Raw genomic sequence first — 72089 nt, forward strand, 5'->3', positions numbered from 1 at the left:
TTAAGAGGTCTTTTCCAACCATGACAATTCTGTGATTCTGTGAAACAGAATTCCTGACCCCAGGCTTTGTATAAGTTCTGCAGGTGACCCAAGTGACTCCATGGGAGATGCACTGATCCTATGGGCTTGGATCCAAGTGTCTGGATCTACCAGGAGCACATAACTTCAGAAGCACTGACAAACCCACATGCAGAGGCAATTCCAGAGCTAAAAGAATTCAAGCTGAGCATGTTCCAGCATTCAGAAGAGACTGGCATGGAGATGAATCACATTTTATAGACCGTCTCCCCTAGATTTACGCACAGACATTCCTAGCATAGAATGCCTGAACAAAACCACAGCACGGCCAGTAAAACAACTCTTCCTTCCCATTGGCAAGAAATCTACTTACCTACTCAAGCTTCCAATCTCTGGAGGAGCTAAATAGTTACACTGCCCCTCCTAATACCAAAAGAAGCAACCTGTAAATGTTAGGTCCCTACTACATACATGAAAGGTGTTAAAAAAAGATACAGAGCTAATACATAACACCTTATAACACAACTTTTATTAGAAAAGTTATACATAACAGCATCAACTATTTTCAAGAATATTAACCTTGAAAAGCAACAAAAACAGACTAAAAATGTGTAACAAGAAACTAATGACTTTTTTCTATAATTAAACATTCAAGTTATCTACAATGTCTCTTTTTACAAAGGAGAAAATCATGGTTTTACAGGCACATCATGTTGAAAATAAAGCTGCGGTAACTTTATACAATTACTTTCTCAAGGATTATTAAAACATGGTCATCATGTAGTCTCAGATTTTTATTTCAACATTCACATAATTTTACAGTTGAGTATACACTGAAATCTCAGTTCCAAAATTATTTCACAAAAGTGCCAACATTAAAACCAGAACCTTCAGTGTGAATAATTTTGCCCTAAAAAAAGTTAAGACAGGTTTCCATAATCAACATATTCACATAATTTCTGGTGCTACCTGGTCTAACAGTAAAGCTTAATTCTTTAGAAGTAAAACCAAATGGGACTTCTTTTGCAAAACTGATATAATGTTTTGAATAGTGTGCATTATTGGAAAAATTTATACTAAAACCATAAATATACCCAAAGAGCCATTAATACACTACACAATTAAGAGGAACTGTGCCCGTTTGCACTGTCTATTGAAGTTTGTTGCCCTTTCCATACAGGTGGTATCTGAATTTAACATTTTTACAAAGGCAATCTGTTCAACTTCTTATCTTCATATGCCTGCTTAATAAAAATCAGATAATTTACAATCTAGAAGTCTTTTAAAAAGTCTGGAGTTTATATACAGCTCTAACAAACCTAAAGCCTATTGATACCTTAAAGGTTTAAATGAAATGAGCAGAGCTTTTATTCGATGCTTATTAACAGTAATTAGCCATCATCAGTAGTGGACCATAATGAGGTGGTAAGTGAAAAGGAATGTTTCATCTAAAAGACTTAACACACATCCTGTCCTTTCATGTATGTAACAGTATCACGTAGAGGAAGCGCTTTCCACAGACACCTGTTTCCCTTTAGTTAATCAAGGGCTACAAAAATCTGACTGCAAAAATGCAGTGACAAAGCAAGCTGACATATCAGGCACTACCTTTCATACCAGCAGCTGTAAGAGACCCATGGTATGCACAAAGATCTAGGGAAGGGGGGAAAAAAACCTACTACTATGAGAAGGAGACTGAACATTTTAGATGAGTTTGGCAAAGTTTTTAATCAGACAATAGGTTGGCCATTCGGGTTTACTTGTATAGGTTAAAAATATCACTACTGAATCAACTAGTCAAATCATTGTAAGACATTTTAATTGATACTCAACATTACATGCATCAATATTGCACACATCTGCTCTGAGTTATTAAAACAATCGCCATCCGGGTCCTTGAGCTGTCTGGTTTCTGCAGTTGGAACCCAAGCCACCCACCCCAGCAGTTTCACTAAAAATGGAAGTGGTAAATTTAAAATACAAAAAACCAAAATAACCCAAAAAGAAAACCAAGGACTTTATACAGACAATAAAATCTAAATTTTCTGCAATGGTCTTGTGGGCCCTACAGATGGGGCAATACACGTACGCACTAGTGAAAGGACCACTAGCTCTGCTGTATCTAATTATTCAAATAATATGAAATCTGGGACCAGGTGTTGCAATGATGTCACTGTAAGGCTCCTCCTGTGTCAGCTCTATAGCTTGCTGTTTTTTAAGTACCAGGAAACTGTAGAATTTTGCAGCTGCTTGTTTTCTATTCGTATTTCTGCACAGCTCAAGCAAACTGATAGATTCCGCTCCAGTCTTAGCAAGAGCTCTCTGAAAAACACAAACATTGATACCACAAATTAAATGGAGAAATACATATGAACAAGAATGGCTGTTGGCAAGATTGACTGTTGTCAGTCTCAAGGACACCGTGAGGGACTGAGAAGGACTTGACACTGGCTAGAGATATTACAACATGCATATAAAATATTCTATATAGAACTTATCTAAATGAAACCAAGTAGGCTTCCCAGAGAGGTGTAAAAAACCCATCTTGAATCTGTGCAACTTACATATTCCAGAAACACTAAGTATAGCACCAGATTTTCTTCCTGCACCAATAGCTAGCCAGTCTCTTCTAACAACAGGACAAATATTTTTAAATAGGAACAAAAAAATCTTGGTTTATTACTCAAAGTAAAAATAACTCCAAAAATAATGATCTATTGTTTAAAACAAAATCTCAAGACCTATGGTCCTTTAAAAGATGTGGCATTTTCCCAAGGTGAAAGCCTGTTTCTCTCTCAAAACTCCTCGGTTTGCCTGAAATTAAGTACCCAAAGTCATTTGTATTTATTCAATGTCTTGGCCAGAATATTAAAAAAAAAAGAATCAAAAATTTAAAAAAAAAATCAGGAAAATACATCTGTTTGCTGGCTAGAACAACAACTGACATCTTCAATTTAAAACAGAACCGTCTGCTCTGGAATATCTACTAGATGAAAAGATATTAGGCTGGCCAAACCAAATTACTTTATATTAAACAGATCTTAACATCAAATCTCATTACAGACTTAATGTTCAGCCATCCAGTGTGATGCTCTTTGGGGACATAGAAGAACAAACTGAAAAAGCTCAGCATGGTCCAAAGAGCTTTCTGAAGCCTTTTTCAGAAATGGTGATGAAACATTCAGAGAGAAAAGCATTACACAACATTACCAACTAAACATCTGTATACTTTAACAATTATTTTTAAGCAACAGTTGTACTTGTCTGGGCTGGGACAGAGTTAATGTTCTTCGCAGTAGCTCATATGGTGCCAGGTTTTTGATGGGAGCAAATGCTTTTGTTTTGGTGTAATAAGGGTGGGGACATGCAAGAAGTTGGCAGGGGACACAGCCAGGACAGCTGCCCCCAACTGACCAAACAGATCTTCCATCCCTATGACATCGTGCTCAGTAACAAAAGCTGGGGGGAGGGAAAGGGGTGTGTGAGCACTTGGGGTTATGGTATTTGTCTACACATCTTTTATGTGCAATTAAGCCCTGCATTCCAGGAAATGGCTGTACACCTGCTGATGGAAACAGGGAATGAATTCCTTATTTTGCTTTGCTTGCACATGCAGTTTTCACTTTATATATTAAACTTTATCTCAATCCACATTTTCTTGCTTTTAACCTTTTGATTCTCTCCCTCATCCCACCAGGGGGTAGTGGACAAGCAGCTGTCTGGGCCTTAGTCTTAGAGTTAAACCACAACAGTTTAAAACAGTCTTACTTAAACTCACAGAATTCCTGCAGGTGTGCAGAAAAACTGACTTAAATCACATTAGTTTACAATGTAATGTGAACTAAATGTTAGTGTATTTAAGCGTGATAAAGTGCATTTAAGAGCTTAACATGAAGGTTTGGTTCTTTAAAACTTGCAAGCGGGTTATTCTTTAAACTTTAGTAACCTTTTCCAGAAATGTAAAGCTTTTGCCTGATTATACTGTACTTTTGAGAAACTTAATAGAACACAAAATGCTACTAAATCTGTTTACTGAACACTCAGCAGCATTCCAGCCCCAAGGAAAATTCACTAAACTGGAGGTTCCAAGATACAAAGAGACATACATCAGAAGATAGGAACCTGTCGAATTCACAAAAAAGTGGGGATGACTTTGGAAAACAAAAATAGCTTACAATGGAAAAACTTCAGTGACAGCAGGTTCTCAGAAGCTGACAAAATGTTTAAGGAAACAAAGGTGTAGGAACTGCAGACTAGACTGAAAGGCAAAGGCAGTCCATGAAAACATGAAGTCCCCATCTATATGCAAATGGACAGCGGTTTCCACAGAAGTTCAAGTGTAAACTAGAGGTATTCAATTATCAGAAAAAAGCTCTTCAGTTCTAGCAAGCAAGAATCCATTCTACAAAGATTATCTGTCTGTGCACACTGAAACCACATACTGAAAAGTAATGGTACACCACCTCAGCCAAGGTCAGATTCCCACAGTTGTAGATTCAGCTTATCATAGCATGGAAGTTTTCAGGCTAGCCTAACCAGGAGTTAGCATCCTGTAAAATGTTTTTTTCCCCTAGAGTTCGATGGGATTTCCCTAGGACCAACAGAGTACCAAGTCAGAGGTGCTAAGGTTTCATTAAAAACACAACCAAATCCAATGTACTGAGTTTGCATGACAAAGTTGTGGTAGCAGGGGAGCTACAGGGGTGGCTTCTGTGAGAAGCTTTCCCCATGTCTGACAGTCAACACTAGACACTCCAAGATGAACCTGCCACTGGCCAAAGCCCATCAGCAAAGGTGGTAGTGCCTCTGGGATAATGTAATGAAGAAGGGGAAACAGTTGTTGTGCAACAGCAATTGCAGCCAGAGAGGAGTGAAAATATGTGAGATAAACAACTGTGCAGGCACAAAGCTCAGCAATGAAGGAGGGGGAGGAGGTCCTCCAGGCGCCAGAGCAGAGATTCCCCTGCAGCCCATGGTGAAGACCATGCTCAGGCAGGCTGTCCCTCTGCAGCCCATGGAGCCTCATGCTGGAGCAGGTGGATGCCCAAAGGAGGCTGTGACCCCATGGGAAGCCCATGCTGAAGCAGACTGCTGGCAGGACCTGTAGACCCGTGGAGAGAGGAGCCCACATTGGAACAGGTTTGCTGGCAAGACCTGTGACCCCATGTGGGACCCAAGCTGGAGTAGTTCATGAAGAACTGCAGCCTATGGTAAGGAGTCACATTGGAGAAGCTAAAAGAGCACTGTTGCCCGTGGAAGGGACCCCACACTAGAGCAGGGGAAGAGTGTGTGGAGTCCTTCCCCCTCAGCAGGAAGGAGCAGCAGAGGCAATACGTCATGACCTGACCACAACCCCCTGCACTGCTGGAGCAGGAAGGGTTAGAGAATTCAGCAGCAAAGTTAAGCCCAGGAAAAAGGGAGAGGTGAGGGAAAGATGTTTTAAGATTTAATTTTTATTTTCTCATTATATTACTCTGATTTGATTGGCAAGAAATTATTTTTTCCCCAAGTTGAGTCTGTTTTGCCTGTGACAGTAACTGGTGACTGATCTCTCTCTGTCCTTACCTCAACCCGTGAGCCTTTCAGTATACTTTTGTTACAGGGGGAGTGACAGAGCATCCTTGGTGAGCACCTGGCATCCAGGCAGGGTCAACCCACCACAACCAATTAATTTAAAATTTGAATTTCTAGGAGTCTTATTTGTACACCAGTGAGGACATAAATGTTGAAAAACAATATTACTTCAAATGTTTTTTGTAAAAAAGTGACAATTATATAATTGTTTTATCGATTACAAGCATTTTTTCCCTTCAAGATAGAACTGATTCCCTCCCCTCACCCTCCAAGACAGAGCTGATACTTTAAGTCTGTAATATCTATGGCAAAGAAAGCTCCTTCTTAACTTTTAATTCAGGTAAAAAGTGTCAGTGAGCACACTCAAAAGCTACTTTAAGAGAAAGTAGCTTATCATGTGTACCTGAAGTCCATGAAGCATTTGTTGAGTCCTCTTGTTCCATCTCCTTTCCTCTTGATCCTGATCACCCCCTGTACCATCTTCTTCCTACAAGCAATGAAAATTCACACAATTACAAAACAATATTTTCATCCACTGAGCTATGAAATGAGGGATTTCTAGATACCACTGCAGCTTTTTCTTTTCAACAAGCCAGAACATTTAGACAACTTGAGTCATATGATATGTCTAGAAGAGGCAGGAAGGACAGGATGAAGACACACATGTGAGCTGGTGTACCATAATAAGGTTGCCTGCTACTTTGATTATACTTCAAAATGTTATGCTGACAATTAGTAAAAACAAAGTTCAGTCATGACAGCTGAATGAAAAGACACTTCAGTCTAACCTAGGATTGCTACTACTGAACATGGTATCGACAATACTTTTATTTTGCAAATATTAATACAGACATGTTCTAATTTCAGCATGCAAACACAACCATTGGAAAGGAAAACAGGTTGCTGCTGAAAGCTGTGAAGGCTCCCCATGCCCTGTGAAGCACTCACCTACACACAACAGTACAAGCTTATGGAGATGTTATATATGGCTTTTAAAATATGAGCTCTATTTCAAACTATCAATTTAAAAAGCTCACAATGCAAGTGACACACACAAGTGGTACCTGCTTTGTTTCCAGTTTTAACTCAGGAGCCCCAAACAGTGCAGAAAAACTGTCTGGCCAATTATTTTATTTCTCAAAATTAAGATAGCATGTATTTCTTCCTCTTCATTGTACTACTTTAATATACCATTTCTCTGCATACAACAAGTGGTTATGCAGTTGGACTAGATAATTGTTGTAGGTCCCTTCTAATTGAAAATAGGCTATTCTATTCTAACAGCTTTTTACATTACTAGGAAAATCATCTTGACTAATTCACATTTCTTTGTACCTATGACTTGTTACAGAAGAAAACTTCACATGCCCAGATACATTCTTTTTCCAATGATAAAACAGTTTTTAAAAAGCTTATTTAACATTATGTATTTTGATGTAAAATAAAAGGAATCAATGAAGTTTATTTTTATATTGATTTTGATAGAATAGTAAATATTGTAGCTAAGAAACAACTTTGGTTACCAGATTTTTGGACCTGATGGTTTTCTTATAAAACCTTCTATCAAGTGACGTGAACTATTTAAAAAGAAATTATAAAATTAAGTTCCAAAACTTCTTGTATAAAGACTCCATAAATACAGAGTGTATAACCATGGACTTCTGCAGTACTAACTTCAGACTCTTCAAAGGTCTACTTGCAGGAATCCCATGGGCTAAAACCCTGCAAGGAAAGAAGCCTAGGAAAGGTGGTCAATTTTTAAAATACCACTTCCTCCAAGCCCAAGATAGGTCCATTCCTTCGAGTAGAAAATCAGGCAGAGGTGGTAAGTGACCTGCATGGATAAGCAAGGATCTTCTGAAGAAAGTCTCATGGAAGAAAAAAAATGTACAGTTCATGGAAGAAAGGACTTGTCACTTGGGAGAACTATAGGGACGTTGTTAGGGTATGTAGGAAAGCAACAAGAAAGGCCAAAGCTCTCTTAGAACTTAAACTGAGAACTTCAAGGAGAACAAAAAGAGCTCTTCAAGTATATCAGTAGTAAAAGGAAGAATAGGGAAAATATGGGCCCACTGCTGAATGAGGTGGGAGCCCTGGTAACAGAGGACGCAGGGAAGGCAGAGTTGCTGAATGCCTTCTTTGCTTCAGTCTTTACTAAGACCAGCCCGTATGAGGTTCAGACAGGAGAGGAAGCCTGGAGGAGGGAAGACTCTCCACTAGTCAATGCAGAGCAGGTCAAAAATCAGTTATGCAAATTGAATGTGAACAAGTCCATGGGCCCTGATGAGATGCACTCAAGAATGCTGAGAGAGCTGGCTGATGTTATTGCCCTACCACTCTCCGTTATTTTCGAAAGATGATGGCAAACAGTAGAGGTGCCTGAGGACTGGAGGAAAGCCAGTGTCACTCTAGTCTTCAAAAAGGGCAAGAAGGATGATCCAGGAAATTACAGACCAGTCAGACTCACCTCCATTCCTGGAAAAATGATGGAGCGGCTCATTTTGGAGGTCATCTCCAAGGACATGGAAGAGAAGGTTATCAGGAGTAGCCAGCATGGATTTACCAAGGGGAAATCATGCTTGACTAATCTGATAGCCTTCTATGGTGTTGTGACTGAATGGATAGATGCAGGAAGACAAGGGGATGTAGTCTACTTTGACCTTAGCAAGGCCTTTGACACAGTCTCCCATAACATCCTTGTGAGCAAGCTCAGAATATGAGGGGTAAAAAAAACAGGTAGTGAGATGGGATTAAGAACTGGCTATGCAAGAGAGCCCAAAGAGTGGTGATCAATGGTGCAGAGTCCAGCTGGAGACCTGTAACTAGTGGAGTCCCTCAGGGATCAGTGCTGCGTCCAGCCCTGTTCAACATCTTTATCAATTACCTTGATGATGGGACAGTGTCTTCTCAGCAAGTTTGCTGATGACACAAAGCTGGGAGGATGGGCTGATTCACCTGAAGGCTGTGCAGCCATTCAGCGAGATTTGGACAGGCTGGAGAGCTGGGAAAAGAGGAACCTAATGAGATTCAACAAGAGCAAGTGCAGAGTCCTGCACCTGGGAAGGAACAACAAAATGCACCAGTACAGACTAGGAGGTGATCTGCTATAGAGCAGCTCTGCGGAGAAGGACCTTGGAGTCCTGGTATACAAGTTATCCATGGGACAACAATGTGCCCTTGTGGCCAAGAAGGCCAATGGTATCTTGGGGTGCATTAAGAGGAGTGTTTCCAGCAGATGGAAGGAGGTTCTCCTCCCCCTCTACTCGGCCCTGGTGAGATCTCACTTGGAGTATTGTGTCCAGTTCTGGGCTCCTCAGTTCAGGAGGGTCAGGGATCTACTTGAAAGAGTCCAACAGAGGGCTACGATGATGATTAAGGGACCGGAACACGTGCCTTATGAGGAAAGGCTGAGAGACCTAGGGCTGTTTAGTCTACAGAGGAGAAGACTGAATGGAGATCTAATTGATGTCTACAAATGCATGAGGGCTGGGCATCAAGAAGGCAGGGACAACCTCTTTTCACTTGTGCCCTGTGATAGGACAAGGGGCAATGGACTCAAACTTGAGCATAGGAAGTTCCACCTCAACAGGAGGAAGAACTTCTTTACTGTGAGTGTTGCAGAGCACTGGAAGAGGCTCCCCAGAGAGGGGAATCTCCTTCTCTGGAGACTTTCAAGACCTGTCTGGATGCCTTTTTGAGTAATCTGCCCTAGTTTTTTTTTTGTCCTGTTCTGGCAGGGGGGTTGGACTCGATCTTTGGAGGTCGCTTCCAATCCCTAATATTCTGTGTTTCTGTGAGAATGTGTGAAAAACCACCACGTGTGAGCACAGGAGAACCCTCTAATTCAAAGCAGAATGTATATGCAACTTATAAAATGGTTATGGAATTATTTTTAAATCTGTATTTCCAAAGGTTATGATTTCTCAAGCAAGAACTGAAAATTTCTTATGCCATTTGATGAATCCAAACCTTTTCTACATTGTTTGCTTTTAAGAGCTTAGTTCTTACCTCCTCTTCTTCCTCCTCCTCTTTCTCCTTTTCCTTTTCCTTCTCTTTCTCTGGCAGAAGTTCTAGCTCTGGTATTAGCTGGCAGATGTTTTGGGGCTCCTCTGGAGGCATTTCTACAGGTGGTATTTCCAGCTGTTGTGATGGTGGATGCTTTAAGAGTACACATTACAGTTAAACATATGGTATCATTTTATTAGTGCTTTTGCAAGAGAATGCTGATGCTAAAAATCAGTTTCACAAAATCCAAGTCTTTAAATCTTATCCATTTTTGAAAAAATTTAATTTTTGAAAAATGAAAAGCTTTTTTTGATTTTTGTCCATACATCCACTTTTAAACCTTTCAAGTCTACCCAACCAGAAATTATGATACCACTATAAGGAAAAGGGCTTTCCCACAACTGCACTGAGTCCACCATCCAAACAACTGATCTCATTTCTTGGATCAGAACATGCACCTTTAAAATCCCACATAATTAGATACAGTACTACAATGAACACACTTTAACAAGACATCTTCACATTACCAAAATACTGTTCTTTGCAATATAAGCATGAAGGAATTAAAACTGAGGTACTTTGTAAAGTTTCCAAAGATGTGATTTTGGTGCTCAAGTATCATTCTCAGAAGATACTTGTATCATCAGGAAAATTCAAAAAAGCAGCTTAACAGCATTTATGTAGTTGGTTTTAGTAAAATCAATATACAGTATTCTACCCTTTAGTCTACGCACAGACTGCTTGCCAGTGAAATTACCTTGACACTTGAAACTGTTTCTACACATACCCCAAAACACCTGAAAGTAACATCTGTTTCAGAACCATACAGCAAGTATTGCTATGGGTATGTTACTAGAGGCCCAACCTGGTTGGTATGATTGAAGAATTCCCAACACACAATAGCACTGATTTCAGCACAAAGTTTGTACTGTTGTTGCCAATTTTACCCAATGATATGGCCAAGAGGAGCAGCACCTGCCACCCTTTTTAGTAAGATAATGTAACACCTATCAGACTTGTTCTACACCCTTTTAGCCAAGAAAAATGTGAAACATGGGGTTAAAAAAAACACACAGAAAAGCCAACAAAAACCAGCACTCTTCTCACCAGTGCATACACTGAGAAAAATAATACACCTTACATTTTGCCCGTTTGCTCTCCCCTTCACAAAGTTTCCTTTTACATTGCATCATGGCTTTTACAGAAGAGCTAGTTTCCATGTTTACTTGTAACTCAACCAGGAAACCTTTCCTGAAGATCAAAAGATTTTTTGAACCCTTAACTAGGATTATCCTAAAAAGCAAGCTTGTGCTGCTAGCACAATTTTATCTTGATCAGTGAAAGATGTTCATGCACACTTGTGAAGCAGATCTTGATTGCTTTGTAAGCAATACACTTTATTCCTTTAAGACTTCTTCTGGATGAAACAGTGCCATTTCTTTATCCTACATGCATTTTAAATGTTTCAGTAAGCTTTCCACTTAAGAAAAACACCATGAAAGACTACCCACAAAGATTCTGATGCTACTCCAGCATATCTCCCACCCTCACATCAAGCTAGTGTCTCAAATCCGTGTCACTTCTTGCTCAGAGATACTATCCACTTCTCAAAAAAATAAGTCTTACTCACAGGTAACACTGGCTCTGGTTCCACTTGCTGCAGTTTGCGTTTAACACCTGTCTGTGGTGGTGGAGGTGGCATAACAGATTCATCCAGGTTGGTTCTGCTGCCTTCCATCATTGATTCTTGTAAACGACTTGGTTCTTCCAGAATAGGTTCATCTGTATTCCACAACAAAGCCAGTCTTAGATACTTTGGTACAGTTTCAAATTACATTACTAAGTCCTATTTGCTATTAATCTAGAATTGAGCACTCTTAACACTCTGCATAGCTTTTGCAGTGACTTGAATAGAATTGGTACAGGTGTGCATACAGCCGAATCCAATACCTATTTAACCCACTGAATCAAACTGAATCTCCAAAACAGCCATGCCTAGGAAAAAAGCTATTTTAAGTCACTGTATATTAAGCTAAATGACCATTACAAAGCTCTTTGCTTCCTTCATAAGCTTTGGTGACTTAATAGAAAGCACAGGCAAAAGAGACAAGCTCTGAGGGAAAGCAGAGCATCTTTGACAAGACACAAACCAATCACATCTCGTTGCTGTTGTTGCTGATGCTGCTCCTCTCTGGGAACCTCTGGGTTTTCAAAGTCTTTAAGGAACTCATCAAGGTTGTCAGCTTCTCCACCTTTCCTCCTCTTTCGTAGATCTTCTGGTACCAGAGGTGTAAGACAACGAGTAAAGAGCTACAGGGGGAAGATTATATTATTCACTATTGTAATTCTTTGTTTCCTTAACTTCATTTCAGATCAAGTAATGAAGGGCCATCTTGCTTTTCCATCTTTTAAGTTCCTCTCCATCAGTAGTAACATTTTAAAAAAAATTATTTCTGCAACTGATAACACAAATGTTTAAAATATTTATCTTAGCTACTTTAACAAACTGTGGTTTTTTAAATTATGAATACTGCTATCACTATATCACTATTTATATGTTGATGTTTACTATGGGTGAGGCACAATCCAATTAGTCTGTTACACAGTCCATTTAGAAATTAATCAGAATTACCTTCAGTAGCCTGTTATTCCACAAAGGCTGTGCAGGCAGAGAGAAAAGCTTTTCAACTCCGCCAGTTTCTTTCCACATCATCAGTTTCTTAGTAGGAGGTGCCAAGTCCAAAGTAGTAACAATATCAGAGTAGTCACTTAATTGGGCTCGAATAGTCTTGCTATCCAGTTCTTTCACACTATCCACAATCAGCTTTCTCTTCCTCTTTGCTTTGGTTTCTTTGACTGTTGAGATTTTTAGCAAGTAATGAAGGTTAGGTCAGATACCACACTGCAGAAGAATCTTTCAGGTTCTCTATAGGTTTTTATTTGCCCATGTATAAAGCTACCTCAGGCAATGTTAGTTTTGGGAGAAGGAATGAAAAGCTACAAGCACTATGAAGGTCAAACACTGAATGCTGTCCCATAACCAACAAATCTGTGGACACTAATGTTGCTACTGAACCTACCTAAGCCATATCAATGTCCTCAGCTGCACACACCTCCCTCCCTCCCCCATGGCTGGCTTGTCAGGCTGGTGTTCTTCAGGAGAAAATAAATGCCTGAGATGTACGATCTCTCTCTGACCGAAGAGTCTAGATACCACACCAAGTTTTTCCCCGAAGCCCTGTCTGAGCTTTGGTAGTATTAGTGTGGGTGGTCTCTTACCTGTACCTCTCATCCTGCTCTAGCATGACTTTACCGTAAATTGCTTACAGCCTGGCACTCTGCAGCAGACCCTGAAGCTCTGGCAAAGGCCATCTTTGTTGGTCCCAGCTGCTCAGCTAGGACCTCTGTTGCTAGCTTGACAGCAGAGGGCAGTGCTAGGGCTTTTTAATTGGCAAAGAAGTAAAACAGGGCCTGGAGGAGTTCAGTCTGAAAACACAGAACAAACTACATTTTTTTACAGATCTTAATTTTTTTAATAAAGCAGGGGTCTGTTTATAACAAGCCAAATACAGTACCAGTTAAAATAAGAAAGTGTCTTGCATTAGAGAAAGACAAGAAAATTTCACTATTTAGTAGAACTGTAAATACAAGGATGCATCTGCACTGAGCAATTCATTAAAGCTATGCATCACTAGAAAAGCAATTGCTCTCAGTGTAAACAGTCACTCTTGGCCATCAAACAGAACATACTGAGAACTGTGCTGCACTACAGATACTGTATCAAAGACCTAACGAGGTCTCTTCCAACTCTTTGTATTTTAACTAGCCTGTTTAACAAAGGCTACAGTGTCATGCTGCTACACATACTGACTGCAGAAACTACCAACTGGTATCCTCCAAGACCATCAATGTAAGCTACCTACCTGGAACATACTGGCAGGGTACTGTTAGAATTAAAGGAATTCAGCACTTGGTCCCTCGTTTCTCTTGCAACTGAGAAGCAGAGTCAGCAGCAGTGCTACACATTAATTTCCACTCCACTGAGCTAAGGTGGTCTCTGATGACCCAAGTAAAATATTCCCAAATAGCTACTCACCAGTTATGTCAATAGGCTCCAGAGCAAAAGCCTCCTCTTCATTGGGAACAAGGGTTGTCTGATCAGTCATAGTTGGTAATGGTTCAACTGGATCTACTGAGTCTGGACTGTCTGGTCCACCCACTGCCAATGAGAACAAGTATCTTGCATTATGTCAAAGCATTAAGAAATTGTGCTACCCCTTCACCTTCTCCACACCTTAAAGTGGCTTACTGTATTTCCTACTTTTGAGCACACCTTTAAGGAATTAGAATCCCAATTAAATTAGGTGAAAACAAGTCATTCTAGATCTAGCCCTACATCATACTCACTTGATACATTATCATCATCATCCATATCATCATGAGGAGGTTGCTCTGGCATCATTACTCCACTTTCTGAGAGTGCAGGTGGGTCATCAAAAATACCACCATCATTATTACTGAGAAGTTTGTCATCTGAAACAACCATATGAAAGAATCAGTTTTGAATCCACAAAGTCATGAAACAAATATGGACAAATCCATAAAGAAGTACAGACTAATTTATGACAGCACAAATAAAGATAATGCAAAGGTTAGAGAAGCCTGTACTTTCAATGCTGACACAGAAGCAATCAGAAGTGCTTTTTTGAGGCACATTTCAACTGTAATTTTAAGCTTGCAGATAACCTTTATTACAATGCACTTGCCACATATTTGCATTTTACTAGGTTTCTTAGTACTTCACAGAGAAGCACTCAATACAATTCTCAATATATCAATTAAACCCTTAAGAGTCAAAGAAAAGTTGCATACTGATTTTTCTCTAAATAACACTACATAAAGAATGGAAAGACTCTGTATTATTTAGTCTTACTTAATTTGAAATATGCCAACATTTAGCAGACTATGCATCATCTCCATTACTGTAGCACTCACAAACCAAAATTCCACTGCTGAAGGCATAATTTAGAGAGGGACTCTGGCAACAAAGGAAACAACTTCCTCTGTGTCCCCCCAGTAACTACCTAGTGAGGCAGAAGGTAAGACAGAGGAAAAACAAATTTATCATACATACCCAATATCCCACCATCATTTCCTTCCCCAAAATTATCATCTTTGTATTGGTCTTCATATTCCAGGTGGTTAGACTTCTCATTGAGGTGACTGGTGCTCTGTTCAGGTTCCAGCAGGAGATTTGAAGCACTGGTGCTCACTAGCATGTCATCCTCAAATGCACTACCTTCTCTCATCATCTCACGATCATCCATCCCAAAGTCACCTGCAAGAATAACCAAGATGAAGAGACCTAGCTAATCAACCAGCAAAGCCCCAAATGTAAGACCAAACTTCAAGCTATCTTAATTGCTGAGTTAATGACAAGATGTAACAAATTATGACCAATGTCATAGCAAAATACTGTTCAAACAATTTAAAAAATAACCATCTCTTCTTCAAAGCATTTTATTTTACTTAGTTGAATTGATTTTAGCAAGATCTGACTAAATTTTAGCTGCACTGAAATGAAAGAATTCCAAGGAATTAAAAAAAGTTGTACCCCATGCCTTGAGGCTGGGCTTCATGTACAGAGAGCAAACCAATACCAAATCTACACCACCATCAATACTTAAGATTATACTTCCAAAAAGATTAATACATTATGGATTATATTTTTGCACTCTGGAAACTAGATATTAAAATACAACTGTCTTCAGGCTTTGACTCACTTCTTAGAATGCTGACCTTGGAAAGATACTGAATGAAGTAAACTAGTCACCACTGACTGCTTCACCTTTAGAAGAAACTTCTTTAATGAAAGGATTATTAAACACTGGAACTGGCTGCCCAGGGAGGTGGCTGAATCACCATCTCTGGAGGTGTTTAAATCACCATCTCTGGAGGTGTTTAAAAGACATGTAGATGTAGTGCTTTGGAACATGGTTTAGCGTTGGACTCAGCCAAGTCAGGTTAATGGATGGACTCTATGATCTTAAAGGTCTTTTCCAACCAGAATGACTGTGTGATTTTGTGACTTAGAAATCTCCTAATAGTTTCTAACTAAAAATATATATGCCTATGATTAAAGCAATGGCTGACTTCATACACCACATTTTTAAAATTGTAACTGACATAGTACTTTACTAATTAACCTGACTGAATATTCTTCAGCTTTATATAGGCAGCTATAAGTTTGCTGAATATTAGAGGACAGGTTCTTTGGAAGAACTGGCACATACAAATTAAAAGTTAAATGCACAGAAACATGGCATGTTTGATGTAATTTGGTTTGTACTTAGTGGGAAATCTGCAATAATTGCAAGCTGTAACTTCAAAGTTACCAAAATGAGCTTAGTAACAGAACAATACATAAGATTTTACCAAAGTCATTATCCTGGAGGATACTGATGTTGCCTACTTCTTCTCTCATTGTAATTTCTTCCACTCTACTTTGGTTCAAACTGAACTGCTGGGCCACATCAATATCACTTAAACAAACAAAAGGCAATTATTAAAAATCTCCATTAAAAAAAACCCAACAGATAAAACCTGCTTAGACACATGTGGAATTGGTTCTAAAAAGTAGACATATCAATTAATGAAAAACATGATGGCAAATACAGAAAACAGTAAGAACATTCATGCTTAAAATGTATCATTCAAATTCCATTAGCTTCTAGGAAACATAACAGTAATGTCTCTTCCTCCTTGCTATGTTGGGGTCACCAATTTTAATGGCCAAATTAATTACTAAGAACTTCCTCCTTCAACTTCAAAAGCTATTAATAATTTAGCAAAAAGTATATATATAGTACCAGTACCAAGCTAACACTCTTTATAGTGCGTTAAAGTACATTTCTCTGAATAATTCTGTATTGCTATGTAGTTTCATATTAGTGTATACTCTAATTTGAATATATATATAACCAAATAGAACACTGTGTAAACTGTATCCTATAAATCCCATTATTGATGTCAGTTATTAATCGAAATAAGTAAAGTTTTGGGGAAAAAAAAACACAGTTGGGGGAAAAAAAGCACTGAAAAGAGAACAGAATAGACATGGAGTAAAAGCAGAGCTTACATAACAGTGAAACAGCAATTATTAGAAAAAACAGATCCAAATTAAGAGAAAAACATCCCAAGTAGTCAACAGCCTGTCCTTGCAACAGGCCTGCAAGATATCTGCAAGACAGATGAAAGGGATAGAAAGAAGTACTCCCTACAACTTATCTTAAGTTATAGCCTTGAGCACTATGTAGAAAACACTGAATAACTGGATTCAACACATTAACATAGCATTACTATATTAATGTACTATTAGCATACTAACATATACCCACAGGCTAGAGGGACCCCGACTAACAAAAAGCCCCCTAATCTTTGAGCATGCATAGCGAAGTTTTTAAGCACTGCCACTTTAAGTGGAAGCAAGGAACTAGGTAACCAATCATGCATGTGAAAGATAGAATATTGTTAGAGATAATAGTTATTTGTCATGTTTTGGGGTATGAAAGTAGCACTTGTGTTTCAGGAAACTAAGCTTGCTGTGTGGAATAACCACCCTGCTCCCTGTTCTACACAGAACTACATATTAAAGCAAATACCCCATCTCTGTGTGTGGATCAGCTTCTCGCACACTGGGTGACAGACCCCGCTTTCAGGACGACATTATGAATAACCCAAGAGGATGAACATCAAGCTTTTAAAGAACTATTCAACTTGTATACTTGTCATTGTGTTTAAAAGTAACCCATTAGCATTAAAAATTAAAATCGACCATTATAGAAGGTCAACAAAGACATTTTCATAAAACTAATCTTGTCTAATCTGAGCATGTGATGTGGATATATGCCTTGCATATAAGAAAAAAGAAATAAATACATATCTGAGTTTGTCAAAAGCTTCTGCAAGTACAGCTTTACCTTTAGTTAAAACTACATGCTACTGTGAACTTAAAATCAACACAAAGATGATTGCATACGTGCTTGGTATACTAAAAGACTTAAGTATACAACTTAGAGACTTTTTTTTTTTAATTTAGCAATGTAAAACCAGGTTCTCCTCAACTAGCACCAGTCACATTTGCATGGAAATAAAAAAAAGAAACCAAGCTTACTCTAGATCAGGAAGTGGTTGGTCAAAATCATGAAATTCCTCAGGTAAGGTAATAGCATTGTAAGCAGCCTCTCTATTTTCCTCAGGCAAATCGACAACCCCTGCAAAAAAGAACACTCAGACATAAGTTCCCATTCTTTACAAGGACAGCTTTTTTCCCTGTGCCTTCAGCATTGTTCTCTATATCTCTTCTTATCTTTAAATTGTTGAATTGAACCAATGCTAAATACCTATGAAGAAACCTTAGATAACATTAGTATTGAGATTCGGTCTAGATTCAAATAAATACCCTCAAGCCCTAGTACTGTTTTGTATAACCCTGGAAATCTCAAAAGCCTTGATCCCATTTGCACAGCCCGATGCAGAGCTGTGCAGCTAACACAGGCACTGTACGTCATCACAACACTACGCAGGTATCTGCTACAAAATCATTTTACGACTATGCTCCAGCTGGCCTAGTTAGTCCTATACTTCGGTTTGGGTAAAGCAGCAGCAACCTGGCAACCTGGTTTGGGTAAAACAGCGGTACACAGTATGACTACTTTGCTACTCGTCATTTAGTCAGGTCAATTAGCTCTCAAAGTCCCAGCACAGCACTGACTGTACCTGAGCCATGCATAGTCTTAGGCATCTGCATGTCAAAGAGCTGGATTACCTAAACCACATACATACCTTTTTTTATACTCCCAAAATGCTTAATCTGCTATTCAGTGGGAATTCTCAGAGCATGACTATCAGATCAGACCTCTCACAAACACAGCCAGTAGTTGGTGCCTCTCTTTTATTCAAAGGCCTAGAGGTCAGAACACTTGGACACAGGAAATGCAGGTTCAATTCCTTCAGATTTGAGCTCTATGTTCTGCCTTGTGACCCACAGAACACAGGCAATTCTGAGATACAGATACTTCAGATATGCTGCCCACTGTGCTCCCCTCTGCAATGGATAATCAAGGAACCACTGTCTAGAGAGACCAGGAACAAGCATGAGTGAGTAGTTTACTCATCATGATACTTGCTTAGGAATGAAGAAACCTAGTCCATCCTTTCAGAGCAGTCCAATATCTTTTACCTATAGGCTGCCTAAAATAAATTCTCAGAGTAGGCAGGATCAAGACAATGCCTAAGCCACAAAGCTGATAGACCGAGAATAAAGACAAGCGCCTCAACTTGTTTCAGGTCAGCATGCCTGCTTTTGTCAATCTTGTTCTAAGGTGCTTCACATTCTACATGTGCCCTGTTGGAAGTGGGAAAATTGGGAAAATTGATTCCCTTGGAAATCAGACAAATAGATGTGTTCTCATCAACCAGGAAGTTAAATGCAACAGTAAACACAAAACTGGCAAGTCAACAATATGCCCCTGAAAGCGACATAAAGTTCAGTTCCCAAATCACAACATGAAGATCAGGAAATGAAGATAAAGACGTTATACACCTTGATTTTTCTCAAACTTACTGTTGCTGTTCAATAGCTGCTTTTTAAAAGAAAGCCTTCCTTAAGTTTAGCTTTTAAATCTATTACATACATACACTTGAAAAGGTAGAGTATGACTGAGCAGCTGCGAGTACCCAACAGCATCAATGCCACAGCTACACTCCAGCTGGAAAAAAGATTCCCAAGCCAGAACTAAAGAAAACTATCAACCATGTGTAAGCCAAGTAATTCACTGCTGGATGGAAAGTCATTTCAGGTATTAATATGGCTCCTCATCTTCATGGAAAATCTTAAGAGTAAGCAACAGTAGTGGGGGAATTTATGTGTGGCACATACAAAAGGGAAGATACTTTTGTTGCTCACATAACAGTTCACATTATTTCCAGATATTAAAATGTGAAAGGGCTATAAAAACAAGCTTACTTTTATGTTTCTTTTGTAACCCATGGCAAAGCAATTTTTACCCTCGCTGGAAACAAGGTCCCTTCTGTGCTTCTATTCAGTACATGCAACTGGACTTTTTCAGACTTGTGACAGAAGGTAAAAACCATGTAGCATATTCCATTTAGCACCACACACCTACAACAGCCAAAATCATAACTGAGATTTTGCTGAATCAGCAGCAAGAGGAAAAGTTTTCATTCAGAATTAAAACGTGTTTTTCAGTGTACAACTCAGTCACACAGCCAGTCTGAAGCCATGCTAAAGAAAATAAATTATCCTATAATCCTGTATAACTTTAAGTAACTCTTCTACAGAGACAGGAAGGTAGAACTGTATCCCTTCTTAATAAATATCATTATATATAATAACAACACAACTTTTCATAGAGTGCTCAGATAAAAACAGGTACCTGGACGAAAAGCCATCTTAATCTTAATGAAAGCCTCATTACAGTCGGCAAGAAGATATTTTGCTTTCCTGTGGTAGATTCTAACAACGCCTAGTAAGAGATGTCCTGAGGTTCGAAGTGCCATCTTCACCTAAAAACACATTGCACAATCAGTGAATTAGATGTAGCCTTACTTCTTTCCTTTCATGAAATTTCAGGCAGCTTTTCATGAATGTTTCCAGTAATATCAAATACCCAAAACAAGCATAAGAATCAGCAGGATACTGAAGAAAAAAAAAAAATGCCAAGTCTTGAGTACAATACTATATTCTACATTATGTTTATGGATGACTGGGCAAATATCAGTAAACAGCCATTCACTCTACAAATTCCCAACCTCTACATTGTCTGATGAAAATAAAAACATATAACAAGACAAAACCCCTTTTACCTCAACTTTTCCTGACATCTTTGCTACTTTAATTGCAGAAAATGTGAAACACACAAAAATCTGGACAGCTGAAAACTACAATTTGGTTACATAAAATTTGATTAAAATCTGTTACTTGTTAACTCTCCATCTTCTGTCCTGCAGTTAAGGAGAAAATCAAGGGGAAGTTGTGGGGTGTCTATAAACAAGCACTGCTACATTAAAACAAGTTTAAGTTCCTTTCACCTTTAACCTCACTGCTTTACTATGTATCTGCCTTCAGAACAGAAACCTGAAAATTCCAAGGAAGGTCTCTCCTTAAGTACCTCAGTCCGAAAGACCATGAGACTTGTGTTGAAAGGTACATGGAATAATTTGTCTCCCAGAAAGATTAAGCCATACAGAGTTTAACCTCAAACTCTTAACAATTCAAATTTTCATTTCATACTATGTTTTTCTAACATTCCAGCTGATGAAAATGTTGCAAGAAGTTAAATATTTGAAAGAAATATCTATCAATTCCTCCTCTTCCTAAAAGAATTCTGCAGCTCACTATTGTGTCTATTAACATCATCATCAACTTTCTAAATTCTCCCAGAGCTGTCACTGAATCTAATCACTATTCTGGAATAGTACGTATCTCTGTGATTGTACTACATATTTTTTGCATATACTTATCAGTTCTTAAAAAATCCAGAGTAGCATTGTAGAAACATTGTTGTCTTTGTATCAACTAGAAGACAAAAATTAGTTTTATGTTTTCAAACAGTTGCACTTCTTACAAGACATTCAGGTATCTTTTAACTGACAAAGGTCACAACCATATCAGTCCACTAGTTATTAAATGGCAAATTTCAATTTTCTTAGTAGAGAGAAAATACACTTTAAACCCCAAGTTTCTCCAAATTTCCAGAATATCCATCCAGAAGTGTTATGTTCCTTCAGTTTAGTTGCTATCTATTCGCTTCCCAGAAAACCAGACTAAAAGCTTCAAAAGCAAGGCTTTTACACTACAGCATGGAAAACTATCCTCATGTAACCAGTAACGTTGAAAGCTACCACATGTAATGAGTAACACTGAAAGCTACCACAATACTTCAGATCTTTTTTGCTGTAGCTAAGCAGAAACGTGCTTTGGACTTAGGCCACAAACATAAACAGGAATATCCTAAGTATTATTTCTACAGCTTCCAGTAACAACAGCACTGAAAGAGTATGATCATAAGGCCTTTAAAAGTTACTTCTCAGAACGCCTGGGCTTTCCTCTCTTCCAAATGCCAGCTCCTAAATGGTGCACGGTACATCAAGATACAAGTCCTCCATTCATACAAAGCAAAATATTTTGTAACTAATTTGCATGATACTTTAGCTTTAGAAAACTGACAAGAAAATACTCTTCAGTGAAATCAAGAGTCAGTGGAGTATTTCACATCTGAACTGACTTTTCCACCTTTTTAAATAGCAACATTAAGAATTTTATTTGTTTTAGTGATCCAAAATTTTATTTATTTAAGTGACCCAAATAGTAGCTACCACGTGTACACACAATTTTTTTTCTCTACAAGGTAACATTACATCAGAATAAAACAGATACCTTTGGTGAAATGATACTCTCCACGCTGCTCTCCAGATTACATTCAAAAACATGGGCTTTGGTTAGCTTCTTATCCCAGTGGGCCGCCAGCCAGATTTTGGCCAGCGGCCCACGTTTGCTCAGGACAAAATGGGCATAGAACATGGTCCGAGATGTCTAAAACAAAGTGCAAACCTGTAAAGAGAAAAGTAATGTTTGGGTTTCTTTTTTTCTAGAAAATTTTTAATGAGGAACATCCTTGTAAACTCACCCCTTAGCCACAGTAAGCAAAGTTTGTTTTTCAATCTTTAAGGACAGACTGTTTGTATGAAATATTTAAGAAGCCAACACTTACAAGTGGTGACCACGTAATAGCATATATATTCATTGCAGAGGAAACATAAAGCAAGAAGAACAACAACCAAAGACCATTTACATAATTTAAAAATGTTTACCATCCCACAAGAAAAAAAAACATCTTGAATACATTAAACTTTATGGTAATGATACCAAACTCATAATGCAAACAAACATGCTTCAGTTTTCACTTCACAGTATTTTTTACCACTTCCTTTCTACTCTTAATGTCTCAGTAAAACATTAAGCATTATAAAATACACAACTTAAACATTTTGGACTTCACTATATTGTCTTAAGCAGAAAGTACAATTATGTCTTCATTTCTAAACAGACTGCTCTCCATTTCATAATCCTCTTAGTAATGCTTCATTTTTTTTTCAAGTGTTGATAAAAGTGGTAAGAAAATTGATTGCATTATTCCAGACTTCCTGAAGGTTTCATCTTCTTCCTCCTGCACTAAAAAAATACTTTTTATGTAATAGCTACATTTTATCTACTAATCTAGTAACTATCTTACAGCTGGTAAGATGCCAACATATCAAACCATGGGAAAGCACAACAGCATGATGCCTTAAGATCTCAACATGCCAATTTCATGCATGAGGTAAGCATATTATTCAGTTCAACTACCAAGTTGAGAAAACAAGAAGTTTGCTTTAAAGAGGTGGAAAATTCTCTACAAACAGCATTTTCTCCATCAATATCTGTATGTAGGAGAAAATAAATTTAAAAAGACAGGCGAAATGCAACAAGTGCATTTTATTTTTTACCTCCTCCATGTCTTCAGAAAAACTGCCTGAGGAAACACAGCAACCTAACACTAAAAGCAGGGCAGTCTTAATCTGTGCAGAGCCAGTGTGAAGAGCACCAGTTTGTAGCCATAAAAAACCCCCAGTTTCCCAGATGCATGTCAACACAGCTTACAGGCAAATAGGGAACACATGGAAATACAAAACATTGGTAAACATGACAGTCAGAGAGAGATCATCAGGAAACCAATTCATAAGTTCATAAGCCATAACAACTTATTTGTAGGTAAGAGAAACAAGTTTCAAAGTAGCTAGAGTAGAGCTGCTGATATTTATAAGGGATATTAAAAAAAACAAAAGAAAAAAAGAAAAAAGAAAAAAGAAAAAAAAAAGGAGCACAATTGTGTCTGCTAGAAAAAAAATACATGGGCAATGGACCCACTGGCATTACTGGTTCAATGAAGACATCTGGCTAACAAAAGAGAAATTGTAGATCTCGGAAAGTAGAGGCCTATAATTTTTTTTTTTTGCAGTTTGGGTTTGGTTTTGGTTTTGTTTTTTTTAATAAATAGGAGTTGAAGGAATAGAAAGGATGGGAAAAATTATCTTTGTAGTGGTACCATACTCTGTACTCCATTCATAGGTATCGTTTAACAAGCAGGATGATAAAAGCTTTGACTTTCAGCTGCATTAAACAGAGAACAGCCTTGTTTGGACAACAGAACTGATTATCAAGCTAATCTGTCTTTATGACTGACCGGCCACTCATTCTGTTCGGAACCAAGAATGAACACAGTGGAGAGGATTTAAAAGGAATAAAGGCCATGTTCAGCTTCAGCTTGAGTTAACACAGTAGATAGGATTAAAGCTACTCCTAGGAGTTGATAGCTTTAAGTCATAACAAAACTGCAGATTAAAAAAAAAAAGGTAAAATGTCACTTTTATTTGTTGAGATTGCATGGGGGCTAAGGACAGCACTGCACCAAGACATACATGAGCAAGCTTTTCTGGGAAGAACGATGAAACAATTTTGCAAGTTTCATTGATCAACAGAAGTTACCCAAGGGAAAATATTCTACTTCCACCCCCAAGGTGTTTCTTGAAAGACATGACATGGTCTCAAAGGCCAGCAGACAATTCAATCCCTTGTGCAATTTTCAAAGTATTTCACAGTATTTTTGTATAAGCAGAGAGGTAACTTTGCAGCACAACATTTTGGTATCTTAAGTGGCTACAACAACCATGCACAGGTCTGGTAACAGCAGGCCTGTAAATTACCCATAAACATGAGGAACAGGGGAAGACACAAACATACAGTTAACAAAACCATTTGTATTATTCTTCTAAAATCCTCTAACAGCAGTTGCAGAAGAATGTATTTTGATTTATGGAGTTTGACAAAATTATTCATCAATGTTTTATAATCATTAAAAGATGTTGTGAGACAACACCTGGAGTACTGTGTCTAGTTCTAGGGCCCCCAACATAAGGACATGGACCTATTGAAGATAGTCCAGAGGAATGCTACAAATATGATGAGAGGGCTGGAGCACCTCTTGTATGAAGACAGGCTGAGTTGGGTTTGTCCAGCCTAGAGAAGAGAAGGCTCCAGGGAGACCTCATAGTAGCCTTCCAGTACCTGAAGCGGGCCTACAGGAAAGCTAGGGAGGGACTTTCACAACAGCTTTTAGTGACAGGATGAAGGGCAACAGTTTTAAGCTGAAAGAGGGTAAATTTATATTAGTTATTAGGAAGAAATTCTTTACTGTACAAGTGGTGAGACACTGGCACAGGTTGCCCAGGGAAACTGTGGATATCCCCCCCCGGAAGTGTTCAAGGACAGGCTGGATGGGACTTTGAGCAACCTGGTCTAGTGGGAGGTGTCCCTGCTCATGGCAGGGGGATTGGAACTAGATGATCTTTAAGGTTCCCTCCAACCCAAACCATTCTCAGATTCTAGTAAGCATGGGTTTCACAAAACATCAAACATACAGTTAACTGTATCCTGCTGATTTCCTGTTAAATGTGAAACATACTATATTTTGAAACTCAAACAGAAACAACTTATCCCTTTAAATCCCAGACAGCAAGTGTAATGCAAATGGTAAGACAAAACAACTAAGATACCCAAAAGGAATCATAGAATCATAGAATCTTAGGGGTTGGAAGGGACCTCGAAGCGAGGTTCCAAAAAAACCTGATGGATTACACCAAGGATAACTACTTCACAACTTCTTTTTTTTTTTTTTAGTAGACACATTGTTAACTCTTTCAAAGAACTGACAATCCAAGTTAAAGTACTCCCTATAAGGGGACTTAATTTAGTTGAATGGGTTTCAAAACATATGCTTCCTTAGCAACTAAAACGAAGAATATAGGCTAAAACCACTGCACCAAAAGAAGGCACAGAGGCAGTAAGCAGTGACCTGTGTTTATGGTGTTTCCTGGGCTTGAATATCACTCGGTACTGGAGCTATGAATGAAACCTAAAACTTGCTTGTAAGACTAATGAGAAGACTGCCCTACATGTGCAGGATACTTAAACTTTTGGAGTAAGCACCAAAACCAACTATCTTCTGACAGGCTGTTTCTCTTCATCCATTAATGAAGCCTTGCCACAGCAAAATACATTAAGAGAAACAGTGACAGACTAGTTTTAAAGCATGCTTTCATTTGAACTGTTATTAACACAATCATAAAATCACAGAATGGAAGGGGTTGGAAAAGACTTCTGGAGATCACCTTGTCCAACACCCCTGCTAAAGCAGGTTGACCTGGAACATGTTCCACAGGATCGCACCCAGACAGATTTGAGTATCTTCAGAGAAGGAGACTCCACAAACATTCTGGGCAGCCTGTTCCAATGGTCTGTTACCCTCAATTTAATTTTTTCCTCATGTTTAGCTAGAACTTCCTGTGTTCCAGTTTGTGCCCACTGCCCCCTCGTCCTGCTGCTGGGCACCAGTGGAAAGAGCCCAGCCCCATTCTCTTGACACTTGACCTTTAAATATTTTTGAGCATTGACAAGATCCCCTTTCAGTTTTCTCTAGACTAAACTGCCCCAGGTCTCTCAGTCTTTCCTCATAAGTGAGGTGCTCCAATCTCCTAATTATCTTTGTATCCCTCTATTAGATTTTTTCCAGTTCGCTCTCTTTCTTGTTCTGGGGAGCCCAGAACTGGACACAGTATTCCAGCGTGGCCTCACTAGGGCAGAGCAGATGGAGAGGATAATCTCCCACACTCTTCCTAATGCATCCTAGGATGTTGTTAATGTTCTTGGCCACAAGGACACATTTCTGGCTCATGGTTAACTTCTTGCCCACCAAGAAGGTCCTTCTCCACAGAGCTGCTTTCTAGCATGTCAACTCCTAACCTGTACTGGCACATGGGGTTATTCCCAGGACCCTTCACTTGTCTTTGTTAAACTTCATTAGGTTCCTCTCTGCCCAGCTCTCCAGCCTGTCCAAATCTTGCTGAGTGGCAGCACAGCCTTCTGGTGTATCAGCCACTCATCCCAGTTTTGTATCATCAGCAAACTTGCTGAGGGCCCACTCTGTCCCTTCATCCAGGACACTGGTGAATATGTTGAACAATATACTTCTGTTCCCTGAAACACTAATTTCCTATGTTAAGATACAAGTCTCTGCCACTTCCAAACTCCAGCAGATACTCTGTACAGTTATTTCTGGGTTACTCTAGAAGTCCTACCTTCACAAGTCTAAGTTGCAGCAGTTCAGTTACTGCTGTTTAGAGCACCAGCACAACTGCTTTAAAGAGGCCACAATGGTTGCTCTCAATTTCTCCAGATTTTGCTTTTTCTTTTCAGATAATCCTTTTTTTCAGGCTTGTTGTCTATCTTTATTTCATTGGGCAGTATGCAGATGCAGTGGCATAAGTGGGGAAGAAATATATTTTCTGGCATAATTCAAGACTGGGATGAATGTTAAAGGAACTAAGACTTTCTTGGAGTGGCACAGTGCTCATGCAGACATATAAAACATATGTTGTTGGCTGCAAAAGCAACTCATAAGAATCTTCAAAAGAAAAAGTGTAGCTGATGGCTCTTAAAAAACATGTATGATAAAACGTAACTGCTTATTTTTTTAATTGATTTGGTATGAACCAGGACCTTGAACCTTGTTCTAAGAACTTACTCATTTTTCTGTCTTGCTTGCGCTACTGGGAGGCAAAAGTAATACATATTCACATAAGAACAGGTGAGAACAAATATTGATCTTGTCAAATTGTGCTTTTAAAAGACTTTAAACTTTATTTTAATGAACTGTGAATTTGCTTCAACAAACCATAATTGTTCTCAGGTTGCTCTGCCTGAATTGGTCCTCAACAATTGCACAATCTTATTTTATATATTTTTCTTTCTACAGAAGTGTAAAAAACCCTCTGAAATTCTACACACAGAGTAACTGAACACAAAGCAAAACTAATACAATACAGATAGTACACAGAGTCTGAGCCAGAATCTGCCTTTTACATTCTCCTCAGTATCTGGTAATTGATCCTCTGAAAGAAGTAACAAGAAAATTGGGTAGATGCTACCTATGAACTTGATCTTAACCATTGATTCATAAATATTAAATCTTAAAAACTTTCTGCATAACAGAATGGCTAACTATCTAAACTCTGAAAAGCACTCTCACCTAGCTTGAGAGTCCCATCTTTCAAGACATTCACGAAGCAGCTTAATTAATGGTTGATACTATTGCAGACAACAGATATAACATTCAGCGTATTTTAATTTGACCATAGTTCACTCCAGCCCGCTCAACACTCGCCTGTTACTCCACTAGGTCAGGTTATGTATATACACACCAGATCATAGGTTCACTTCAGTTTTCAATTTCTTTCATTGTCACTGGTTTTTGTTCCTGTTATAAGGCTGCTCCAGAACAACATTCATCCACTGATTAGCAGACAGCTTCCATACTACAGTTTAAAAATTAGCCAGCCATTTTAATTAATTTGTCCTTAAGTTATCCTTCCATTTCCCTTCTCCACTGGTTCCCCCCAGCACAGGTATTTTCTTCCTATACTGTCCCCATTTCTGGTTTGCTCAGCCAAGCCAGACCTGGGTAATCTGGGGAACAGTGAGCTCACCCAGTGCATCTGCAACAGTCCAAGTTGGCCGTAGTAGCCCTCAGAGGTCCACAAGGATTTCCTTGACTCTGCAATTGTACTGCAAGTTCTTAAATTTTAACTCCTAATCCTGCACCATACAGTCCTTACATGTCTAGTGCAGGCAGGTTTCATTAGTGCACTTAACACCTGGTGTCACTGAAAAAAAAAATAATCACAAGACCACTCTTCACAAACTGCACCAATAACTCCTGACAGCTCAATGCCTCTTTTTGGCACTACCTTATTTCTTCTTCCTCCAACCAACTTTATAATCCTCTGGTTAATTCACAGTTTTCTGAATTTTAACATATTTCTTTGTGGCACTGTCACCTCAATTTCTTAAGTCCACAAAATTAATTATTGAAAAGATGAAATTAAGCTAGTCCAACTTGACATACCTTTGATAAAAGCACGCAGCATTTTCCATTTGTCTCCACATCTAGGTTTTTCCATAAACTTTTTTTTTATATCCTATGATTGAGGTTGCACTGCTCAAAACACAACACTCTTTTACAGGAACTGCGTTCACTGTTCCCCAGTTACAATATACCACACACCTACCTAATCAAACAGCTAGAACTAGAGTCCCACTAAAGTTACTCATTCAAAAGGCAGATCACTCAGAATTACTGTTTGAGATTATTGAACCCTATAAACACTCTGTGTCCCCTCCATTTTCATATTTAAACCTCAGCAGGTATCCTGCCTTGCCCCTAGATTCAGTATGTCCATCACCCAATGCAAAATAATCTAATTTTAGGCCCTATCTTGATTATCGCAAGCTGTTCTGCACAATTCTAGTTCCAAAGCGAATACACTTGCAAAACCCATGTATTAACACTCTCCTTAAATGTATATCAGCTGAGTATGAGAAGCTGTCTTATGCAGCTGTTATTTCTCTGCACTGTTCACCCAAAGAGCCTAAATGGAAAAAACTTTCTAACATTTTGCCTCAAAGAAGTTAAATCCATGTATTAACTGAGGCAACTATCCTCATTTGTGTGGGAAATCCCATGGTATCAGCAACCCTGATGTAAAGACAAGACTAATTTAATTGTGTGGTAATTTAAGTTTATTGTAGGTCTCTCTAACTTTTTGCTCCTCTTATTCCCTCCAGCAATACTTACTTCCTTTCTAGTTAAAACTTGAGATCAGCGGGCATTGTGTTTCCAAGCTTCACAGAATGTCAAATATTTACAAATAATCTTTCACAAAATAAAATGCAAGCCTGGTCCTACTAATGCTCTGATGTTTGCCCATTTTTGATGCAATGAATTTTACTGAGAATAATGAAAGCGTATATTTTTGTACACATTCACACAATGTGGGCCTAAGTTATAACTTCCTCAAATGTACAGTATTTTCTTCCATGTGTCTAAATTTAACAAAAACCAATTTTCACTGGAACAGTGCCATGCCCATGAGTCACAGTGACCCCAAAGTTCCTTTGTCATTGAGAAAAACACAACATCTTGTTTTATGTTTAACAGAAGCCTTTCACATGGGATCAGAGAGAAATCCTGGAAAGTACAGCAGGATTTATATCAGTCCCCAGAGGAGCTGCTAGAACAAGATTCTTAATTCTTCAAGAGGTAGGTATGTTTAAAGGGGCCTTTTATTTGCAGATTAAGGCACAGCGCCCAGAAGGTAGTCCATATGCTACTAGTGATGACTGCAAGAACACTCAATAGTCTGCTTCGTCCAGATAAGAAATTAAACTACATTAGAAAATGTAAGTCAGGCAGATCAAACTTTGCTTCTCTCCCCCTCCCCGCCCCTTAACCCGCCCGCCGCACCGGTCCGACTGCGGCTGCCCCGGCGGCCCTTTTGCCAACCCACGGCTGAGATCAGTCACATTATTCCGGCCCACAACACATGCCTCCCTCCGCTCCCCCGTGAACCGCGTCTGCCGTGGCAGAGGCCACTGCGCTTCCCGGCGTGCGATGGCTCCAGGCCCCACACCGCCACGGAGCGCACCCCGCTCTGCCTCCCCCTCCCGGGGCTCTGCCTCTGCCGCCGCCCGACCTCGGCACAGGTCACCGCAACTACCTGGGCCCGAGCTCCCAGCCCTGGCCCCGCCGCAGGGTCCCGGAGCAGCCCCGCCACCCTGACCCTTCCGGGAAGCCCCAGGCGGGCCCTTCCCTCCCGCTGCCACTCGCCGCGCGGCCGGGAGGGCTCGGTGCGGAGCCAGCCGCGAGGGGCCGGCAGCCGAGCCCGAGTAGGCCGGCAGCGCCCCGAGAGCCAGGCTGCGGCCGGCCCGGGCCGTGCCCTTCCGGACGGCGGCAGCCAGCCGGGACGGCCGGCAGCAGCGTGCGCGGCCGGAGCCGCTCCTTACCCTAGTCCGGGGCAGGAGGAGGCTGGTGCGGCGGCTGGCGAGGCCGGGCTCGGTAACCGCTCCGCTCCTCCTCCCCGAGCCGAGCCGAGCCGCTCACTCAAACAAACAAGATGGCGGCCGCGGCTCTTCCTGCCGCCCAAACCAGCCGTTCAAATCGCAGGATGTTTACTGTTAAAATCCCCCTCCTGCCCGGCCGGCCGCGCCGCCCGCACTGCGCCTGCGCGCCGCCGGCAGGCGGGCGGGCAGTGGGAACGGCCCGACTACGCATGCGCAGGTGTCCGGAATGAGGGGCGGGGCAGCGAATAATGAGGCTGGGGTGAGTGACAGGGCTCGGGGGCGGGGCCGAGGCGGGTGGGGCGGGGCTGCGCCTGCGCAGTTCCCCGAGCGGGGACGCGCCGTTGCCATGGCAGCGCGGCTGCGGGAGCGGCCCCGGCCTGCAGGCCCGGCCCGGCCGCGGGTCCGGATGAACGGGGCCGGGGCCTTGTGCGGGGCCGCGTCCCGGGGGTGGGTCTGGCCGCCTGCCTGCTGGCTGTGGCACCCGGAGAGCCGTTTGGTCGAGCCCGGTGCAGGACACTGCTCAGTTGGGGTGCACAGCACAAACTTTAAGTCTAGCCTGGCTGCCTGTGGCGTTTAGCTCTCTTGTTACCCAGCGAACAAAAAAGCACTGCCTTGCAGGTGACTGAACGTTTACTTCCCTTGTTTTAGAACTAAACAGGCTATTATTTAAAACAAACATATTTTTTTGCAGGTTGTTTCCTTAAGAAGATTATCAGACCAGGTTTTTGTGAGCTTTGCAGCTTGCTCCTGCTATCAGGGACACGCAGGTGTTTCTTTTATGCTGTGCGGGTGTTTGTTGACTGCTAGGAGCAACAGCCCACACGATGCGTTTTGTTTGGTGTAACATCATTTCAACAGGACTTTGAAAGGTTTCCTTGTTTCCACTTTCGCTCATCTATGGTAGCCACTTGTAACAGAAAGGGAACTGTGGCTACAACTGGACTTAAACAGAGGGAGTTAGTAACTACATAAAAGAAGTGGAGGGGAAAAACAAGAAGGCTGGTTTAGGAAATAAGTTTTATGGTCTTCTCTCTGAGGCACTAGGAAATTTGAAACAATGACTACATAAAGTGACATTCTGGATCAACAACAGTCTTTCACCCAGAGACCCAAGATACAAAAACCTTATTAAAATAACCTCTCATAAATAACTGGTTTTGTGTAATGGCACATCAGTTTACAAAAAGTGTTAGAATACCAAGAAAGTCTGCCTAGCAAGGGTTTAAGAAGTATTAGTGCTATTTATGGCACTCAGATAATATATTTTAGTGGATCAGCAGTGCTGATATACTGAATTGCATCAAATCTACCAAAAGTGTGGGCCAGCAAAGATGCATCATTTACCTCTATAAGAAAAAAAAAAAAAAAAAAAAAAGCACCACACCGACAAAGTAATAGCACCAATTTGTGAGTCAGAAATCTAAACTCTTCAAACTCTGACCCCTGTTACCTAGAAGTCTATAGCATAGCCTTGCTTCAGTTCTTGCCCTTCCCAGTTGCATGCATTTTGATAGGAAATCCTTCTTTATCTCAGCAGACACTGAGTATCAGTGGCATTTGGCCAACAGTGCTTCTCTAACTATTTGCCAGTGTGTGCTGCTTGCCTGTCTCTAGAAGCCCTACATCAAATTGCCTTTGGCTATCAGCAGAAATTAATGAGGAGGGAGAAGTAGGATCTTTATTTTTTAATATATATATATATTTATTTTTTTTGTCAGTACCATTTCCTTAATTAGTGTGCTGTTTTTTTCATAAAATAGTAAAAATGGGTCTCAGATTTTTTTTCCCTCATGCTCCACACTGCTTTAGGGCTACAAGGATGATTAAGGGACTGGAACATCTGTCATTTGAGGAAAGGCTGAGAGACCTGGGGCTGTTTAGTCTTGAGAAGAGAAGACTAAGAGGGGACTGTATTAATCTCTACAGATACCTGAAGGGTGGAAGCCAAGAAAGGGCCAGTCTCTTTTCAGTGGTGTCCTGTGATAGGACAGAGGGAAAAGGCACCAAGCTTCAACACAGGAAGTTCCACATCAACATGAGGAAAAACTTATTTACTGTGAGGGCAACGAGCCCTGGGACAGGCTTCCCATAGAGGTTGTGGAGCCTCCTTCTCTGGAGACTTTGAAGACATGTCTCGACATGTTCCTGAGTGATGTACTCTAGGTGTTCCTGCTGCAGCAGGGGGGTTGGACTCAATGATCTTCAGAGGTCCCTTCCAACCCCTATGATTCTATGATTTTTGAGCAAGGAATTCAGTCTATAAAAGACATATTTTTTTAAACCAAAACTGGATGCTCAAAGTTAAGTTTTTGGTAATACTTACCATCTACTTAAAAGCATGATGCCAGTACCTAGGTCCGGTCCTTTCCAGATGACTCTCTGTCATCAGATTTTGCAATTCTTACAAAGTTTAGTTTCCAGTCTTTCCATACTTAGTTATTATAGGGCTTTAAATGTACATACTTCAAAGAAGCAAGTATATGCAAATCCCAGAGATTTTATAGCCTAAATTTGGCTCAATTTAAATCCAAAGGATTTGAATTGTAATCACATCTGTTTCTTATGGCAGTATGTGACTACTGTGAAGATCAGTCTGTAATCTTGTCCTCTAATTTATTGTTGAATATTTCTAAAATTATGCCAGTCTAATTTAATGTGACTTATTTTTTTTTTCCACGGTCTTTTAGTTTGATACTTTTCTGCTTGATCTGACATGAATGCTTCCTTCCATCATAATTAAAAACAAGACAGTTCACTTGCTTGGTACAAAACTAAGGTTAATTGCTTGACATAAAAATGCTTAGTTTTTACGTTGGAGGTGAATGCACTTCATGAGCAACCTAATATTTAAACTTCATATAATTTTCAGATATTCTGCTAAAGATTAAAACATTTATAGTATAGTAAACAAGGCTAGAATACAGTGTATTGGAACACATCCATTAATCTATCAATTTTAAGAACATAAATGAACTCACTTCATTATTAATATATTAAATTATTGCATGACTCCTTCAACTGTTTGTGATTAAATCAAACATCCTTCAGTGGTAGCCTTTTTGCCTTTTGGTTCTCATGAACACAAATTCTTAAAAAAATAATATTCTCCATCACTAATGTCTATTTACAGCTTCCTTCTCCCTAAGATTGGAAAGTGCCCTGAATGTCCTGACCTGGGGCAGCCAACGGAACTCATCTTCCTGCCCCATTTTTTTTTTTTATTTTTATTTTTTTTTCTAAAGAACTACCATAAGAAAAGCAGCACACTGATTTGTATGTAGCACTCAGTTCTCTACTGAATTTCTCCTCTGGCTCAGCTCAGACACATGCATTCCAGATGGTACTTTAAAAAGCAAGCTTGTGACTGTTATGTACACTCTTACTGGCATGAAGCAGATCACATTATGCAGTGGCATTTAGAAATAAACTGAGGAGAAAAGCCTAGTTTTGTTTCCAGTTTTTGGTCAAGTGTATCTATCAGGCAACACACCCATGATTTTCAAGTGCAGAACAACTTAGTTCATATATAAACAACTTTTGCTTAGGAGAAAGAACAACATGTTGTAATTCCTTTTGAATAACTGAAGAAATAATTTTTCCCTGATAAACGTTTTCCCTTGAAATTTGAGATCCAGATCTCTCAAGTCATGCACCCATCTTTGTGTTCCTCTCAATCTAATGTATTTTGCCCAACCACTTCAAACTACTAGTAACAAATTGTCAAATGAATTGCTTTTTTGAGCCATCAAAGAAGAAAATTAGGACAGTCACAGTCATGCTTCTGTCAAGCAAAGTAAATGAAAAAAATACCATAATTTGTAATTTTATTAGAACCTGTGTATTCTAAAAACTTTGACATTTCAAGACAGATAATCCAAAGGTTGTCCAATGTGTTGGACCTTCTATGAGGAACAATTTCAGCTTCTGTTTACAGCAAATCAGCTCTGCGGAGGCTGTAGAGGGAGGTGATGGAAAGGGACCTTCTAGTGCAAGTGCACATGGACAGAAGTTTTCAAGTGCAAGCCATGACTGCCTTTAGGTGATCCATAGGTGTTTTGGTTCCTGAATCTGGCATTCAGCTGCCACGACAAAATCAACATAGCAGTCTCTTCTGTACAGTAGAAAATAAACTTTTGCACTCTGGCTGGTACTCCAGACTTTCTGTTTTGAGTTTGTGCCACCTGGCACACATCCCACGTGAAGGACATGAAATACAGGAATTGCTGAAAACATTGCATTCTTGCCACTTGGGCTTTTTGTTCACAGTACATCCTTTTGCCAGTAGCTCCAGGCAGAGAGGTTTTATATTTGCTGAGAATTCTTTAAGTGGCAAGTCAAAGATGTTTCCTAAGACTTTATTTCATTTGAGGAACACAAAGAGATATATCAGAGGGAAAAAAAAAAAAAAAGGCTAAATTTGTGAAATTGCATTGGAAATTCAGCTCTTGACATTTGCTGGTACTGGATAGGTGGAATGTTGTTAGGATCTGGCACAGCAAATCATGCACCACATGATTAAACTTGTTTGTATTGGAGTTTTCAAGGTCTCAGTAATTTTGTTTCTTAGAATAAAAAGGATTTTTTTCCCAGCTCAGGAGAAGTGGTATAAAAATTTCAAATTATCTATAGAGTCAGCATTCTTTTACTGGCCTTTTTGACTCAGTTACCAATCAGTCCATTTCTGCTGAAACTTTAGTTTGTTGTTATTCAAGAAGAAAACTTTGAAAGTGTTCTCTTTTTCTCTTCCAAACATATTTTATTTCCAGTAAACAGAAATATGCTTCTAGCCATTTGTAACATTAATTTTCTGGAAAAGGCTTTTTTTCTTAATTTCAGATTATCTGATGAACTTTTTATTGCATAGTGAAGTTTAATAGGGTTCAAATTTAATCACTAAACACCAATCATGCTTTCTTAGACCAGAAGATTTCTATGTGCTGCTCAGCTGCAGTCTTTCTTCTCTCTTGTCTTCTGTTACATCCTTCCCCACACATTTCGGCCTTTCTCCTCCCAACCCGATAGACAAAATTTGTGGTCATTTTCAACTTCTAAAGTTGATCAGAAGGGTAAAAATGATGAGAAAACACTGATAGTTGATGGTCCAGGGAAAAAAACCACAGGGACAGCTCTGCAGGGAAGAGAGAGGCTGAAAGCAAGCATCAGAACTCCAAAAATCCATTTATTTAAAAATGAATTTTCAGTCAAATCCACCAACTTTTACATACCCTGAGTGCTGATACTCTACAGCATTTTAATTTAAAACAGTCTTACATTAATATAAACTTTGTAGAAATGAAAATATTAATCAGATCTCTGTCATTGTGGTGCTATTAATGCAATACTTGTCCTGGGAGTAATTCAATGTTAAAATGTTGTTAGGATAATTTTATCTGATTCATGCACCAGAAAGGTGTATAATGCTGATGTATATGAAAAATATTTGTTATTGATAATGTCTGAAAGCCCTCCTAAAATGCAAAACACAAGGAGTTACACGATTTTTTACCCATTATAATCCATCCTACATTTCTCTAAATAGAGAACTTTCTAAAAAGAGTACATAATTTAAAGTATTAAGGAATCATGAAACCTTTTTTGACTGTGGCTCTGAAGCTGGTACATCTCTGGAAGATAAAATACAACTTAACTGGATTTTGGCACACCGTAGGAATTAGATGGATTAGAAAATGTTATATTGTTGTCCAGCTGTTGTCAGACAATTTGATTTCACCTCCTTCTCTCTTTTTTATCTGACTTCTCAAGGTCCTGGGATGTCAGTTGAGATCTTTATTGTTTTCTATGTGTTGACCTAAAAGATGTGTTTTTATAAAAGCTTACTTATCTACCCAGAACCATAGAATGTCTTGGGTTGGAAGGGACCTCTAAAGGTCATATAGTCCAACCCCCATACAATAAGCAGAAACATTTCCAAGTAGACCAGATTGTTCAGAGTCCCATCAAGCCTGACTTTGAATGTCTCCAGGGATGGGGCCCCCACCATCTCTCTAAGCAACCTGTTCCAGTAATCCACCACCCTCATATTAAAGAACTTTTTCCTAATGTCCGGCCTAAGTCTACCCTTCTCTAGCTTAAAAACATTGCCCCTTGTCCTATCATTACATTCCCTTGTGAACAGGTCTTCCCCAGCCTTCTTACAGGCCCCTTTCAGGTATTGGAAGGTCAACATAAGGTTTCCCTGGAGCCTTCTCTTCTCCAGGCTGAACAACACCCAACTCCCTTAGCCTTTCTTCAGAAGAGAGGTGCTCCAGCCCTCAGATCGTTTCTGTGGCCCTGGTAGGCATAACTCTTTTGAGTCAAATTCTCAAAGACAAGTCTGGTGCTTTGGCAAGCGCAGACTTGCAGGCTTTCAAAATCACACTTTCCTGCATTCCACCATTTCCTCAAACTGATAGCCATGGTGCAGGCAATGGCCATAAAATATTTCTGGTGATGTACACCAAGATGTGGCAAAACTATTAACAACCTCCTGGAAAGCCCTAAAACATGGTTATGTACTAAATAATGTCATCTCTCTTCATCACAAGATTTATTTGTGTCTCTGCCACATAACTTCCCAGCAGCCATGGGGAGTGCTGAGCTTTCAGAGGAAATAACCCCAGGTTTCAGTGCTCCTGAGGCAGGCTCTGCACAGATCACTGGGAAAGTACCCATCTTCCTCCTGGTTATATTACAGATACAGGGCTAACAGTAGCTAATGTACCTGTTGGTGTTTTTCTTGGGTCTGGAAAGTTTTGCACCCAATGAAGCTGCTATTCCAACAGCCATTCCCAGCGTTGCTTCCTGTCTCTGTCTCTCACGGGAAAAACGTAGCTGCCTTTTTGTAAGCCACCAGCAGTGGCTGTGTCTGCCCTGAAAGGTGCTGTCATCCAGTGGTGACTTATCAAAGACAGAAGGTACAAGTCGTACCCTGCTCCCAGATATTCTTGCAGCACAGGATAGAAAGAGTATGGAAAATTATATCAGGTTTATACTTCGACAAAATTGTGTTCTAAGGGATGTCTGGAAAAAAATCCTGCCACTTTAAAAATTTGATCCCATCTCAGAATTACAGTGGCTTCCAAACCTAGCTGGCTTCTGCTAACTATCCTCCATAGAAACTGTCTTCATAGAAACTGTTCCCCAAAGCATGGTGTTCAAATGGGAAGCAAAGGGAGCAGCAGACCCCTTCCCCAAAATGAGTTATGTCATTCACAATTAATTCAATTCCCTATATAGAAAATTGCATAATGGTAAAGTAAGTCAGCTCATGGAACGTGGAGGAAGCACCCCTGTTGTTATGACATGTCTATAATGAATATTCTTCTTGCAAGGAAACCAGGTAGGCAAGGTTGAAGTCTTAGGAAAAAAAGTGGAATAGAAATTCTGAGTCAAAGCATGTAACTTTAATGGGTGTTGGGCAAGGTTGCACAGTGGCATAAATCAGCCTGTCATTAAATAAGTAGTGAAAGGTAATAGAATTACACTATTTAGTATCAGATAAGTATCAGTCTTAAAATCTTTTAGGAATAAAAATGCAGCTTTTTCTTTAGCTGTGCACTTTTTCTTTGTCACCTCCTACATTTCACAATTCCTATTTGTGGTTGCTTTACATTTAATAGTGGTCATCCAAATATTTTTCAGTACAAATAACTTCAAATATCTATCTGTTGAAATTTTCTCCTGGGTATTTTACTGTTGTATATAGATGTGTCTATATAACTGTTTCTCTGATCAAGTAGAATAATTAATTAAATCGTTTAAGTGTGCTACATGGTTTACAGAGAATTATGACAGAAGTTAGTGAAATATGGTGGATCAAAATAGCTATTAAATAAAGAATGAAGCCAAATGCTGTTCATCCATAAAAAGTTATATATTATATATACATAATAGCTATACTCTCCATTTTCTACTACTATTAAATGTCAGCATAGTTTCTCTGTCTTTATAATAATGAATTATTTGTACAAGATACTGTAATTTAATTCTGTTAGTAATAAGGATCTGTTTTATGTAATATAACCCCCCAGACAATAAATTTCTGTAGATGAATGGATCATACTTTATATGAAGGGTACATTTATAAATACTTCATGTGGAATTAATAGAAGATCAATAAATGTTGTAAGTTACAGCTACATATAGAATAAGCTGAAGGTGCCTGGAAGCATATCAGTGGAAGATGTTAGAGATTTTCATATACCAAGGTCATAAGGAAGCTATAGACATATTGGCTGTTATGGCCAACTTGAAGAGTGACCAGCATGTAGTTTGGTGTATGTTTGCAGACTGATGAACCAGAAAAGTCTCCTCTGGTTGTCATTCTTCTGTGGACAGATGGTGTCACTTGGAACAGATCAAGGATGGTTAGGGCAAGCTAAGGAAAGATGCTCATGGGAATGCTGATCTGCTTGAGGGTAGAAAGGCCCTGCAGAGGGACCTGGACAGGCTGGATCGATGGGCCAAGGCCAATTGTGTGAGGTTCAATAAGGCCAAGTGCTGGTCCTGCATTTCGGTCACAACAAGCCCAGGTAATGCTGCAGGCTTGGGGAGGAGTGGCAGGAGAGCTGCCCAGCAGAAAAGGGTGGACAGCCAGTCTAACATGAGCCAGCAGTGTGCCCAGGTGGCCAAGAAGGCCAACAGCCTCCTGGCCTGCATCAGGAATAACATAGCCAGCAGGAGTAGGGAGATGATCGTGCCCCTCTACTCAGCACTGATGAAGCCACGCCTCGAGTCCCTTGTACAGGTCTGGGCCCCTCACGATAAGAAGGATAATGAGTTGCTGGAGTGTGTCCAGAGAGGAGCCACCAAGCTGTTGAAGGGTCTAGAGAACAAGTTATATGAAGAGCAGCTGAGGGAACTAGGGATGTTTAGTTTGGAGAAGAGGAGACTGAGGGGAAACCTCATTGCCCTCTACAACTACTTGCAAGGAGGTTGTAGGGAGGTGGGAGTTGGACTCTTCTCCCAAGTGTATAATGACAGGACCAGAGGAAATTGTTTGAAGTTGTGGCAAGGGAGGTTTAGAGTGGACATTAGGAAGAATTTCTTCACTGAAAGAGTGATTAGGCAATGGAACAGCCTGACCAGGGAGGTGGTTGAGTCACCATCCTTGGAGGTATTCAAGAAATGTGTAGATGTGGAACTTAAGGGAATACTCTAGTAGCTGAGATTGTAGGGTGTTTATCTTGTGAGTGTTATTTGGTGGAGTGTGTGCAGTGTTTGTGTTTGTTTGGGGTTTTGTTGTGTGGAGTTTGGGGGTTTTTGGGTGGTGTGTTGTGTGTATGGTGTGGGGGGTTTTTTATGATGGTTGGACTCTGTGATTTCAGAGGTGCTTTCCAACCATGACTATTCTGTGATTTGCCTTCTCCATTTACCATGTGCTTAACAGTGGTGGGGTCACATCTCAAACACTTTATAAAGGCTGAGCCGTACCTCATGCAATGGAGCTATCAGCAGGCTGCAGAGGACTACTAAACCATTTAGTGAGGGAGTTGGAGTAAATGGTGTACAAAGACAGGCAAAATTAAGTGAACCTCAGCCTAAAGAAGGCTCCAGTGGGCTCTCAAAGCAGTCTTCCACTATTTGAAGGAGGCTTTAGAAAAGACAGGGCCAGCATTGTGAAAGAGCAAGAAGAAGCAGTTGCAGGCTGCAGTGAGGCAAATTTTGATTTAAACAAGGAAAAAAGCTTTACCATCATCCTGATTTAGCTCTGGAATAGGTTGTCCAAGGGTCTGTAAATCTTTGGCCTTAGAGATTTAAAAAAATTGTCTTGATGAGTAGGAAATAATATTGCAACATTGTAACAAATCCATGTTAAAGATCTGAGGTTCTCAGGGCCCAGAGTGACCATTAAGTCTTAATTGCCCTGATGGACCTCACCTGAGAACCCTACCCTCTTCATAGTGTCCCTGGAGTCCCCATTTCTGTTCAGTCCTGCCTAGGACTTCTGGGCTGACCTTGGACCTGCCCCATTGCTTTGCGTTCATCTCATGGTCACTGGGCTGTCACCAAATCCTGTCCCTGTCACCGTGTCCTGGCTCACCTCACTGAGGGGCAATGGGAAAGTAGCTGGTTAGTGAGGACACTGTCTCTGACTGGGCATTGTCACCCTCAGCTTCTGGCTCATCTCCTTTCATGGAGCAACCTCACTCTTGCTGTCCCCTGAACATGTGACTGGGAGGCCATTTACCTTAAAACAATCCTGATTTCATTCATGCTGTCTCACACTCCCACAGACAAGCACCAGTACATCTATACCCAGATAGCGTGTCCAGTGTGCAAGCATCAGGATGCTTGAATCCAGGTGGTCTGTCCATGAATCCTGTTGAAGAACAAGGACACTAGATATTGAGACCTAATCTTGTCTCCTGATCTCTTAGGTTGGGGACTATGTGTGGGTTTTTTCATGTGCCTTTTTGTACCCTTTAGGGCCTCACAGAGATGAGCTTCTCCATCCCATCCCACCTCTCACTTTCATGAGCTGTCACCATTTATTCACTGTTCTTTGTCTCTGACCTGGATGTCCTGAGAAGCTGCTATCAGTGTGCCAGGACTGTGATGAACTGCTAATCTCTAGGTGCCTTAATTCAATACAGGGTCATTCCTATTCCTATTTTCTCCTGCTTTTGATCCTTCCTTCTGTTGCTGCCATAAAACTAGCCTGCCTTGAGCAGCAAGGTTGGGCTTGATGATCTGCAGCAGCTCCTGCAGTTTACTTTTCTCACAAATCTGTGACATAGTCATAATTCAGGATATCCACCTCCAGGAAAATGTTTATAACATTACTGAGCACCAGGGATACTGGCCTCTTGGGAGTCTGTTATGTGAGTGAAGAAGTGAGAGGAATTATGAGGAGTGGAAAAGACATCTGGTTTTAGCACAAAGAAAACAGAATTTGATTTAGAAGTACACAAACAAAAAAGGAAATAGGTTAAGGAGTAAGAAAACACTGCTAGCTAGAAAAGGGTATATTGATGGAACAAATACAAAGGACTGTATCTCATCTGTCTGGGGAATTGGATATAATCAGTAAAAAGCAATTGAAGTATCTATATACTAATTATAAGGGACTTAGACAAAAGACAGGAAAGAAATTAGAACAACCCAGAATATGAAACTAGATGGTGTAGGAACAACATGGACATAGTGAATAGCAATCATATTTGTAAAGCACAAAATGTTCAGAAATAAGTGACTAGAAATCACATCTTCAGAAAAAATATGAAAGGCAATTTGGAGTGGAACAGATTGCTAAGTGCTAGAGACTATAAATGGGTATCCCCTATAAAGAGAAAAATAATAGTTTTACTCTCCTTTTTGCGACTGGTTTTGTTTGTTTTGTTGTTGTTTGTTTTTTAATAAAGAAAGTTTCCTGAAGTGAGTGAATTAAGTTTGCCAGAGATCTCCTCTCAGGTTTTAATTTAGACATAGATGCAGTTCACTTAAATTCTGGTTTGCCATTCTGGTATAGATTGGAGAACAAATGGTAAAATGCAGATGTTTCTGAGCCTGATATTTGACAAGCACATGTACCAAACAGCCACAGAACCAATCTGAATGGTATTGGATTAAACTTGCCTTGTCACGAGATGTTATGGAAAAGGTGGTCATTGAAAAATACTTAAAAATGACTGATTAGAAGTTAGTTCTGCCATAATTAAATGGCAGTGTAAACAAAAGCAGCTCATAGGGGCCTCAACTGCAAATATTTAGTTGATGTGATGTCATCCATGTAATGTGGCCATGGAAACAGAAAATGCCACCATCACTGCTATCGCAGTATTTCCAGTGGAGGTACTGACAGTGTGAAAGTCTCATTAATGCATGAAATTCTGTGGCTATATCTATCTTAGTAAATCAATGGCTCATAAGCTTAAGTTGTGTTGCCCTTTCCCAATTACCAAGCCTAAAAGACAAGTCCAGGGTTCATCTCAAAGAATCTGCTGGCAACGGGCATGATTGTGCTGTTCCCTGAACCATGCATTGTCTGATGGGATGCTGGATGGCCTGAACTAACATTTCAGTGTGGAACAGGCTGATGATCCTGTGCTTTTGCCCTGGTACTACATTTTTTTAAATTGATACAGTTATTGTCTTTGGAGTTTTTCATTCCTAGAAGCACAAACTTGACTTGTAGTGCCAGGAGGTGGGAGTACTGAGAAAACTGAGAGAACCGGGAACCTGTTTATGTCAAGAAAATAACAGGGATCGGTGTATTTAAGTTAATGAAACAAAAGCAGAGAAGGATATGAGTTTGTGTGGTTTTGTGCAAGAGATGAAAATGCCAGAGAAGCTGGAGATTCAGTTCAGCCAACTGGCAGTAATTATTCCAGGACAAAATATAACATTTTCAGAGAAAAATTGGAGCTAGAAATTAAAATTTCCAAACATCAGGAAACTATGACTGTAGGATAGGAAATGCAAGAGTTAAAATAACTCCCTAACTGTTTGGGGTTTTTAAACATAAAACTCAATTAGTTTGTGAAGGGGGCAACATAACATGATTGGAAGGTTGTTTCCTATTCAGCATTGCTAAACCCTGTGATTTTATTTCCTAAACCTTTACAAATAACCCCTATTCAAGAAGAGCATTTATTTCAAGTACATATAACTAAAATGAGCTTAAACTATTTTGTTACCTTTTTTAGTATGAAAAAAACAACACATTAGTAATTTGTCCCAGTTTTAACCTTCTCTAAACTCATATACTGTGGTGGGGATGATTCTATTTGTTCCTAAATTGTACTATGATGGGCCTAGTTCTGAACTGCTTTCTCAATTACAACTCTTTGCAAACTGTGAGAATCCAGTCAGCAAAGGAGCAAAGCAATCAAACTGAGATCAGAAGACAGGAGGGGCTGGGTCAGAGTGAGAGTTATGCAAGGCATGCTGTAACACTAGTGGTAAAAGGAATATACACACCATCAGGGTGCCAAGAAACACTAGAGTTTTTAATACCTCCAGCTACTATCCAGAAAGATCAATGGAAAAAATCTTATTCACATCTTGGGATTTGAAGTTTCCAGTGCCTAAGTTGTTCTGAAGTCCTACTAGGTCTTCTAGCCTTAAAGTGCAAGATCGAGAAGGAGATGAGATCATAGCCTGCCCCTAGTTTGTAATAAGCTGCAAAGTTTACCCACTAGCAACAGCTACAGTGGAACATGCAATGCAATTAGAAGGCAGTATTTTTTAAATTAATAAAATAAAACATGAAGCATCTAACGTAAGACTGACCCATAGTATTCCTGGTCAGACCCAGGTGAAAGGGCTAAGTGAGCTACATAAAAACCTGGATATTTATGTAGGTAATATACTCACATGTAGACAGAAGTATCTACAGTAAATAAACCCTCTCTGTTAGTGTATAAAGCTGCTGTTACTGTGTTTTGAAAACAAAGGAACATTCTCTCCTAATATGCAGGTTGTCTCCAAAATATTTGTCCAATAAACATTCACTTCCAGAATTTTCTGTTGACATCTATTGCTGGTCAGTGTTTTATTCTGTGATACTGTGATAACACATTTTGATACAGAATGTACGTTGTCTAATAAAAATAGCAGCAATGTAGAAGCAGTAGGAGAAATTCAGTTGCCATAATAAAAGATGCAGTAAAATAAATTGGTATTGTACTTGTTTCCCTTCTTTGTAGTTCTGCAAACTAATCTGTTACATTACAGAACATTTTTCAAGCTCGCCCTCTATTGAGGTGGTACAAAAGTTAAAGGCATTCTTGACTCTGTTAATATTGTAGATATTTTAGCATCAGTTTTAGTTTGCTGGAAAAGCTTTCATGCTGACTGTGATAGACATATGAAAAAGCTACAAGTATTTCAAATCTAAATTCTGCAAGCCAAAATCTGATCTTTCAGTTAGGAAAAAAGAAGAGAATTTTAACTTTTGATTGTTGTTCTGTTGTTGTTGTTCTGCCCTTCTTGTTGCCATCAGAAATATCTTTATATACCTGAACTTCAGATAAAGCAGGGTTAATCAGAAAAGAATACAAATGTGTATGTGTATATATCTCTCTCTCACACTCAATTTTTGTGACCTTGCCACAGGTCAGTTCACTGAAAAGGCTTATGTATGGTACCGTGATGATTATGTTTAATAAGCAGGAAGCCACATGAGCCATAGAACTATTTAAATCTCATTTCCTATCAATTTGTGTCTGTGTTACTACATATTCCCTTTACACTCACCTGGGAGAGAGCTAGCCTCCTTCATGGCCCCTAGTATCATAGAATCACCAAAGTTGAAAAAGACATTCAAGATCATCAAGTCAAGAAGTGCCTTCTCTTAAAATATTCCCCCATGATGTCCCTTAAGCCTTCTTTTTTCTCCACTTTTTCCTCAGTTTCCTCCATGGGCAAGGCAAGAGAAAGTGTGTCCTGTGGCTGGTCCTGGACTTCTGGGATACTAATTCCCTGGATGTACCACGCTGAGGAGCTGTCTGGCAGGCCAAACAGAACAGGTAACTTGAGCTCACTAGCCTTCTCCTCTGGGCATGCAACATTTAGTTCTTCCTTCTTTTTGTATTTGCTTCTTTTCTTTTCTGAAAGCTTTTAAGAACTTCTCAATGCAGAGACTACAGTCTCCTTGTTGTTACTACTTTTTTTTTTTTTTTTAAACTGGCCATCTGGTTCAAACATTGTTAGGGAAGGATTGACAGACACCTTAATTGAATAAGCCTCATTTCCTTTCAAATTCAGGCTAACAGCTTGCTCTGCTGTAGGCAACGTTTCCCAGAGAAAACCAAAGACAGATCAGTAGGACATGCTTTTATGATGTCAGGCTCCAAATACCTACTTCAAGCCATTGGAAAATTGAAGCTGCCAAACCCATCTATGTTGTTTAACATGGAATAAATAACTGTTTTTCCTATCTTGTGGCTCCTTCTATTCCAAGAAAGAGATTAATTTTCTTGGGTTGATATTTTGAAATGACACTAGTATATAATCCCCTATCTACTTTCTTACCTATGTTCTCCTTTCCCTCTAGAAACACTGTTTACCTATAACTCTGATATATAACAATCTCCACCTCAAGAGGTGTTTTTTTCTGTGAGTTACTCAAACTATGTAATGTGAACATTTAACAGGCTAACTGGAGCACAACAATCAGGTTTTTTCTTACCTTTGTCAGTGCAGTGTTTTGAGGATAAAAGCCGTATGTGTGTCACACCCCCTCATACCCTGTTCTGAGGTCTTTATGTATCCACAGAGTATGCTTTTGCATAAACCTTATAAAATCTTTCATCATAGCAAAGGAGTTCACCTAGTCAGCACATTATTTTTTTATAAAAATGAAGTTTTTCTTATATAGGAACTAGCCGGTACTGGCTTTGCATCTTTGCATGGTGGAGGCCAGCCTAGGTTAGCAGCAGTGTTGACTTTTCAATACCATGATTCTACAGAACTGAGATAAAAGCAGTTTATCTAGCATTAGGGGAAGTAACCAGGAGCTGTACTTCAGAGCAGGACTTGTACTAAGGGAGATTGGTCACAGAAAGGTATTTCTGCATTCAGCTGAGTTTGCTTAAGTCTGAGAGTAGTGTTACAGGTGAGCATAGTTTGGGAGGTGGACAAGAGTGCTAGACCATAGCAACTTGAAGTTATACGGTTAGCCAAACTCCTGGTGTGCTGATTTAGATACTCTATTTGGATATTTGACTTTCATACTTTCCAGGACAAGCTTTGGGCCAGAAACACTTCAACAGCTTTTATCTGACAGAAAAGCTCTGTGTGTGTTTCCACATGCCACACTACTGCAGGCAGACATACTGGGCAATATGGTGCACAGGTATCTGAATGACAAAAAACAAAGCAAAAATGGCTCTGCACTGAAAGTAATAAACATAGCAGGAGATCACTTGGCTCCAGTACTTCATTCTGGCTGATGTTTTTAAGCTGCCACTTAAGAATAAGAAGTGTAGTCATTAAGGACAAACTCTCTTTGGACATATACTGGTGACTTAGCATAATCTGTTCTAACAGCTGAAATCCTATTATACTACAATATTTAAAAGTTTATCACATCCATAAAGTCAACATCTGGTTTGCTCAGCTATAAAAACCTCTCTAAGATACTATTTCAAGTATGGCTTTGCCTTTTTATTGGATACATACAAAGTATGACACTGCAGTTAGTGCTGGACATGTGGAAATCCACAGTTTGGTGGGGTTTAAGATGGGATTCATCCTACACATGTTAAACACTTGTCCAGGTTGCTTGAAATTGAAAAGTCTCACTCTTGGCTACTGCTGTAGTCTCCCAGTAGATCTTAGGTGATCTTCACTCATGTTAAAGTCAAGATGGTCTAAGCTATCTGTCTTCATATTTAGTCGGCTGACACAGACACATCCAGAGGACAGGTCCTCTTATGGTGCCAAACACGAATCTTGAGATGTGTCTCCTCCCACTGAAGATACCTGTCTCCCTTCATTGAGTGAAGAGGTTCCCTGGGCAACTGGTTTGAACGAGGTAACCAACTTTGAGATAACAAGTGTGAAGATCAGTGCACACTGGTCGAGCAGATAAAGGTCCCTTTGGAATGTTTAGGGAGACGTTGCTGCTGATAATGTTGTCTGGAAAGCCGGATCAGTTTCAGTTATCTAGGCTCTGTTTTTATTCTGTGTGTCCCTTACGTTCTCTTTTATGTGTTGTTTTCCCAAATGTGATTTTTTCCCCAAAATTTTACTTATTTCAATTGATAACTTACAAAAATAACACTGGGAGTAGATTTATATTTCAGGAAGAGATCTGAATGACCTTTATGAAAGTATACCTCTACAGTTTGTTTCCTGTGGGATTTTTTGGCAGATCTTAAGTTTTGTTTACTTCTTTTTCTTCCTTGGGCAGTGTAACACAACTTTTAAGATCATAATTAAAAATAAACTAATATCTGACTCCAGCTCAGATGGTTCCTAAAACTGTACTGTGATAATACGTCACATCATAGAATAATTTTACCCCTCACATGATATTATATGGCTAAGATACTTGTATAGCAGAAACAGAACACTGAAAAGACAGAAATGTTTTAATGGAAGAAAACAAAGTCATTTCAAATAAATTTTGAAGTGACTGGCACAGAATTTTTTAGATGTTGTTTATATCATATTCGTTTTTTCTTGCAATGTGCAAAGAAAACTTGAAACGTTATTTTTCTCAAAACCATTAACAATTTCAAAAAGGAAGTGTCTTTTCAAAGAGTAAATTTCATGCCTGTTATGGAAAACGTAACAGGTGTGAGAAGCGTGCATCCAGCTCTGAAACCCTCTTCATGCCAGCAGTTTGTACTTCCAACTCACTCGTCAGTTTAACCACAACCATTCAAGTATCAGCATACGTTTGTTCAGAGAGAGAAACCCTTACAGTTGTGTGTGTGTGTATAAAACTGGCTATTATTTTGCAGCATGAACAGGAATGAAAATAAATAATGTTTTCATTAAGTGTCTCTCTTGCCACTTATTTTATTGGAAAAGTAGTTCATATCCAAGGCAGTACCTGTATAACCTTTCAGAAAGTAGGAGAACACTGTGAAGGTTGGGGCTGGAGGGAGGCACAAAGGCAGTTTTAAAGATCTGTTTTGGGCAAAGAGAAGCAGAGATGGAAGAAGAGAGAACAACACATACCACCCACACAGACCGTGCTGCTGAAGACTGCACATGCACAGTGGTGTCATGGCCTGGGTAGGGCAACCCAGGTAGATTCAGAATGGACCCCCTTGCTTTCTAAAGTCCTGCTCAGAGAGGAGCCCAGGAGCAGCTGGATCCAACCTTAGTCTCAGACCTGGCCTTTCCAGGGAGTGGTTAAAATGTTACGGACCACTGAAATGCTCAACTGCCTGATACCCTGTGATTAGACAAAGGTGAAATGACACTCGAGGTCTGTATTTGAATTAGGTTTAATTAAACCTATTGAAAGAATATTGATACTTCCATTATTATCTCAGGCTGAGCAATGATAAAGCAATCATGATAATTTAGATGACAAAAGTCACAATACGTATATGTTCAAGCTGCATGACCTGAGAATAAAATCCTGGTTAGGCCTTGTGTTACTAAATTATTTTAGGAAGGGAAAGAGAGAGAGAGAGAGAGAGAAAATAGGAGAAGAAAAATTAAATAGATTAACAGAAAATCACCAGTCCTTGATCCAGCGTTGGGCCAGCCAACAGAGGGGAGCTGGTGTCAGTGAAGCTCCCAAAGCCCACCATCATAGCTCCTCCTTTTATAGGTCAGTTTCACTTTGACTGTCTTTTCACAATGACGGGTAAAAGTGGTTGAGACATATAATCATTGAGCAACTGAAGTGGACCTCCGCTCCCTCCCCCCCTCTGCTCCTCCACTGTTATCTCAATGGCTCCTCCATTGTTAGCTCAACTGCTGTCTATGCAGGCCATCGTCGATGTGTTCATCCTCACAGGCAGTTCTTTTGGGATTCAAACGAGGCTTTGCTCTAGGGCTTGCAATAGTGTTTGACACCACTTCCCCACAAGTGTGGTCCCCGAGGGCTGGTCCCTCACAAGTGGTCACATCACCTGCTCACTGTGCTTCCTGGGAAACATTGGCCACTGCTATAAGTCTATTGACAGGACCTTTGGTAGTGATTGAGTTCAAGACCAATTAAAGGGGTTTCATGCATTTTTTTCAATAGTGCTGCTCCCAGTCATGAGTCAAATCACCTTAAGAATAAAATTACATCTAGATTAACATCTCTATCACCTCCTATTTCTCTTCAAAGTCTTAACTGAGGAAGCTTTTCTTCACACAACTAAAATATTGAAGTATTATTATTGTTCGGAGTTTATTTTGTTGTTGAAATTACTGTGTAATCTTCTGATCAAAGGAGCAACAAATATTGCAGAAGCTGTGAACAAATGGTCTTTTCTGCTCCCTAGGACACCTATCCAAAATGATTTTGCCTCTGGAGATAAGAAACAGAAGAATATGTAACAGATAAACTTATTTATTTTCTTCTGTACTAAAGCTAAGGCCTGGCAATTAAAACACAGAGGCTGTAGGCTTGGTTCTTTATTGTATCAGTTTTACACTGGAATATAAGTGATACAGAGGAAGAAAGAAGCAAGTCCAGTATACATTACATATTCCAGTCTGGTGCCAGGGGTCTCAAGAATGTTTTAGCCATTCCTGATGAAAGTAGTTCTAAGGAATCCCTGTAAGTTGAAATAGAATGGCAATAGAATGTTGAAGTTTATGATAATGTTAGAGATTAATGCCAGAGCTTATGCTTTAAATCTTTCATACTAGGACAATGTTGTTTTTAGAATCTCTTTGGTCAGTGGGTGGCTGTACAGCATCACAGTGAGATTGTCTTCATCCACACAATATCTTCACAGGCTGCCTTGCCCTGCTGCTGAAAGCTCAGCAAAGCTCACCCATCTCTTGTCATAATATCCTGTGCATGCACCTGTAATAAATAAAATTATGTTTGTTAATCAAATCAGGCTTTCTTAAAGGCTGGTGAAAAATTACAAAGTTTTGACCCTTCACATACTTAAATCACAAGATATCTAGTGTGCTTTGACACCTCAATACCTAAATCACAGGCATCTGGTGTTCTTTAACACTTCAAAGGGAAGAGCTAAGCTGTGCGATAAGCTGTAAAGGTTCACCCATAGGACACTGATAAACATGAGGAGCCTTCAGCCTCACGACCATCAGGAGGTGGGACAAGACCGATCCTCTAGCAATACGTCGCTGAGATACAAAGTATACCAGGATTGACACATATACGGGAACCAGAAGAGTATATAATCAGCTACTTTCGGGAAGTGGGTGCGCGCCGTTGGCGGAGCAAAGACTCCCCGGCCGCCCAGCGCTGTTTTGCTTGCTGCCGCTTGCTTAATAAACCAATTTGATTAATTGGACTGGTTCCTGTCAATTATTGGGACACAATCTATAACAAATTTGGTGCCGTGACTCGGATAGAGACAATTTGGCTGTAAACCTCACGGGGGAGGCGCCCCGCTGAGTAAGCGGCCCCTGTTGAGGGTTTTTTACACCCAAAACCTCTACCGACGAACTCGAAATTCGACAGCAAACAAATAAAAACCGGTAACCCCGTAAACTTTGTGCACGAAGACCCGAACGAAGACTCAGGAGTGAGTAAGTATAGGCCGGTGATCCGTTCGGTTGGGGTTGGGTATCCCGGAGTGTGCCTGTGTGAGACGTCCCCTTGAGGACGAAGCAAGTGCGGACCCCTCAGTAGTGCGGTTCCCATCTCCCGCGAGGGACTGGGCCACAAACAGGGGGAAGCGATTGTGTGTGTGTGTGTGAAGGCACTCCGGAAGATGGGACAGAAGAAAAGCAAGCCTTCTGATCCCATGGGTGGGTCGGTGCCTAAGGTTAGGTTACCCCAGATACCGCCAGACAGTCCGTTAGGAATAATGATTAAATATTGGAATGATTACCCTTCTAGGCAGGGTAAAGATAAAGCAAAAATGATACATTATTGCATGGAAGTTTGGGGTGGGAAACAAATTAGAGGTGACCACCTGTATTGGCCCGTTTTTGGGTCCTTTGAATATTGGATATGCCAGGCTTTACATATTTATGTTTATTCCAAGGAACCCTTTAGCCTGGAAAAGGGTTTGAAGCTCGCCATACAAGGCAGGAGACTCGAGAACCTTTAAGAGGTAGAGAACGGGGAACTGTGATTTGTTTTTATTGTGGAGGAAAAGGGCATGTTAAAAAAAAAAAAGACTGCAGAAAGAGAAAGATGGATGAGAAAATGTTTAAAGAAGATTAGGGGTGTCAGGGGCTCTATTTGCTGGGAACCCGAGAAAAGATAGAGCCCTTGATAAAATTAAAAGTGGGTCCCCAGCAACAAGAAATTGAGTTCCTAGTGGACTCGGGAGCAGAAAGATCTACCGTTCAAAAATTGCCCCAAGGATGTAAAATATCCTCGGCGACTATACAGGTCATTGGAGCAAAAGGAGAACCTTTTGAAGTACCTGTAATAAAAGATGTGTTTTTTGAAACCCATTCTAAGGTAGGGATTGGGTCCCTGCTGCTCATGCCGGAAGCAGACTATAATTTATTGGGGCGAGATTTGATGATCGAATTAGGAATTGGTTTGGAAGCTAAAAATGAAACACTAAAAATTAAACTGTGTCCCTTACGAGTAATAGATGAAGAGAAAATAAATCCTGAAGTCTGGTACACCCCAGAAACAGTGGGTAAGTTAGATATTGAACCCTTTTCAGTAACAATAAGGAACCCAGAAATACCGGTCAGGATAAAACAATACCCCCTTCCTAGAGAAGGGAGGTTAGGTTTGAAACCTGAGATCCAAAGATTACTTGAAAGGGGGTTGCTAGAACCGTGTATGTCTCCTTTTAATACTCCCATCCTACCTGTAAAAAAGCCGGATGGAAAATATAGGTTAGTACATGACTTACGAGAAATTAACCAGAGAACAATAGCTAGATTCCCGGTGGTGGCGAATCCACACACCCTCCTGAGTCAAATAGGGCCCGATAATCAATGGTATAGTGTAGTAGATCTGAAGGATGCCTTCTGGGCATGCCCTCTTAAAGAAGATTGCAGAGATTACTTTGCTTTTGAATGGGAAGATCCAGATAACCATCGGAAACAACAATTACGGTGGACGGTATTGCCCCAAGGGTTTACATGCCCGGCTTCTAAAATATGAAGGCATCCTTATCTCCTCTCCCAAACTGGAACTCGAGGTAACAAGCTTGCAGAATCCAGCACAGTTTTTGTATGGGGAGCCGAGTGACAAAATAAATCATGATTGCCTTTACAACATTGAGGAGCAAACGAAAATCAGACCAGATTTAGACGAGGAAGGACTTGGAGAAGGAGAAAAGCTATTTGTAGATGGATCATCCCGGGTAATTGAAGGAAAGAAAAAAAAAAAAATCAGGATTTGCAATCATTGATGGAAAAACATTTAGTGTAATAGAATCAGGACCTCTGAGTCCTAGTTGGTCTGCACAGGCTTGTGAACTATATGCTGTATTAAGAGCCTTATAACTTTTAAAAGGCAAAATTGGAACCATATATACGGATTCAAAATATGCCTTTGGCGTAGTGCATACTTTTGGAAAAATTTGGGAAGAAAGGGGTTTAATAAATTCTCAAGGAAAAGGATTAATACACCAGGAATTAATAATCCAGGTCTTACAAGCATTACGAGGACCAGCGGGAATAGCCGTAGTACATTTAAAAGGACACCAAAAAGGATTAAGCCCATTAGTCAGAGGAAACAATCTTGCTGATCAAGAAGCAAAAAGAGCGGCATTAATGGTGATCCAGACTAAAAGAAGTCGGGAGGACTGTATAAATTGTGGAAAGGAATCAGACGAATTCCCATGTTATGAGTGTTGGAAGGATTTTGGAATCGATGCAGTCCCCTGCAGATGTCTAATTTATGATGAATGTGACAACCCCAAGTATAGCCATTGCCATCTACACGGAAAAATTTACTCAATCCTGAGTTTTACAGTACAGGAAAAAGATAAGCTGACTCAGATGGGAATCAGGGAGACAGAAAAAGGAAAGTGGAAACTCCCAGATGGCCGGGAAGTTCTCCCAAAACCTTTGGCTTTGAAAATTATGCAAAAATTTCATGAGGACACCCATTGGGGAACTCAGGCGCTAGTGGATCAATTTGCCACAAAGTATATGTGCATTGGCGTATACAATATAGCAAAGAGAATAGTTAGCGAATGTATGACATGCAAAAGGGTCAATAAACATCAGTTACGGGAAAAAGCCCTGGGGGGGAAGAGAACTAGCTCACAGACCATTTGCTAAAATCCAGCTGGATTTCACTGACCTTCCAAAAGTGGGACGATATAAGTACTTATTAGTAATCATAGACCACCTAACCCACTTTGTGGAAGCATTCCCGACAGCTAGAGCCACCGCTCAAACCGTAGTGAAGACTTTGCTGGAAAATATAATCCCTAGGTATGGATCCATTGAGGTAATTGACTCTGATAGGGGTTCCCATTTTGTTTCAAAAATAGCAAGGGAAGCTCTCTCCTCTTTAGGGACAAAATGGGAATATCATACTCCCTGGCATCCACAAAGCTCGGGAAAGGTAGAAAGAGTAAATGGAGAAATAAGGAAACAGCTCACAAAATTGATGTTAGAAACCAAGATGTCATGGGTAAAGTGCCTCCCCTTAGCACTATTGAATATAAGAACACAGCCACGAACTGATGTAGGAATTTCCCCCTTTGAAATGTTATATGGGATGCCATACGATTTAGAAATTCCGCAGGACCGTCCCCAACTTGAAAATTCACAAATTAGACCTTATATAATTCAACTCATGGCTAGGAGAGTAAAGCTGCGGAATAAGGGCTTAGTAGTACAGAGACCCCCCTTGGATGTAGCCATGCATAACATAAAGCCAGGAGACAAAGTGCTAATCAAATCATGGAAATAGTCCTCATTAACGCCCCGTTGGGAAGGGCCCTATCTCGTTTTACTCACCACAGAAACAGCCATCCGGACAGCAGAGAGAGGCTGGACCCATGCGAGCCGCGTAAAAGGACCATTAAAAGACTATTCTTGGGAAGTGACAAGCCCGCCCGGAGATCTGAAGATTGCCTTCAGGAGGTTGTAAATGGACACACAGATAACTGTGGTACAAGTGAGCGACTACAGCATATGGGTGGGGTACGGTTACGTTGATACAGGGGACATAAAAATCAAGTGGGACATTCCGAGCTGTAACTGTTATCCTTTTTATTTGTTTTATTTGTAAAGGGTGTCGAGAAAGGTGGGGGACCCATTGCCGTTACGGGATACCCCCCCCGAGGGGTTTGCCAGCCTTGTGGGGACAGAGAGCGTGAGCTCACCAAATTGGCTCTAGACGCAGGAGATATTTGCACAGGGTATTAAACCCGTGCTATTGCTATCACCCTAGCGAACCTGCTCCATTGTAATTGACGTTATTAAAGTGTGTTGTCGCAAGACACTTAAAGGGGTTCAGTGTGATTCACCTGAAATGCACAGAAATAAGCGACTTTTCTCCTGAAGACTACCCCTGCTGCCGAGAAGATGATACCCCTCGTGGCTCGAAACAACCGAGTCGACGAGCGAGGCAGAGGAGTAAAAAGCTGTGGAGAACAGAACCCAAAGAGTGGGACTGTACAAAGACACTGGGAGGACTGCCTCAGTGTTAATCAAGGGAATCGCACGAAACGCCCCGGGAGGAGTGATAGCACTGAAAAGGACTGGGTAACTGGATTGAGTGTTCAAACTAAATTTATTAACCGGCCGGGTTTCCACCCTCCTCGACACACTCTAATTCTAATTCTACTAAATTTTGTAAATGTACACGGATACTCTCACCAGCCATTTAAATGGATATTAAGTAGGTGGGAGGATCATCACGTGATTCAAACTGTCACTAGTCCTGGGGCACCAACATTTAAAACACACTTATGTGAGTTAGCTCCCATAAAACCCTGTTTGAATCTTATGGGGTATTATCTGTGTCCAAGCTCCAATCCCGGGAGAACATATTGCAATGCTCCCAACCAGTATTATTGTGCTTATTGGGGATGTGAAACGATCGCCTCAAATTGGAAACCAGGAGCAGGGCCAGATAGGTACTTGACAGTTAAATGGGGCCCTCAGGGATGCAGGCCCCCCCCGCGTGATTGATCTGGGGGAATTATCAATCCTGGAAATTGCACCCATCTAGAATTAACTATACAACAACCTTATGATGAAGGGTGGCTACTGGGAAAAACTTGGGGAATACGGTATTGGGAACCTGGAACAGATAGAGGGGGACTCATTTACATAAAGAAAGAAATAGTCCCTAATGACCCTGATCTGGTGGGACCGAATGAGGTACTAGCAGGAGAAATATCCCTCTCTTCGGATAAAGGGATACCTAATGGAATAGATACTGAGACTATTACAACAACAGCAACAAATATTAACACCCAGGAGCCTAGGGGCAATTCTCTTTGGAAATTGGTGCAAGCCAGCTATCAAGTATTGAATGCTACTCATCCAAACTTGACAGAGCACTGCTGGCTGTGCTATAACATTCGACCACCTTTTTATGAGGCAATTGGGGTAACTACTAACCCTAAACGAATCAATGGGTCAAACCCCTCACAATGTCTGTGGAAAAAGGAAACCAGTCAGAGCCAGGGAATTACATTGGCTCAAGTAACCGGGTAGGGGAGGTGCATTGGGAACGTGCCCCACAATAAGAAGCACTTGTGTAAAGCCACGATCCCCTCAAATAGGAAACCACCAGCTGACTGGTTATTACCAGCAAAGAATACCAAATGGGTCTGCTCCTCCATTGGAGTAACTCCTTGCTTATCGCTGAAATTATTCAATGAAAACCAGGATTATTGTATCCAAGTGTTAGTAGTTCCTAAAATTATATATCACCCAGAGGAATTTGCCTATGAATATCAAACAGTCCCAAAACATCATTTGAACAAACGAGAACCCTTCACAGCCCTAACAGTAGCCACGCTGGTAGCTTTAGGTGCAACTGGAGTCGGTACAGGGACAGCCTCCTTAATACAACAAAATCAAAAATTCAGTTCCCTCAGAGCAGCTGTAGATGAAGATCTAGAAAAAGTAGAGAAATCTATTAGTGCTTTAGAAGCCTCCCTGAGATCCTTATCAGAAGTAGCATTACAAAACCGTCGAGGATTGGACTTATTGTTTGCACAGCAAGGGGGGTTGTGTGTTGCTCTAGATGAGGAATGCTGCATATATGCAGATCACACTGGAGTAGTTAGAGACACCATGACAAAACTACGAGAAGGATTAGAAAAAAGAAAGAAAGAAAGAGAAGCACAGCAAAATTGGTATGAATCTTGGTTCAATTATTCCCCATGGATGACTACCCTATTGTCTACGATCGCGGGACCTATGATACTATTAATTTTGGGATTAACATTTGGTCCTTGTATATTGAACAAATTAATTGAAATTGTAAAGGGCAGGCTGGAAGCTGCCCATTTAATGCTTATCAGGGCTAAATACGAGCCATTAGATAAGGAATCGGCAATGGAAGAAACATTAGCTTTAAGTTACGCTGAACTCCAAAGATTTGATGAACAAAATGGTAAAAGAAAAAGGGGGGATTGTAATAAATAAAATTATGTTTGTTAATCAAATCAGGCTTTCTTAAAGGCTGGTGAAAAATTACAAAGTTTTGACCCTTCACATACTTAAATCACAAGATATCTAGTGTGCTTTGACACCTCAATACCTAAATCACAGGCATCTGGTGTTCTTTAACACTTCAAAGGGAAGAGCTAAGCTGTGCGATAAGCTGTAAAGGTTCACCCATAGGACACTGATAAACATGAGGAGCCTTCAGCCTCACGACCATCAGGAGGTGGGACAAGACCGATCCTCTAGCAATACGTCGCTGAGATACAAAGTATACCAGGATTGACACATATACGGGAACCAGAAGAGTATATAATCAGCTACTTTCGGGAAGTGGGTGCGCGCCGTTGGCGGAGCAAAGACTCCCCGGCCGCCCAGCGCTGTTTTGCTTGCTGCCGCTTGCTTAATAAACCAATTTGATTAATTGGACTGGTTCCTGTCAATTATTGGGACACAATCTATAACACACCCACAGTGTGCTCATTGCACACTATGAGCTCTGTGCTGTCTACCCTCAGGAATTAATGACCTTGGTCCCAGATCTCTGACGCCAATACCCAAGTGCAGCCATTCTCTGTGATGAACCTCAGCTTCCTGAACCTCTGGATCCCAAGGTTGGCTGGTGTTGCCCCAAAAGTACATAATGCTTCTGTGTATAGTGTCCTGTACTGGCTAGGGATGCGAGGGAAATAAAGCCACATCACTAGTCACCTGGGTCCACTGAGCAACTCTGAAGGAGAGTTTTGTGTAAAGTCTTCAACTTTCCACATGGAAGGTGTTTGGCATTTGCTATCCTCCCAGTAGAGGCCTCTGTTAGCATAACTAACAGGTTTATTTGTGATGAGCAGCAAAACAATGTATAGGGGGGCCAGTGATTGGGAATGCATCCATTAAGCAACAACATCAGGATCATTAGGTGCTGGTACCCATACAGTGTCCTCAGTCCTGGCCTTTTGCCCAGCACAGCTCTGCTCTGCCTAGTCCTTCCTCCTGGCCTCAAAGTCTGCCAGGGGTATTGCAGTGTTTGTCTGTTTGTCTGTCTAGGGGTCTCGGGTTGCCATCTCCTTCACCTTTTTGAGAGAGGCTCTGGGGAGAACTGCATTAGGGTAATGTCTCCAGTATTCAGGTGAAGGGGGACGGGAGGAGATAGGGGAGCTCTAGTGGCACTTTACAGGCTGAAATCTCCCAGCACAGCTCCTAACCCCAGCCAGCTCAGGTCAGTTTGAAGAAAGGGTTAGTAATAAGAAAGAAATTATAAGCATGGAATACAAATGTGTAGGTCACAGAAAAAAATGATGTTGTTAGGAATATGTATGTATATTTTTTTTTTTATTATTATTCTATGTGTATAATGAGACTTTAATATCATTCTAGGAGTTTTAAGATAAATGAAATGTAAATCCCCAAATCCTGAGCTCCATTTATTTTCCCTTGATTAATTTCTTCTCATTTATGAAATGATCATGTACATAGTTTTCTCACTTACTTGCTAGTTAAAGGTGCCAGTTTAAGAAAGCTAAAGAGTGGAATCCTCTGATGATTCCCGGAAAAAATGCAATGAAAATTTCAAAATTGCAAGTTACAATGTCCCATCAATACAAATGCTCTAGTAATATTTTGAGTAAGAAAATATTTCAGCCTCATAAACATGTGGTTCTTAGCTCCTGAAGAGCCACCACCACCTAATGTTGCCTGAATGGTCAAATGTTGTGCTGATACTCCATGCAAGAATACACTCACAAGGACTTGCAATTGGACCACAGCTGATTTTCTACCAAACAGCCAACCATTCTTAATGAATTCCAGTCATTAAAATCCAGCCTGGATTTGTCCTGGATTTCTGGTGCCTGGGATATTTCTCAGCTGCCATGACTGGTTTCTGGATCATGGGAAAACGTACAGATTGTGGGTTATTTAATGCAGTGCATTATCTCTCTACATTTCTGATGTGTCTAAGGATGCCCTGTCTTTTAATCAGTCATATATGCTTTTGATTTTCAAGCATTTTATGCCAAATTTGATCTGCCAGGTTTTATCATCCTCTTGTACTTCCTCTAACCCTTCTCAGAGTGAAGATTTCAAAAGCAAGTTAGAACTTCTGTCAACACCTACCAGAGAGACAAGAGTAGGAAAATTGTTTCTTTCTGTATTTCTCCCTAGGGCAGACTAATGTAAATGAGATCAAACATTTTCTGGAAAGAAATTCTGAGTCTCTTTCTGATTAGAATTTTTACCAGAGTTCTTGCCTCTTATTAGATATAAGTGGATCTGAGTTGTGAGAAATTCACATGCTACTAATAATAAGATGTATTAATATGGAGATTTGCATTGATTCTCTGAAGTTTTTGTCAACCCAGCTTCCTGACAAGGTACTTAAACCACAGAAAATATGTAAACTTTGAAAAAAAGATACTTTGAAACATCTTCCTACCATGACATTTTAAAATAGAAACCTGACTACTGTGTTGCTGGTTTTCATTTTAAAAGAAGATAAAGTCCAGTCTTCTAGTTTGAGTGATTTGAAGGTTGATCACTTTTTTAAAGTATTTTGCTTGTTTAACGTCTTTACAACGATCAACATGCAAGGGGTCCTGTAGAAAGACAAGTCACTGCCTTAGTAAATGAAATTAATTATTTTAAGACATACAATATCAGGGGATGTTTTTTTAAAAAAAAGCAAACAACAACAAAAGAAAAACAAACATGCATTCTGATATAATTTATTATTTGGTATTCTACTACACAAAGAAATGGGAATAATATATTTAGAAAGCTCTTTTTACAATTTCTTTATTTTGTTCTGTTGCAGGGAACTTAGGTGTCATCTGCAGGGGTATATTTTTTACTGGTTATGGGAAGAGTGCCCTAGTGTTTTCAATGTTGCATATATAAAGTCACTTTTGTATTTCAGACTAAGACATGAGCCAGCTGGATGACTTTAGGCTTTAGGTTATGGTTGGACTCAATGAGCTTAAAGGTCCTTTCCAACCAAAATGATTCTGTGATTCTGTGAGCCTCTGAAGGAACTGGGGTTGTTTAGTCTGGAGAAAAGGAGAAAAGTATGCCAAGGGGAGATCTTATCACTCTCTACAGCTACCTGACAGGAGGTTGTAGGGGGGGTGGCTGGTGTCTTCTCTCAAGTAACAAGTGACAGAATGAGAAGGAGTGTGTTCAGGTTGTCCCAGGGAAGGTTTAGATTAGATATTAGAAAATATTTATTCACTGAAAGGGTAATTAAACACTGGAATAGGCTGTCCAGGGAGGTGGTTGAGTCTCCATCCCTGAAGTGTTTAAAAGACCTATAGATGTGGTGCTTAGGAGCATGGTTTAAGCACTGGACTTTCTGGAGGTAGGTTAATGGTTGTTAGAGTTAGGTTATGGTTGGACTTGAGGATCTTAAAAGTCTTTTCCAACCAGAAGGATTCTATAATTCTTAGTGGTTTACTGTAGGTCAACAACTTATTCTATACTCAACTAATGCAATGCTGTTAGTATGGCTGCTACTGACCATGTACAATGAGGATGTGATAGACAGGAACTGCATACTCTGCTGGCACTGAAGTAATGGATATTTTAGCATCTGAGACAAACATTGAATTTGTAAGGGGACTGTAGCCTTCACAGCAGTACAGGTGTAGCACCAGAGTGTCAGTACAGCACACTACAACAACATTACACCTTGCCTTGGAGCCAGGGATGAATAGTTGGTGCCAAGCTTCAAGTAGAGCCATTCTCATCATCAGACCTCCTGAGCAACACAAATTATTTGATAAGCCAAAAGTAGCTTGGAAACTGGAAATTGGCATGCTTTGCCATGATTATTTAATGACTGGAAAACTATGAAAGATCTGTGCTGACTTCCTAAATTATGTAGATGCAAATTTTCCTCCCAGACCATGCCAAGCAAGTTGATCTTCTAGTAACAGTAACTTGCCTTGATACTTCAGTCTTAAGGCTGGTGTGGTCTCAGTAGTCCCTGTAGTCTCCTCAGGAAAAGACAGACTGAAAATACAGGTCCCCACAGGGTTTTATTCTGTAATTCACAGGGCCTCTAAATCTATTAATCAAACCTAATCATTCTCCAAAATATTTTCACCTCAGTGGTAATGGCTGGATTACCCCATAACTGAGACAGATTTTATGATATTTTGTCTGGTTGTATTGTACTTTTAGTGGCTGGAAAGCTTCCATGTAAGTTAATCTCCTGTGTCTCCTTCAGGAAGCAAGGTCAACTATAGCATCAGTTTAATATATGGCACTGTATCTATTGAGAATTCTGGATGTAGCAGTTGCAGAGGACAAAGTGTGCAATCTTTTGCTAATATTAAATAACAAAATCCCCTCTAAGACAATTAAAACTACTTTGATTTTTCTATGTCCTCTGTTTGTCTCTCAATTAAATCCAATCTCCCCTTGTTTTCTGTGCCTTGGAGTGTAAGATTTCTTTGGTGTTCAACACAGTCCTAACTGCCCCTTGTTCTCTTATGCCTCAGCAGTTTCTCTGCTGTCCTGCCTCCAGTTTCTTTCAGTCAGCCTGGAAACATGTTTCTGCTTCCTGCCCTGAGCTTTTTCCACACCCAGTTACGACTTCCAAACATTAATTCCTGGCTAGTACTTATCAGACTTTCCTTATTATCTAATTTTAGTATACATTGGGACTCTCTCCATCAATGTTCTTTCCCAGCCAAACCAGAGGGCTTCTTTCAATTCTGATCCCACTTAATGCAAGTCTTCAGGACCGCCGGCACTTCTCCACATCATCTTCTTTTCCATCTTATCCTTTGGTGAGCCTGTGCTCTCTGCTTTCTACTTTTACCTCAAACACTGTTCTCTTCAGCACATCCTTTGATAGATCCTCCCACTCTCTCTCCACTATCTGTTGGCACCCTTCAGATTTTCACTCTCAATTTTCCTGCTTTTATAGTCTCTATTTTGGCTAACTCGTCCTCCCCAACAGTTTCTGTTACATACTTCTTTTGCCTCCTATTGTGAATTTTTTGCCTCTGACATACCTTCTTTAGTGTTACCTTTCCATCTCAAACTCTCTTCAGATAAGACCCTTTTAGCTATCCTAAGGATGCTCTTTTCTCCCTGTTTTGTTTATTCAGGATTTTACTGTCCTCTTTGTCTTGTAGCCTTCCTGTCACCTTTGATTTTTCATTCTCCCTTTGCTTCTCCATCTACACATTTATTAAATAAAATAATTTTATTCCACTTGACATTAGCAAGTCTGTTCATGAAAATTTATCTTCATTGCTAAAAAAATCATCAATTTCTGTCCTAATTTCCAAGAATCCTGTTGCTGTTACCTAAAACAAATTTTCTAAACTCATCTTCACCTTCTCCTTTCCAATTTCTTCCTCCAATCTGAATCATTTCACCTGCTTCATGAGTCTTAATCTGTAACCTTTTTGAATGCCTTGAATAATCTGTCCCTCCAAGAACCCCTCTGAATTTACGTACAACCCCCACACATCCACTTTTTTGACTGCCAAGGTTTTCATTTCACTGTCCTTTCTTTCCAGGCTCCTTGTTATTTGGGAACTAAGTATTCTGGGTCCCATTTCTTCACCCTTTCTCTGACACTAGCAGGCTGATTAATGCCTTTAATGATGTTGTGGTTCTCACAACTAACTCCAGCACACACGTATCAGAGGGGCTACACAGATATACTCAAAGGGGTGAGGCTTTGGAAGTGAATTTATGATGTCCCTTTAATTCAACATTGATTTATTTACATTGCTTTCCAAAACTCTTACATCAGTGCTAGTGATCTGCAATTGGTATCCCTCTTTGTCTCATCAACCCAGGGAGATGGGGAGCAAAAAAGGTAATAGGGAGAGAGTGTTTTGGGATTCCCTGCATGAATCGTGTTGGATGAATGAGTAATGTTATTCCTTTGTGAGAAAAAGTAAGCACTCCCTTGCAGAAGCCAGCTGGGAATGTTAAAATACTGCAACAGGAACAGCCCTAAAATACGTAGTGTGATAAGCATTGTTATTGTCTTTTTATGTGCTATTTTATAAGATTGTTCTTTGTTTTATCATACAGCAATAATGTTCATGGCATTCCAGCAAAAATGGCTTTTGCAGTTATTAAAATGCTGACGGGTTTACTCTGAAATTGCTCTCAAATTCAATGTTGCAGCATTTTTTTTCTTGGGCACCAATATTTAAAGAGATGTGTCAACAAAATTCAGTGGTACTGACTTAATTCTATCTCTTTCATATTCTAGTTGCTCAAGTTGGTGTAATGTCCTACAGACAAAGCCTCAACTGCATTTTTAAGGACCTTTGAACTAGCACCTTTGGCAGGTATGACCCTGACAGCCTCAGAGAGTGAAGTTCAGGTTATTACCATGGATTCTGCTCAGTGCAGATCTGGTGTTTTCTCTGACCCGCAAATGCTGCCACCAGAGCCTAATGCAGTACTCACTGGATCTGCTGATGAGTTTGCAAACCAAGCTGTCAACTGTGTATCACCACTCAATATCACAAAATTGTGATTAATTTTGTGATACAGAGTTGAGATAAACAATTTTGTGATACAGACACCAGTATGCTTTGAACTGGACAACACTAAAGCCATTGGATTCGCTTCCTCTAGGACATCGAGTAACCATAAAATGATAATTTCCAGGAACAAATAGTCTGTTCTGGAATTTAATTTGGATACTTCAGTAGAAGAACACCCTTATGTGAGATCTCTGGCTATATAATCTCTCCATCTCAACTGCATTAATTTTGCTCTACCTTTCGATTCTTCCAAGAAAACATTTGATTTGCTTATGTGACTATGTTATTCACAGCCAGTAGATGTAGCATAAGTGGATTATTTATTCATTTCATCACTTGTAACTGAATGACTATGTAAAATGACAGTGAAAGAAAAAAATAACTCTGTAATTTAACTGTAGCAAGATGTCTCCCGCCTACCAGCCTGCAATAACTGAAATCCTTTTCTCTCACCTTTAGGGTGGACAATAACTTCTGTTTTGTTTGATATATATTGATATATTGAAAATTTAAATATCTGCTTAATATGACCCAGCAGGATTACAGCCCAGCAAAAATCCGTAAAGTAAAAAGTAAAAACAACCAGGAACTGAAATTTACTGGAGAACAGACAATGGAAACTGTTAACATTCAAGTGTGAAAAGTTCACTCAATTTTTAAATTTATCATGTGCACAAATGTTAATTACATGTTTAAATGCTTGAAGTCTGCACATTTTAAGACCACAAAGGAAACTATAGTAACCTGTTAGACACTTGTCCTTTTTCAGACTTCTCTTTGGCACCCTTGATAAGCCAGTGCTAACAGAAAGGCTGACAACACCAAGGGCAGGATGAATGGTCAAACCTTCAAGAACAGAATGGGGCCTTTTTGTTGTGGAAATGAAGCTGCAAAAATGTTCCCAGACTATAAACTGGCAGTCTGGAATGGCAAAAACCATAGGAGCATTCTAAAATCTTTATCAATGTCAGCAGAATTTTTTTTTCTCTTCCTGTTGGGGTTTTAGCTAAGAAAAATGTGAAAATTTATGTGAACAATTTGCTACCGTATATAGCTCTTAGCAACGGGGCTGGAGAACATAAAGGCAAACTTTTTATTGCCCATTTTTGAGCTGATTAACACATTAATGAGAGAAAAATTCTGTGAACCGACAGGTTCTGTTTCTGGAAATTAAACGGCATTAAAAAATGAATTTGTCTCTGCTTATAGTCATCTGTGGAGAGGAATACTTTGTAATTTTTACATGACTACCCACTTACATCTGGTTTACTCACTGGATGAAAGAGGCAGAACAGCCTGTAGCACCATCCAGCTAAGAGTCTAGGTAACTTAATGCCACCATAATTGTTAACATCTACGTTATATTTCCATCAGTACCCAGATGTCATGAGTGACCTGAGTGAGCCCAGGATTCTGGGATATCATCCAGAATATCAACCAGAGAACCACTTAGGTTGGAAAAGACCTTAAAGATCATTGAGTCTAACCATTACCCCTACTCTAGCCAGTCCAGCACTAAGCCATATTCCCAAATGCCACATCTAGATGACTTTCAAACACATCTGGGGATGGTTACTCAACCACCTCCCTGGGCAGCCTTTTCCAATGTCTGACAACCCTTTCAGTGAAGATTTCTTCCTAGTGTCTAATCTAAACCTCCCTTGGCATAGCTTGAGGCCATTTCCTCTTGTTCTATCACCAGTTACTTGTGAGAAGGGACCAATACCTACCTCTTTGCAATGTCCTTGCAGGTAGTTGTAGAAGGCGATGAGGTCTCCCCTCAGCCTCCTTTTCTTCAGACTAAAAAGCTCCAGTTCCCTCAGCCGCTCTTCATAAGACTTGTTCTCAAGGCCCTTTACCAGCCTAGTTGCTCTTCTCTGGACATCCACCTCGATATCTTTCTTGTATTGAGGTGCTTGAAACTGGACACGGTATTCAAGGTGTGGCCTCACCAATGCTGATCACAGAGGGATGATCACCTCCCTGGTCCTGCTTGCCACGCTATTTATAATACAGGCCCTCTTTCCCTGCTCTCACAAAGCATCATCCCTTCCTCCCCCATACTCTACCAGGACAGTATTGGTGTCTCCTTTTCATTGCCTTTTTGGCTCCAAATATGGGGAGAAGGACTTAAATTTTCCAGATAGGGGAACAAGTAATGGGGAGATACAGATTACCATTAATACGTGTATCATTAATTATGGAATCCAGCTGTTACTATTAATAGCAGATAACTATTTGTACCATCCATTTCATTATTGCCCTCAATCCTTTATTTTACCCAGCTAGACCAGCATAAAGTGAAGTAAGGATATTTCATTACTAATTTTCCAACCAGTCTTACCACGTCTACTGAGGTTCCACCCATCCCTCCAAGTATTTTAAGACAGGATCAAACTCCTTAGTGGTCAAAAGGATGGAAATGTGACTAATTTGTACTTGTCTGATTTGCCAGTTGAAGGGTAAAATAGCTCTTCCTGTATTTTTTTGCACTGGAAAATCTGAAGAATTGATTAAAAAAGTATTTTACTAGTAATTTTATGTAAGCTTTGCAGGTATGGTGAGGCAAAATAACAAAAATACTCATAAAAGACAGAAAAGCAGCTCTCCCATTCTCTAGCAATGAACAACCATTGCCTGAATCTGTTTGTACAGGGACCAAAATGAATAGTATAACAAAACCCTCTGTTTTTCCATCTGTGCCTATGAAAGTCATATTTTTCACTCACATCTGTATTTGTAACTTTTTTTACCTAATCATCAAGCAATATATATGCAAGGAAGATAAACCACAGTTTCTGCTCACTGTCCCTTAGCATATAAATTGTTTAACAAAACCTGCTGAATATTTTCTTATCTTCTGTCATCAGAAGTTTCACGCTCCCTGTGGGATGTAGGATGTTTAATATAGACACTGCGTGGTGAGCTGATTGATGGGACACACTGTAACCCCGACAGCTATCTGTGATTTAAAACAAAACAAACCACAAAAAACCCCAACAACTACACAACATTTCAGAAGCACACATTTTTGGAGCCACCTTTCTCCCTCCATAATGACCTGGACTCCCCTGGGGCTGGTTTCAGCAGAGGGAGAAGGGTTGGGTAAGGTCCTTCCCCAGTCACTGAGCAGCAGGTCCCCATTGCTGTTCCTTAGGGCCAGGCCTCCAACCTGTTAGTACTCCTGCTTAATCCTTCACAGGTATTATGCAGAGTTGAGATGAAAGCAGAGGGACTGTATTTCGTAAATGTTGGTCTCCAGGGCCATATTCTGGTGTGATATAAAAGCTATCCAAGACAAGCTGTAAATGAGGGAGGCCAGGTGCTTGAAGCAAACTGGTTGCAGCAGCACTGTGTTTTGCTTCAGCAGTCTTGAGTAAAAATTACCCATGTGGAGCTCTACAAAAATGTGGCAGTATGGTTTCTCCTACCTGTCTTTTTTATTTAGAAGTAGCTCAGGTATCTGCACATCACTGCAGCAAACAGTGCTGATGTGTGCTGTGAAACCACGTGAGGTCTATGCAGGCTGCTTTGGTTAATGCAAGGAAGAAGCTGGATTTAGAAGTAGATGAAGTCTGATTTGGGCTATGATATCCTCACTGATTGTGTAGTTATTTTAAACTATAATTTAATTTTTGTCTCTGTCCTGCTAGCAAAAATTATTTTCAGGTGATGTCTGGACTTTAAGATTGCTGAACTGCTAAGAAAAGCTCAATCCTAGCCAGCAGATGCAGTGAGAAAATGGAGGATTCAAGAAGCTGCTAATGCTAAATGCAACAATTTTGGCTATCACCTTACTTGTTTAAGCTAATTGATGGGCTTATCTTAGTACTTGTGAGCTAGGCAGAGGCCAGCTAGGGTGAAAAATAACTGCCTGGGTGAGAAAAAAAGGTTTTATTACAGTGGAAGCAGCTGATGAAGGAGCTCCTGTGCTAGCTTTGTTTTCCGGGTGTCAGCTCCTTAGGCCAAGGAAGTGCCCTGGGACCTCCCCATCATGGACCCTTCAAGATGCGATGCTGAGGAGTTCAGCAAGGGGCGCACACTGTGGGAAGGGCTTTTCAGGCAGCTCCAGCACAGAGCCTGCTGAGGACTCTGTGAGTAGCTCTGAACATGCCATGGGCCACTTTCCAAGGCTCCTCTTCCAGCACACCATTTCTTTTCCATCTGCCTGAAGTGTGGTGGCCAGAGACAGCTCTCATTAGAAGACTTATGGCTTGAGAAGGTGGGCCTCTATGCTGCTGGTGTTCATCAGTGGAACCCTCCATCAGGTGACACAGTGCCTGCTTATTTCATGTGATCTGTAGAAGCTGACACTGACCCTTTGAAAACCAAGTTTCTTAAGTTTCTTCAGTAATGCTTCCACTGTCTCAGCCAATACTGAATCTCCAATATATCTTTCTGCTCTTAACTTTCCTTTTAAAAACATTCTGAGAAATTGAAATGTTCATAAAACTGTTGTATTTTTTAAATAATTTAAATTTAATTTGAAGCAATTATTCAAAGAAAAGTTCTAATAAAAAAAGTTATACATTCCAGTTAAGTATTAATAATATCCAATATATTAAAATACTGACAATGTTTTATGCTTTCACCAAAAAAAAGTCACTTAGCTTCAGTCAATTTCATAAATCTACATCAGAGAACAGACAATTCCTATTCTAATTAAATGTGTGCAATTAAATATTTACATACGATTTATGGCTTTGGGTTAGAGAATTGTTAAAAGTTAAATAAAAAACTGGGATTATATTTCCAGTACATATATTTTGTCAATTGTGCCTACAAATACTACATACTTTCAGAAAGCTACTTTTAAAAGTTAGGATTGGAACATGGAACTCAGGAAAAAGCAAAATCAGGACTACTTAGTCCTTAAAAGTCAGAGCTATAATTTGCTTGCCCTGATTATGATGCATATGATACAGTATCACAGACTCAAGTTCTTTGTGTTGCCAGCAAGTTAAGAGAGGGTATCCTTCCCCTCTACTCAGAGCTGGTGAGGCCACACCTGTGGTGCTGCGTCCAGTGCTGGGCTCCCCAGAACAAGAGAGATATGGGCTTACTGGAGAGAGTCCAACAAGGGCCACAAAGATGATGAAGGGACTGGAGCATCTCTCCTATGAAGACAGGCTGAGAGAGCTGAGTCTGTTCATCCTGGAGAAGAGAAGGTTCAGGGAGATTTTACCGATGTCTATAAACACCTAAATGGAGGGTGCAAAGAAGACAGGGCCAGGCTCTTTTCAATAGTGCCCAGTGACAGGACCAGAGGCAATGGGTACAAACTGAAACACAGGAGATTCCCTCTGAACATGCAGAAACACTTTTCACTGTGGAGTTGACCAAGGACTGGCACAGGTTGCTGAGGGAGGTTGTGCTGTCTCCCACCTTGTAGATACTAAAAAAGTATCTGGTCATGATCCCGGGTAACTGACTCTGGGTGGTTCTGCTTGAGCAGAGGGGTTGGACCAGGTGACCTCCAGGTATCCCTTCTAACGTCAGCCATCCTGTGATTCTGAAAAAGGTCAGGAGCTGAATGAGTTTCCTCTGCTCTTCTTGCAGACATGCTAATCTCCAGTGATCCATGTCACTGATGCAAGTGGTGGCCAGTCCAGGCAAATTTCATGTGTTCATGTAGTTACAGCTTTTCAGGCTACAGTACTTGTCACCCAATTTATCCACATTAAACCCACTTGCAGGGAAAAAATTCAAGATAACAGAGATGGCACAGTTAGACCTCATAAGTCCAACCCATCTCTTTTCAAGTGTCAATTTATGAGGAGCAACCTTAATCTTCATATTTTCTAACTTGGAACACTCAGTCAATACTCAGATAATGCAGTCTCCTAACAATTAAAAAATATTTCTGCAGCAGTTTAAAAAAAAACTAAATTATTTTATCGCATCTAATTCCATTTAGTAGATCCACAAAGAACAGTCAGTAGCCCTGATCTAAAGAATCTAGTTACACAGCCCAGACTTCCACTAGTTGAATTCAGAAAGTAGCTGGTAACACACAGCCAATCACCATGTGTGCAAATATTATATATATTTACATAGTTTAATATATTTTATTTATAACATAAATATATTAAAATGCATATATAGAAAATTTGTGTATAAAATATGTATAGTTTGTATGAATATAAAACATATATATATTTTAGAATCTTATTTGCTCAAAGTAAGGGTTTTTCATGGGCATAGCACGTTTTGCTAAGTTGCATTTGTCTAACTGCTATATATGTAAACATAAAGAGCATGCTAAAAAAAAAAATGCATCTAAAATGTTAGTTCAAGCAAAGTTACTGACATTTTTCCCCTGTACTTCTCAGAAACAGCTGAACTGGCTGTACCAAAACCTAAAAATCAAAACAAAAACATAACCAGCTAGAGTAAAGAAGGAAAATGTAGTCTAAATAGTTGTGTTTGGCAAAATATAAGCCACTGAAAGCAAGATCTTCATGGGAAAACTTTAGACAGCTGGAATTATCAGGATAACCTATCATGATCCACTGATCATTTAATAGGGTTAAAATGAAAATTGGTGTTGACGATAATGAAATCACATTATGGTTTCATTTTGCATTCATAAGAAACATCTGGGAATGCTGGCATTTACTCATACTTTATGGCTATTAACTCTTGTACCTCATCCCTGAGATTTCTGAGACTCTCACAGTAATCGGCAACTTCTATCTTGACAACAGAACTCCTGCCTACACCTAAATCAACCTGAATTTGCTAAGAAGTTAAAGGCATGCAATAATCCCTAGGAAAAGTACAGCACTTTCTGTGACATTTAATTCTCTTTTAACAGCTGTGCATGATAGGCAAGATGTGGTAGTTATTGCTAATAAGAAAACATTAAAGAAAATAGAGAATGATAGAAAAAGTTCCTGTTCAGGGATAAAACTTTCATAGAGGTTGAAGAATTCATTTTAAAAGGATTTATGACTTGATGGATGGGCTGGAGGTGCTTTTAGCAAAAATGGTATCATTTAAACTTAAACGATCTCTCTAAATTGTGCCTATATAAACATTTCAATTATAATAGCCATTATACAAGTAGTGAAGCAGCCTTCTGGATCTGCATGCTTATGTCTCTCTGTCAGTAGATAAAGTAGATTTGGAGGGTGTATGCAGTTAAATTTGAGACCCAGGACAGATAACATGAGCATGAAGGGTGCAATCCTGCCAGATGCTGGCTACTGTGTCTGTGCTCAATGTCCCACTAAACCAGCTGCCTGCAGTCATACCCTGAGGGGTCTTGTGTTTAGAGTTAGAACCCCTGCTTAAGTGACTTGCTGGGCTTGGTTCAGAGATCTGCACTTCACAAGACTAGGTCTGCATTAATTCACACACTTGCATTTGGTGGTATATTTCAGCCCTCAGTTTGTTCACCTTTTTTTTTTCTTTCTTTTCTTTTTTTTTTCCTTCCCCTGCATTTTCAAATTCTTTAGGTAGTTAATAAATATGCATCCAGTAGTTGCTTCTCCAGTGAAGGATTATTTGGCTGCCCTGTAGCTAGCAAGAAGACTATATCACTTGAAAATGGTATGAGAAGTGCCCATTTTTTCTGATGAGTTTTATGGCAATTACTTTTACATTTCAACCCAAATGTGTCTATCTGTTCTCAAAGAGTCATGTTGCAATTTAGTGTGATGGTTATCTCCTGCAAATAAAAATATTTTCCTCCATGTCTTTAGCTGGAGGTACAGCCTTCAAGTCATCAGCCTGCCAGGACTCGACTGGATTTAAACCCAGAAATGCAGAGACTGAGAAATGAAAATGAACTGTCAGCAGCTTTTGAATCCAAAGCTCTGAATGTTGCCCTGAGCCCAGAATAATAAACTATGTTTCAAGACATAGACCCTGTGGATGAAATATACATTCCATAATCGGTGCTGACAACAACATTATGGATAAGCTGCACGAGCTTCTTGATCCAATTCAGTAGCAGAACACATGGCATTGTTTGGAAATCACAGAAATATTTCATCAAGGGCAAAGGAGAAAATGATGTTTATATTAGAGTTTGCAGGTTCATTTGGTTTTTTTGGGAGAAGAATTTGCTTTTTAAAAAATTGCCCAAGTATGTATATATAGGAAAGGATCTTTGTCTCATTCTCAAGTTATTAATACATTTAATTATGTGCCATTTTTACTTATTTAAATGTCTATGTACATTTCACTGGAATACATGTCACTTCAAGTATTCATTAATTTAAATGTTCCTTCCCGAAAATGAGAATTTTTAAACATGTCTTGGATTAAAGGCTTTGTATGTTGGTGTTTTTTTTTAAAAAAAAAAACACAAAAAAACCCAACCAAACAAAAAAAACCCACAAAAAATCCAACAATGTTAGTATCATACATCTTTTTAACTTTCATTCCTGGATTCAGATAGTTAAAGGATCTGAGGATGATTCATAAATGCAGAACTGTCTAGGCAATAAAAATAAATGCATATAAAATGTATGTAACTGTAAAATTTAATTTTTAGCTGTAAAAACTGATGTCTACAGGCAGAGGAGAATCTGATTAACCCTTTTATTGCATGCAGGGCATTTTAAGAGGTTTGTGGAATGGGCATATTTTATATTCATTTTGGAAAATGTGCTGAGGAAACATCATATTGTATTTTCCAGAAATAAAATATGTTAGAAACTCTATATTGACCTGCCAGTTATTTCTCAAGGGGCAACAAGAATAGTTCAGTGTTTGGAGCTCTTATGTGGTCC

General features: G+C 39.9%; 1 protein-coding gene and 1 pseudogene across 1 annotated transcript; both read right to left on the reverse strand.

The window, feature by feature from the left end:
* Positions 1–528: 528 nt before the first annotated feature.
* Positions 529–30888, reverse strand: RAD21 (RAD21 cohesin complex component). Its single transcript, XM_051609791.1, has 14 exons — positions 30617–30888; positions 22058–22231; positions 20055–20184; positions 17771–17870; positions 16033–16139; positions 14732–14935; positions 14005–14130; positions 13694–13816; positions 12230–12453; positions 11748–11907; positions 11228–11379; positions 9601–9750; positions 5996–6079; positions 529–2340 (listed from the first exon to the last, which is right to left on the reverse strand). The coding sequence occupies exons 2-14, from the start codon at positions 22199–22201 to the stop codon at positions 2149–2151; spliced, it is 1896 nt and encodes a 631-aa protein (XP_051465751.1). The 5' UTR covers positions 22202–22231; positions 30617–30888; the 3' UTR covers positions 529–2148.
* Positions 30889–56963: 26075 nt separating this feature from the next.
* Positions 56964–65716, reverse strand: LOC127380820 (uncharacterized; annotated as a pseudogene).
* Between the last annotated feature and the right edge of the window lie 6373 nt (positions 65717–72089).

The sequence above is a fragment of the Apus apus genome, chromosome 2 (assembly GCF_020740795.1).
Source record: "Apus apus isolate bApuApu2 chromosome 2, bApuApu2.pri.cur, whole genome shotgun sequence".
NCBI lineage: Eukaryota > Metazoa > Chordata > Aves > Apodiformes > Apodidae > Apus > Apus apus.

Excerpts from the sequence above, each read along its gene's own strand:
- RAD21 (XM_051609791.1), bottom strand. The coding sequence starts at position 22,201 with ATGTTCTATGCCCATTTTGTCCTGAGCAAACGTGGGCCGCTGGCCAAA. Across the intron at positions 9,751-11,227 it reads AACCAGAGCCAGTGTTACCT|CATCCACCATCACAACAGCT; the intron begins GTGAGTAAGACT and ends GTACTCTTAAAG. Across the intron at positions 2,341-5,995 it reads AAATGCTTCATGGACTTCAG|AGAGCTCTTGCTAAGACTGG; the intron begins GTACACATGATA and ends TGTGTTTTTCAG.